A 72,089-nucleotide genomic window follows, 5' to 3' on the forward strand; every position below is an offset into this window, starting at 1 on the left:
ATTTGGTTTGATCCAAACCAATTTTTTTTCAATTTTTCAGAACCACCAGTGAAACAAAGAAATCAATTATTTGCCCAGCTATACTGAGAGTTTATTCTGTATTAGGCCAATCCCCTCGCAATGGCACAGTTGGGGAGGAATTCTACAAGCAGACTCTTATAGAATCATAGAAAATCAGGGTTGGAAGGAACCTCAGGAGGTCATCTAGTCCAACCCCCTGCTCAAAGCAGGACCAATCCCCAATTAAATCATCCCAGCCAGGGCTTTGTCAAGCCTGACCTTAAAAACTTCTAAGGAAGGAGATTCTACCACCTCCCTAGGTAACGCATTCCAGTGTTTCACCACCCTCCTAGTGAAAAAGTTTTCCCTAATATCCAACCTAAACCTCCCCCACTGCAACTTCAGACCATTACTCCTTGTCCTGTCCTCTTCTACCACTGAGAATAGTCTAGAACCATCCTCTCTGGAACCACCTCTCAGGTAGTTGAAAGCAGCTATCAAATCCCCCCATTCTTCTCTTCTGCAGACTAAACAATCCCAGTTCCCTCAGCCTCTCCTCATAACTCATGTGTTCCAGACCCCTAATCATTTTTGTTGCCCTTCGCTGGTCTCTCTCCAATTTATCCACATCCTTCTTGTAGTGTGGGGCCCAAAACTGGACACAGTACTCCAGATGAGGCCTCACCAATGTCGAATAGAGGGGAACAATCACGTCCCTCAATCTGCTCGCTATGCCCCTACTTATACATCCCAAAATGTCATTGGCCTTCTTGGCAACAAGGGCACACTGCTGACTCACATCCAGCTTCTCGTCCACTGTAACCCCTAGGTCCTTTTCTGCAGATCTGCTGCCTAGCCTTTTGGTCCCTAGTCTGTAGCTGTACATTGGGTTCTTCCGTCCTAAGTGCAGGACCCTGCACTTATCCTTATTGAACCACATCAGATTTCTTTTGGCCCAATCCTCCAATTTGTCTAGGTCCCTCTGTATGCTATCCCTGCCCTCCAGCGTATCTACCACTCCTCCCAATTTAGTATCATCCACAAATTTGCTGAGAGTGCAATCCACACCATCCTCCAGATCATTTATGAAGATATTGAACAAAACCAGCCCCAGGACCAACCCTTGGGGCACTCCACTTGACACCGGCTGCCAACTAGACATGGAGCCATTGATCACTACCCGTTGAGCCTGACAATCTAGCCAACTTTCTACCCACCTTATAGTGCATTCATCCAGCCCATACTTCTTTAACTTGCTGACAAGAATACTGTGGGAGACCGTGTCAAAAGCTTTGCTAAAGTCAAGAAACAATACATCCACTGCTTTCCCTTCATCCACAGAACCAGTAATCTCATCATAGAAGGCAATTAGATTAGTCAGGCATGACCTTCCCTTGGTGAATCCATGCTGACTGTTCCTGATCACTTTCCTCTCATGTAAGTGCTTCAGGACTGATTCCTTGAGGACCTGCTCCATGATTTTTCCGGGGACTGAGGTGAGGCTGACTGGCCTGTAGTTCCCAGGATCCTCCTTCTTCCCTTTTTTAAAGATTGGCACTACATTAGCCTTTTTCCAGTCATCTGGGACTTCCCCCGTTCGCCACGAGTTTTCAAAGATAATAGCCAATGGCTCTGCAATCACAGCCGCCAATTCCTTTAGCACTCTCAGATGCAACTCGTCCGGCCCCATGGACTTGTGCATGTCCAGCTTTTCTAAATAGTCCCTAACCACCTCTTTCTCCACAGAGGGCTGGCCATCTACTCTCCATGTTGTGATGCCCAGCGCAGCAGTCTTCCCCTTGGCCTCCTTCTGTAGCTCTTATCATAGAAGGGAAAGGTCTGGCCCTTTGGAAGGGAGCCTTTCCTTGCTTTATATGAGCAATGGAGTTTATTTTTTATTTCATAGCCCTAACCATCTAGAGTCACATCCTGATTACTTATTCTGGCACTGACTCCTATGTATTTGGGGAAGCCTTTGAATAATTGTCTCTCTATTCCCAAGGACTAAAACTGAGATATTTAGGCTTGGAAGAATTTTATTTTTTTATCATTTCAATGGATATCATCAATGTTTATTTTTAAGCATTTTTTTCAATTTAAATTTACATTTTCACAATTGCAGGAAATTATGGGTGGGTCAGACAATAATTACTTAATGATAGCAGACACTGAGATTCAAAAAGTCAAATCTTTATAACTGTCAATAAAGAGCTTACGCTCAAGTGAATTTGTTAGTCTCTAAGGTGCCACAAGTACTCCTTTTCGCGAATACAGACTAACACAGCTGCTACTCTGAAACCTGTCAATAAACAAATTGTCAATATCATAGGTAAAAATATACAAAGTAAATAGCCTTAAATCAAACACTAATAAGTTCTCAAGCAGCACTTTCCTTACTTTGCCTATATATAAATTTCAATTATCAATGAAAATATTTTCTCATCGGTTTGTGTGTGTACAATCAACCTTTACCAATAAAAATCTAACCCTTCCAAGCATAAAAATATTTACATGCCTCACACAGTTAATGTTTTAGATCCCCTTAAAGATAAAGTGTTAGGCAGAAGTATAACTTCTCATTTTTGTTCCATGCTGAACGCTAATTGAATTCAAGTTTTCTGGAAAAAAAAAATTGAGTGAGGGGGTGTTCTGTTCTGATATAAAGTAGTTTTAAATATTGAGTTACAAAAAAGCCCTCTCACTTTTAAAGCAAGCCAAGATCTTGAAAAACAACATATCACTTTCTACAAATGCAACCAGGTCTTCTTTATTAGTGGCTGTACAACCTTAGGTGTTAGACCACCTAAAGAGCTTTGGGCTAGCATTGCCATTGGGGTGAACTTATTTCTGCTTAAAATATGAACATTATTATTTTTATGAGTTCAACTGAGATGGAAATCTATTCCAAAAAACTTCAGAAACAGACTCCAATGAGAGATTGCTGAATTGGAATTAATTTGCAAACTGGATACCATTAACTTAGGCTTGAATAAAGACTGGGAGTGGATGTGTCATTACACAAAGTAAAAGTATTTCCCCACGTTTATCCCCCCCCCCCCCCCCAAACACACACACACTGTTCCTCACACATTCTTGTCAACTGCTGGAAATGGCCCACCTTGATCATCACTACAAAAGGTTCCCCCCGCACCCCCAAACAAGAGACCAGCGTTTTATCTTAACAAGATAAAATACTCAGGGCAGATGGATGGATGGGCAGACAAGGCACATTAGAACTACCTATAATAGCTGAGTGGTTAAAACAGAGGGATATTTTTGTGTCTCGTGCATGTTGTGTGTGTGTGTATTCTTAAAGTGGAGCTTCATTTGTTTTCTTCAATATTGGAAACAAAAAGCCCTCACAACAAATTTTATCATAGTCATTTCCAAAGTTTATTAGCTCAGGCAGATAACGAATTACATTTCTCCCCAATTTCAAAGCAGGTGTAGTGAAATTTGTCTGCAAACATCCAGTACATTTATGTTTTGAAGGGTTATTGATGCAAGTAGCACATGACATTTAAAAAAAAAAGCCTCTGGCTGATTCTTGCTCAGGATGTTTCTTTGGTGCAGCACTGAGAGTAAACATTAGAGTGGAAAAGTTAAACTTAAAAAGGTCCCTGTTACACTCAAAAAAAGAAGAATCAATGTCCTTTTTTCGGTGTGCTGTGCAGTTCTGCAACAGTGATTTGATGAACACATGGTGCACAGCTGTTTGTTGAGTCCAACCCTTGAGGGGAATAAGGATGGAAGGGAGAAACAAATCCCTGCAGAGACCACTTTTTGGGAAGAGAAGGTAGTTGAAAATGGTTACTTGATTATTTTTAGTTATGTGTAACTATTTAAGGTAATGATCTTGCAAACAGATGTGCAGACAGACTCCTGCATAGCCCCATTGACCTCAATAGGGGTCTACCTGTGTCTAAATGTCCATTTTCCTGGATCCAATTGCAACATCAGGGCCTGTATTTTTATTTATGTCTTATTATGATGTATTCTAGATTTTTCAGAAACAATACTGAAGACTTGCCAATTCTATGGCACCTAATAAAGGTAGGATAGGATTATTCAGAGGTCATGATATTGATATATTGATTAAAGAAGTCTGTCAATGATGATACCAAACCAGAGTTGACATGGGAAATAGCCTAATTCCTTATTCAAGGAACATCAGTTTTAAATATCTTGGAATGTAAAAGGACAAAGTAATTGCACAAACAGGTGCAAGGGTTTTAAATTGATAGAGAGAGCATCATAATCCTTCCTTTAAAAAGAAGATTAATATTGAAAAAATTCTGACTGGGAAGGCTTTATAAATTCTTACACACAAAACCAGAGAGTTTTAATTCCATTGTTACTTTCTAAAGCTCTGGTAGTTAAAATTATTAAATAATATAGATAAATATTGATTGTAACCTGCCAAATAAAAGACCAGAAATTAACACCCCAGCCCACCTACTAAGAAAATGTCTGCCTGATGAGATGAGTCTTGCCACCTGCCCCATGCATTGTCAGACAATAGAAGAGAAAAAGTGGATCAAGACAGAGGTAACAAAAGGAACCTGCTTATGAAGATACACTGCTCACAAACAAGATGACTCCCAGGGATGCCAAAATGTTGACTGTTACAGAGAGGTCAGGCTCCAAAGGGGGACCCCAAATACTATACCTAAATAGAACAAGGTTTCCCACTTGGTGACAAGATTTGGGCTGGTAAAAACAACTTCCACAGCCAGCAATAGTGATCTCAGGGTTTTATAGTACATTAAAATAAAGGTAGTTGCTGCCTCCTTGAGCTTACACTCTAAAGGGCAGAGACACAGAAATTCAACAGTGGGGATGCCCTGGTGTGTGTGTTTCCCCCTTCCCTTTCTTTTATATGGCTATAAACTCACTTTTGGGGTATCTGTCAGTGTGTAAGCTCTTTGGAGGGAGGGGCAGTATTTTTGTTCTGTATTTGTACAGCACCTAGCTCAATGGCATCCTGTTCCATGACTAAGGCTCCCAGGTACTATGGTAATACAAATTATAAATGAATGAAATTTTAAGAGGGACTGAAATGAAAAGAGCGTGGTGGTTTGATAAATGGGGATGAGAGAAGCATTCCATATACAGAGGGCAATGTGATGACATACAGAATAGTGGGAGGAGATGACCAAGGCTTAACATTGGTAGGACCACAATGCGGCACTCGTGGTAATGCAGGATCCAAGATAGAGTCAGGGATAGAGCTGTGGAAGGCTCTGAAGACAAATTAAACTTGATGCAGAGCTTAAGAAGGAGCCACTGGAAAGATTCAAAGTGACGTGATCAAATGTATGAGAAGAAATCTTCTGGAGATCTTTGGATTAAGAGTGCTGTATAATTGCAAAATATTAATATTTTTCTGTGGTGGCCATCTTCTGACACTGGTCTGAGAAATGCTGATTTTAATTAGAAAAATAATTGGCAAATCCATTTCAGAGCTAGTGAGAAGTGTTTCTCAATGTGTTAACTTTCAGATAAATGGTGCTGAGCCAAATGGGTACAGGTTTTTCTCTTTTTCATTTAAGCCATCTAATATGTAGGTCAAATGTTTGGATAAAGTAAGTCTATTCAAATTTGCCTTTTGTTGTACAGAGGCTATCTTTCCCTATTATATTATTTCAGAGTTTTCTGTTAAAGTTATAATGCTCTTAATCTTATTCTCTGTGATATCTACAGGAACAAGGACAATGGTGGAAACATTCAGCCCTAATAGTTCTGCGGCTTAGGCCGGCACATGCATTCATCATATGCAAATAGTGTCTATAACAGGCTGTGTTATTCTCATTTTTCAACAAATCTCAAAAGCTTATTTTTTAAAAAATTATCTCAAAAAATGGTTTAATTTTTTTGCTACAGTTAATGCTTTTCTTTAGTCTTAAGCACACTGTCCAATTATTATATAAACTCTACCAATCTCACCTCCCTTTAAGTGGTTTGTTAAGTATTTTGTATTTTAAAGTACGCAGCATTTTTCCTTCATGTATCTCACAGGAAGTGACCTCTTTCAAATTGCATTTTGTACAATATTCTCCTGTCTGTGGAGGATGCTCACACCCCTGAAGGGTGAGACCCCATTGCGGCAGGTACCTGAAAACTAAAGTAGATTAGAAAATGGACCCTGTAGATTTTATGGGCCTGATTTTCCTCTCATTAACAATGGTATGATACCACTGGCTTCAATGGGATTACTTCAGGTTTACAACAGTAGAAGGAAACGGAGAATCAGGCATTGTGTTTATCTTCAAAGAGACTACTGGGCGTGGTGTGATGAGGAAGCAATGAGAGAAGTGGTAAGAAAAGGGAGACCCCTCTCTCTACCCAAATCCATGCAAAATGAAGAGCTAGAACATGTTACAGTCAATGAAGAAAATGTATTTATCCCTATGAGAGTCCTTTAGTGTTTATTCCCATTGCATTAAGAGGATTCTCAGGATCAGCTGGTAAGATCGACGCACAAACATCAGCATTCTCTCTACAGCCAACATCAGCAGTGTAGAAGCACAGGTCATGAAACACCAGCTCCGCTGGGCTGGTCACTGTGTACGTATGCCTGACACTTGCCTCCCAAAGCAAGTACTCTTCTCTGTTAAGTCCAGGAAGAAGGGCTTCCAGAAGACACTGGAAGCACTTCAAAGACATACTGAAAGTACATGTTAAAAAGGGAGGCATCAACCTAACAAACAGGGAGGATTTGGCGTGGAACAGAACACAGTGGCACCACACCATACACCAAGCCACAGCCTACTTTGAGAACAGACATGCTCATGAGACAGAAGCAACAAAGGAGGAAAGAAAGGGCACAACACTCCAGCTAACAACTATGTCTGCATCAATAAATAGCTTGTTTGGAAAACCCACTGGCAGTATAGATTATCAAAGAACCAGTTAGCAAAATGATACTGAAATATGACACTGTCTAGTAGTATTTGTCTATGACTGTCACTGACAGATGAGTTTCAGTGATGTCTTTTGTATTAACTGTGCTATACAAAAAGTTGTACTAAAATCTTCTGCACATTTTAAAGGCCAAATAGATTTTTTTTAATGGCTTGGTCATTTTTAATGGGATCTAATTAAGATGGATGAATTCCTCCCATTTTAACCCATGAAGACAGAACATATTTGAGTATTCTGGATTCTACAATTAATTGAATTTCATTTGAATAAAGCCCTCTTTTTTTTACCCATTTACTTTATATATAAAAATTCACATTCATGAGGTGAGTTTGGGAATCAGACACTGTAATATTTCTCCACTGCAATAATTTTAATGGAACATTTGTTATTTATCCAAATGGTTATTTATGCTGTTACTTTTGTTCTCTCACAGCTTCACGATTAGGAAAATTAATGCAAAGTCTCCACCTAGTGGCCAAGTATATTTCAGTGGCTTCAAAGTATTTTGGTGCTTATTCAATACACACTTCCAATACCTCTCATTTAACCAAGTCAAAATAACACATGCCAAGTATTTTGAATCACAAAATAGGAGTAAAAATATGAGCAGTGGAAAAAATAAAATCCCTATTCTACTGTGGATACAAAGACATTCACAGCTGCATTTCAGATTTGGTATCCAGTACACTCATTCCCATACTGTACCAGTCTTACTAGTGTCCTGATAGCAAGACATTCAGGTTTGAGATAGACAGATTTCAGGGATCCTGGGCAGGCAGAGAACTATGGTTTTGTACAGGTGGTAAATGTAATGTCTTGTTAGTACAGGGTGAAAACTGTAAAACTTTACAAGCTTTGCCTTTGAGATGATCAAAGGAGCAATTTTAACAATAACCTTGGGAAAATACAGTGAATTGTACTCCTCTGAACCAAAGGGAAGCAATACAATCGCAATCTAGGAGAAAGATGATGAAGGAACAAGAACTAAACAGAAAATAAAATCTGGATTCAAAATGAAGAGGGAAGGCTCTGCCTATGCAGAAATGTTTGGAGCGAGGAAAAGTAAATGGCATGTCCTCATCTCTGTTGAGACCTCTAGGTGCTACTATAATACTTATAATATTATTATCATCATTATTGCTACTCCTAATAATAGCTATAATACTAAATAATGTAACCCATCTCCTTTCTGGTACAGATTTACTCCCCATTGTATATTTATTAGAGCTTTGTCTAGATTTATGATTATTGCCAATAGCACCTAGAGTTTCTAACAGAGACTAGGGCCACATTGAACAAGGTACTTCATAAACACATAGTATGGAACAGCCTCTGCTTTGAATTGTACTGTAAACAAAGTAAACTTTTCAAAATCACCTAAGTGACTTAGGAGCCTGAGTCTCATTGAAAGTTAGTCATGTGTGGAGCTCTTTAGCAGGAGAGAGGATGTGGGCAAAAATTACATTTTGACAAAGAAGCAGCTTGAGGTTTCTGTCCACACAGACTTTCTGTCACCTGAACATCAGCTAGAGATGATTCTTGCGCAAGAGTAAGGGCTATAAGAGGAGTGAACAGATGCCCCCAATACTTTCTCCCTTTCTCTCTACCAATGGAATCAACAACACTTGAAGAAAAAAGGAAGCAGCATTGGACTGGGGGAGATCCTGACTGAAGGATACAGAAAGTAAGACTGTTGAAACTTGTGGTGAAATAGACTTTTGCTTTTAATTGACTTAGCTTGTTAAGTTAGGTATTAGTTGTGTTTTATCTTTTATTTCTTTGTAACCAATTCTGACTTTTATGTCTCATTACCTGTGATCACTTAAAATCTATCTTTTTGCCGCTAATAAATTTGTTTTACTATTTTATCTAAACCAGTGTGCTTGGACTGCAGTGTTTGGGAAACTCCATTTTGGATAACAGGATTTGTGTATATCATTTTCTATGAATGAAATGATGGACTTTATATGAGCTAGTATTGTCCATGAGGATGCTGGGCAGTACACGATGCATATTTCTGGGGGAAAGACTGGGACTGGTAGTTTGCTGGTGTTATACTGCAGTGTAATTCATCAGTGGCTGGCTATAGCATGCCTACAGTATAGCTGGGAGTGATTTACATGCTGGAGGCAGACCAGGAGAGGTTGCTCTCACAGCAAAGCCGTGTAAAAGTCACCCCAGGTTGAAGAAATGAGGGGACACAATTATCCATTAGTTCAGATTGTACCCTGGGTAATGTCACAGTACTCCTAGCAAATCATTTCCTCCTACAGTGTGCAAACAAGACACAAGAGGGGCCAGCTGAAGCAGCTAAGACTGACCCTTTAGAATTACAAGTTTAAACAAACAATGAAGTAGGAGTTTCAGCCCAACTAAAATCCTACCACGCTCTTGTTCCAGCGCAGAGAGGTAAAGTACCTCAGCATTCAAAGGAAATGTCTCTCCAAACTATTCCTGTCAAATTCATGACACACCAAGTCCATCAAAAATTCTGAAAATTCTTGATAGCTGTGCACCCCCTACAAAGCCATGCCCACAGAGAAGCATCATGCCTCATATCTGCACAGTACTCATTAAATAGACAGCAAGAACTGTGGAAATTTTCCCACAGTCACCACATCATAGAATAAAAGAAATCAGGAGCAAAAAACACCTCTCAGGTCAGCTACTCTACCCCCCAGGGATCAGCCCAGGGTTGTTCCTTCAAGCACGTTGTCTAATCTAGTTTTAAATAAGCCACATAATGAGGCTTCCACAGCTTCTCTTGGGATTTTATTCTCCATTCTAATAGACCTCATTTCCAGGAAATTTAAACTCTTTTTAATTTCCTCCCATTACTCCTAGTTACTTATAATTATATTACACTTCATGCAGCAAAACTTATTTGAAATGCAATAAATAGTCTTTTTTTAAATATCCTTTACCAATATTAATAAGCTTCCATTATTTACAGAGGTTTTTCTTTTTAAAGGGAATTTAATTCTGGTGAAATGTTCCAGAGTAAGCTCTGGAGAGCAAAATCCTCTATTTATATCCATAAATCAGCTAAAACATCAGTGCAAGATCCCCTACAAATGTGACCCAACCTAGAACTAGGTTTTACCACAATGAAGACAGATTAGATCAGTCTCCAAGCCCTTAAATCCAAATTCTCCTTTGCTGAGAGAGAGAGAGTGTGTGTGTGTGTGTCTGTGTGTCCTTTTGCAAAATGGACCCTTTAGGGCTGCAGCTGCTTGGCTCAGCCACATTTTAGATTTCCAGCCCCAACCCCCAGCCCCAGCGAGGCATGCTAGGAAAAAAGTTAGAAGATGGGGTTGGGTTTTTTGTTTTGTTTTTAAAAAGATAGTAGGAAGACTGTTTTGGTGTGTTATCTGCCATCACTAAATCATATTGCCAATAAGCATTCTATCTTTATGGCTGGTTTAAATAAATGGATATTTGTCACTAACCAATTTAATCCAGGGAAGTCAAGTTTAAGAACCCCCGCCTCCCCCAAACACACACACAGACACACAAACCAAAAACCCTCAAAAGGTTCCTAAAGGAAAAAGCAGCAACAAAATACTCTCTCCCTGAAACTGCTGTTGCTAAGATTGTCAAACTCCAGACCTTTCCCATGACTTTGCAATTGCTGTCCCCCAAGAATTTAGGTCAGGAACTGTGCTTGTGTGCAGCTTGCTGGAGCTGACTTTATATTCTTGAAGTAGGGTGTCCCACCAGAACAAATTTCCTTTCAAAAAGAGAAAAGAAGAAAAACAAAATAGACACACCTGGATCACCTTGATAGATCGGTCTTCAGCTGTCATTAAGACTGTGCTGATCACAACACGTCCGCCATTCTTCTTGCATTCTTGCCTTTTCCACGTTCATCTGAACCATTTAACAATGTCTCGATCTCCACTCCGCCACTGTAGAACCGTTCGATGACACGCAGGGAACTAAGACCTATTTACTCATGTTGTTTTAGACGTTAACTTCAAGCCATCCCACTGGCTAGGCAGGCAGGCAGGCATATGTACCTCCTCAAGCTTAGCTAGCCTTCAACCTCTAAGGAGAAGGAAAAGCACTCTTTCCTCTGAGAGAGCAATCCCCCTCCCTGGATTGGATAGTCTGACACCTTTGTAGCATGGTTAGACCTACCAGGGCATATGCCCTGCTACTATAGCTGTCAGATGGCCAGGGTCACCGTTGTGCCACGATGATGCGCTGAGGTAGGATTTTTCATCAGAAATAGACAATCTTCCCTAAAGAGATTCTGCTTCTGCATTTTTAGAGTCTCTGTCACACTCCCCTCCTCTCCCCTGTGGCAGAACTCCAACCTTGTCCCCATGGGTCCCACACTTCCAGGCGGTTTATGCTAGCTTCAGAGACTCACTGCAACCCTCCACATAGCCCCTCTAGGACCAGGGATAGAGTCTGCTGAGCCCTTTTCATCATAAGCCAGCAATGGAGGTTGGTGAGAGAATTCCCACAGTCTCTGTTGCTCCTAGAGCCTCATGCCAAAAAAGTTTAGCCTCCTATCCTGAGGCTATCCCAGGAGATATTTCTGTAGTGGTGGGTTGTGGGGAACCCAGGCCCACCCTCTACTCCGGGTTCCAGACCAGGGACCCTAATGGTAGCAGCTGTTTGCAGCCAACTTTTCACTGCCAGAGTTGCTACGTTTCCCTGGACCACTTCCCCACAGCTCTCCTGCCCCTTCTTCATCATTACCTTAGGGCTCCCTTACCAGTGATTTGAGGGTGTCTTCATTAACCAGCCCTTCAGTCGCACTTCCTCTCCTCTGGCTCCTCTCTGCCTGACTGGAGTGAGCCCTTTTATATTATCAGAGGGGCCTTAATTAGAGTCAGGTGGTCACAGCTTAATGGCCTCACCTGACTCTTTGCAGGTTAATTGGAGTCAGGTGTTCTCATTAGCCTGGAGCAGCCCCTGCTCTGGTCAGTCAGGGAACAGAAAACTGTTAATCCAGTGGCCAGTATATCTACCTTCTGCTACTCTGCTGTACCAAACTGGCCTGGGTCTATCACACCCCCCATACATAAAAACATAGGCTCTACTTATGGGGTGAGGGACAATGATTACTCTAAAAAAGACTTACAAGGTCATTATTGATAGCCAAGGCCCCAATCCTTCAAAAAGGCATGTACATGCTTAACTTTATGCACTGGCCTTGATAGATTCAAAAATGTGATTTAGGCAACTAGCTTATGCTTTAGGTACCTAAATCCCAGGATCAGGTATTCCTAAAACCCTAGGTGCCTATGTTTCTGCTTCTGCACACTGCTGCTCCACTCTAGGCATCCAGAGTGATGCACAAACTGGGGCATTCCTTACCAGATCGAGCTCCACAGTCAGGCTCACACCAAACAGCTAAGGAACTTAGGCAGCTAAACTGTTTCTAGCAAGAATGGGTTAGTAAGACACTAAACTCCATGCAAAATGGCCAGAAGGGATGCTGGCACTACCCACCATATAACCCACTAGTAAGAGCAGTCATCTGAATGTACGAGACACAAGCTCAATTCTGCCCTCCTTCTGCGGAGAAGGGAATTGACCAGTTGCGTCTCCCACTGCTCAGAAAATTGTACTAGTCAATGGGATATTCTGATGTGGGGCTCCCTCAGTCTTTCCTGTTGAAGCTGTTCCACTGTGGATAAATAATGGAAGGACTATTGTTCCACAAGAGCGAGAGAGAGAGCACAAGCATGAGAATGACTCTATACCAGGTTTCAGAGTAGCAGCTGTGTTAGTCTCTATCCGCAAAAGAAAAAGAGTACTTCTGGCACCTTAGAGACTAACAAATGTATTTGCGCATAAGCTTTCATGAGCTACAGCTCACTTCACCAGATGCATGCAGTGGAAAATACAGTGGGGAGATTTTATATACACAGATAACTTGAAACAATGGGTGTTACCATACACACTGTAACAAGAGTGATCAGGTAAGGTGAGCTCTTACCAGCAGGAGAGTGGGCAAACCTTTTGTAGTGATAATCAAGGTGGGCCATTTCCAGCAGTTGACAAGACGTCTGAGGAACAGTAGCGGGGGGGAATAAACATGGGGAAATAGTTTTACTTTGTGTAATGACACATCCACTCCCAGTCTTTATTCAAGCCTAAGTTAATTGTATCCAGTTTGCAAATTAATTCCAATTCAGAAGTCTCTCACTGGAGTCTGTTTTTGAAGATTTTTTATTGAAGAATTGCCACTTTTAGGTCTGTAATCGAGTGACCAAAGAGACTGAAGTGTTCTCCGACTGGTTTTTGAATGTTATAATTCTTGACGTCTGATTTGGGTCCATTTATTCTTTTACGTAGAGACTGTCCAGTTTCGCCAATGTACATGGCAAAGGGGCATTGCTGGCACATGATGGCATATATCACATTGGTAGATGTGCAGGTGAATGAGCCTCTGATAGTGTGGCTGATGTGATTAGGCCCAATGATAGTGTCCCCTGAATAGATATGTAGACACAGTTGACAACGGGCTTTGTTGCAAGGATAGGTTCCTGGGTTAGTGGTTCTGTTATGTGGTGTGTGGTTGCTGGTGAGTATTTGCTTCAGGTTGGGGGGCTGTCTGTAAGCAAGGACTGGCCTGTCTCCCAAGATCTGTGAGAGTGATGGGTCGTCTTTCAGGATAGGTTGTAGATACTTGATGATGCGTTGGAGAGGTTTTAGTTGGGGGATGAAGGTGATGGCTTGTGACATTCCATTATTTTCTTTGTTGGGCCTGTTCTGTAGTAGGTGACTTCTGGGTACTCTTCTGGCTCTATCAATCTGTTTCTTCACTTCAGCAGGTGGGTATTGTAGTTGTAAGAACGCTTGATAGAGATCTTGTAGGTGTTTGTCTCTATCTGAGGGGTTGGAGCAAATGCGGTTGTATTGTAGAGCTTGGCTGTAGACAATGGATTGTGTGGTGTGGTCTGGATGAAAGCTGGAGGCACGTAGGTAAGGATAACGCTCAGTAGGTTTTTGGTATAGGGTGGTGTTCATGTGACCATCGCGTATTAGCACCGTAGTGTCCAGGAAGTGGATCTCTTGTGTGGACTGGTCCAGGCTGAGGTTGATGGTGGGATGGAAATTGTTGAAATCATCTCAAGGGCTTCTTTTCCATGGGTCCAGATGATGAAGATGTCATCAATGTAGCAAGAGTAGGGGTGTTAGGGGACGAGAGCTGAGGAAGGTTTGTTCTAAGTCAGCCATAAAAATGTTGGAATACTGTGGGGCCATGCAGGTACCCACAGCAGTGCCACTGATTTGAAGGTATACGTTGTCCCCAAATGTGAAATAATTATGGGTGAGGACAAAGTCACAAAGTTCAGCCACCAGGTTTGCCCTGACATTATCGGGGATACTGTTCCTGATGGCTTGTAGTCCATCTTTGTGTGGAATGTTGGTATAGAGGGCTTCCACATCCATTGTGGCCAGGATGGTGTTTTCAGGAAGACCACCGATGGACTGTAGTTTCCTTAGGAAGTCAGTGGTGTCTCAAAGATAGCTGGGAGTGCTGGTAGCGTAGGGCCTAAGGAGGGAGTCTACATAGCCAGGCGATCCTGCTGTCAGGGTGCCAATGCCTGAGATGATGGGGCTCCCAGGATTTCCAGGTTTATGGATCTTGGGTAGCAGATAGAATACCCCTCGTCGGGGTTCTAGGGGTGTGTCTGTGCGGATTTTTTCTTGTGCTTTTTCAGGAAGTTTCTTGAGCAAATGCTGTAGTTTCTTTTGGTAACCCTCAGTGGGATTAGAGGGTAATGGCTTGTAGAAAGTGGTGTTGGAGAGCTGCCGAGCAGCTTCTTGTTCATATTCTGACCTATTCATGATGATGACAGCACCTCCTTTGTCAGTCTTTTTGATTATGATGTCAGAGTTGTTTCTGAGGCTGCGGATGGCATTGTGGTCTGCACGGCTGAGGTTATGGGGCAAGTGATGCTGCTTTTCCACAATTTCAGCCCGTGCACGTTGGCAGAAGCACTCTATGTAGAAGTCCAGTCTGTTGTTTCGACCTTCAGGAGTCCACCCAGAATCCTTCTTTTTGTAGTCTTGGTAGGAAGGTCTCTGTGGGTCAGTATGTTGTTCAGAGGTGTGTTGGAAATATTCCTTGAGTTGGAGATGTCGAAAATAGGATTCTAGGTCACCACAGAACTGTATCATTTTCGTGGGGGTGGAGGGGCAGAAGGAGAGGCCCCGAGATAGGACAGATTCTTCTGCTGGGCTAAGAGTATAGTTGGATAGATTAACAATATTGCTGGGTGGGTTAAGGGAACCACTGCTGTGGCCCCTTGTGGCATATAGTAGTTTAGATAGTTTAGTGTCTTTTTCTTCTGTAAAGAAGCAAAGTATGTGTTGTAAATGACTTGTCTAGTTTTTGTAAAGTCCAGCCATGAGGAAGTTTGTGTGGAAAGTTGTTTTTTTATGAGAGTATCCAGTTTTGAGAGCTCACTCTCAATTTTTCCCTGTTTGCTGCAGAGGATGTTGATCAGGTGGTTCCGCAGTTTCTTTGAGACTGTGTGGCACAAGCTGTCAGCATAGTCTGTGTGGTATGTAGATTGTAATGGATTTTTTACCTTCAGTCCTTTTGGTATGATGCCCATCTGTTTGCATGTGGCCAAACTTACTATTCCTTCGAGTCACGTATGATAATCTTCAAAAGTTCGAGAGCCAGGGCATGCCTGTTGCGGCTTGGGGTTTCAGCCCCGCTCCTGCTGAAGCCTGGAGCCCCAGCAGGTACACCCTGCAGGGCTGAAGACCTCAGAATCTCTCCCTGCTGGGCAGAAGCCAGAGGTGATGCATGGTCGGCCGGGGGGGGAGACATCGGATCATGCGATTCCCCCCTCCCCCAATTTTGCCAGAGTTTGCTAGCCTCACTCAGTCACATGGTGGCACCAAGCCCTCTTGCTGCACAGCAGCTGCTGGAGCTGGCAAGCTGGGAGCTGTGGCCATGGGGTGAGGCAGCCGCAAACAGCTGGGAGCTGCAGGGAGCGTTGCTGCTTTTGCTGTTGCCTCGGAGCTAAAGCAGTGTCCCCTCCCTGCAGCTCCCAGCTGTTTGCCGCTGCTTCTCCATGTGGAGCTAACAACTGGGAGATGCAGAGAGAGCCACTGAGGGTAAGAGGGTGAGCATGCCTGGAGGTGTGACGCTCAAGCTGTTGGGGTGGGGGGTGGCAAACCTTTAAATTGTGCCCCTCCCAACTCTCAGCAGGCACCAGTCATCTCTGGCAGAAGCCCCTAACCCCACCACCGGGCAGAAGCCCCAAGCTGCCCCCTCCCCCACAATCTGGTAGGCAGAGAATGGGGGGCAGAGTGTAGGGCTTCACAAGTCACATTTTAATGGTAAAAGAGCCACATGTGGCTCGCGAGCTGCAGTTTAGCCACCCTTGCTTCTAGCCAGGTGGTTAGCACACTCATGGGATGGGGGAGACCCAGTTCCCTTGCTCCAATGGCTCACTAGAACAGCTTCAACAGGAGAGATACCCCCCATCAGAATGGAAGTTAGGAGTTTAAATACCTTTATGGATCTGGACCCAAATGACTTTCTAAGAGGTATGCTCTAGTTCAACCAAAAACTACAGGCTAGATTCAGGAATCACTGGGTGAAACCCTATGCCCTATCCTATGGACGAAATCAGATTAAATTACGATAATGGTACTATTTGGCCCTAAAAATCTATTTGTGGAATTCTGGCCCCATTGAAGTCAATGGTAAAACTCCCATAGATTTAAATGGAGGAAGGATTTCACCTCAAGAATCTATAAACTAGATATAACATTAATCCGCCACTTCTCAATCTTTTCCACTGGTTTCTTTAGTGAATTGGTCTTATTCATATGTCCCCAGCTTTCTAAGTAAATATAAGACTTGAACAACATTGTACCTGAACAGTGGTATAATGAAATGTTTAAAGGGAACAGTAACTAAGATACCAAGCTGAGAAGGCCAGTATTAGAACTTGAACAGAATACTAGAATGAAGGCAATTTGTCTTGCTTATGTGATGACTATCTTCCATACAGAGTTTGTATCCAATTCTGACCTCAGACTAGTGTAATTCAGGAGTAACTCCACTTAAACAGAGTTAAATTTCTGTTCCACTAGTGTAAGATATCTCATTATAAATCCTATACACACAGGGGGAATTTGTTAATTGATCCAATCAGCCTTTATCTGTCTTTATATAATTAGTAAGGATTGGCAAGAAAGAGTTTTGTGTCCCTTGAGAATTTTCAAATTTGTAATTTCTCCCTGCCCCATCTCAGATTGGGATGAAAAGTCAAAATCTTGCAATCTTCTACAAACAAGTACACCAAAACAAACGGTTCTGGGTCAATCAGATAATTTCAATTTCAATCTTTTTTCTCCACTTTTTAAATTTATACTAAAAAAAATTAAGTTAAATTTCAAAAGAAAAAGTCATTTTGAACTGAAAAACTGAAACTTTTCACTTGGAAAATGTCAAAACAGGACAGTTTAACAATTCAAAACTTTTTTGAACATTTACTTGAGTTGTGAAATTGGTCAAAACTGACCCTTTCCCAAGAACAGTACTGGTTTCAATTAATGTGCATTGTTTGGCAAAAAATGTTTTGTCAAAAAATTCCCCACCAGTTACAGCAATTAGATAAATCTCCAAGCACATTTGGCCTATGTACATTGAGTACTGGGCTCAGTACATGGCAACTGGGTGAAATTCTATGGCCTGCGTTATACAGGCGATCAGATCTAATAGACCCTTCTGGCTTTAAAAATATGACTCTATGAACACAAATATAAATAAAGAGTCTGATCCTATGGTCTTAACTTAGAACAAACTCCTATTAAAGCCAACTGGATAAATACCGCAAGATCAAGTCCAAAATCTGCAAGTTATTTATTCTCTCTTAACACCTTAGCACACTGATGATTTTGGAGAACCAATTATGGCAATATATATTATACTGGAAAAACATAACTCCTGGAATGAAAGAATTGAGGGTGAGATTTTTCAAAAGCGCCTAAAGGACTTAGGAACATAAATCCCACTGAAAGTCAGTGGGACTTGCACTGCTAAGTCAAGCTTTTTTGAAAATTCCATCCCCTCTTCTGTGCATATGGGGAATTAGAAATTTTTGTAAACAACCACCGTCTCTCAGTTAGTGAATGTAACTGCAAATTTTAAAGATCCCTAGATTCCTTGCCTTTTTCTTTTTAGTGTTATAACTGCACTATCAAGTTGATCATAGTTTGTTGTTGTCTTTGACATAGAGTTAGACAGAAAAATTCTCAGGGCGCAAACTTCGCCTTTTTCCTTTAATTCAAATATCTTCTTTGTTTTATAATTTGCATTTTTCATTGTTCTTTCACAATGCTAGGCCTGTCTGTAAGATACTGTAGAGATTTAACTTCCCATTTATATTACTTTTCTATAATACAGTGTCACCATTTTCCAACATCAACAAGAAAAAGAGAACAGAACTCAAATCAAGCTCAGGAAAGTGGAAAAACAGGAATAAGTATACCAAGATCACATACGCCACACCATTTAAGATTTGCCTTACGTTCACAGAGCCACCAGATGGCAGTATAATTCAAACATGAACTATCAGAAACAGAGACAAACAAGTTTCAGAGGAGCAGCTGTGTTATCATAGAATATCAGGGTTGGAAGGGACCTCAGGAGGTCATCTAGTCCAACCCCCTGCTCAAAGCAGGACCAATCCCCAATTAAATCATCCCAGCCAGGGCTTTGTCAAGCCTGACCTTAAAAACTTCTAAAGGAAGGAGATTCCACCACCTCCTTAAGTAACGCATTCCAGTGTTTCACCACCCTCCTAGTGAAAAAGTTTTTCCTATATCCAACCTAGACCTCCCCCGCTGCAACTTGAGACCATTACTCCTCGTTCTGTCATCTGCTACCACTGAGAACAGTCTAGATCCATCCTCTTTGGAACCCCCTTTCAGGTAGTTGAAAGCAGCTATAAAATCCCCCCTCATTCTTCTCTTCCGCAGACTAAACAATCCCAGTTCCCTCAACCTGTCCTCATAAGTCATGTGTTCCAGTCCCCTAATCATTTTTTCTTGCTCTCCGCTGGACATTTTCCAATTTTTCCACATCCTTCTTGTAGTGTGGGGCCCAAAACTGGACACAGTACTCCAGATGAGGCCTCACCAATGTCGAATAGAGGGGACCGATCACGTCCCTTGATCTGCTGGCAATGCCCCTACTTATACAGCCCAAAATGCCATTGGCCTTCTTGGCAACAAGGGCACACTGTTGACTCATATCCAGCTTCTCATCCACTGTCACCCCGAGGTCCTTTTCTGCAGAACTGCTGCTGAGCCATTCGGTCCCTAGTCTGTAGCAATGCATGGGATTCTTCCGTCCTAAGTGCAGGACTCTGCACTTGTCCTTGTTGAACCTCTTCAGATTTCTTTTGACCCAATCCTCTGATTTGTCTAGGACCCTTTGTATTCTATCCCTACCCTCCAGCGTACCTACCTCTCCTCCCAGTTTAGTGTCATCTGCAAACTATGGTGCTGTCCATGCCATCCTCCAGATCATTAATGAAGATATTGAATAAAACCGGCCCGAGGACCGACCCTTGGGGCACTCCACTTGATACCGGCTGCCAACTACACATGGAGCCATTGATCACTACCCGTTGAGCCCGACAATCTAGCCAACTTTCTATCCACCTTATAGTCCGTTCATCCAGCCCATACTTCTTTAACTTGCTGGCAAGAATACTGTGGGAGACCGTATCAAAAGCTTTGCTAAAGTCAAGGACTAACATGTCCACTGCTTTCCCCTCATCCACAGAGCCAGTTATCTCGTCATAGAAGGCAATTAGTTTAGTCAGGCATGACCTACTCTTGGTGAATTCCTGCTGACTGTTTCTGATCACTTTCCTCTTCTCTAAGTGCTTCAGAATTGTTTTCTTGAGGTCCTGTTCCATGATTTTTCGAGGGACTGAGGTGAGGCTGACTGGCCTGTAGTTCCCCAGATCCTCCTCCTTCCCATTTTAAAAGATAGGCACTACATTAGCCTTTTTTCAGTCATCCAGGATCTCCTCTGATCGCCACAAGTTTTCAAAGATAATGGCTAATGGCTCTGCAATCACATCCGCCAACTCCTTTAGCACCCTCGGATGCAGTGCAGCCAGCCCCATGGACTTGTGCTCGTCCAGCTTTTTTAAATAGTCCTGAATCACAGAGGGCTAGTCACCTCCTCCCCAGGCTGTGCTGCCCAGTGCAGTAGTCTGGGAGCTTACCTTGTTTGTGAAGACAGAGGTAAAAAAAGCGTTGAGTATATTAGCTGTTTCCACATCCTCTGTCACTAGGTTGCCTCCCTCATTCAGGAAGGGGCCCACACTTTCCTTGACTTTCTTCTTGTTGCTAACATACCTGAAGAAACCCTTCTTGTTACTCTTAACATCTCTTGCTAGCTGCAACTCCAAGTGTGATTTGGCCTTCCTGATTTCACTCCTACATGCCTGAGCAATATTTTTATACTCTTCCCTGGTCATTTGTCCAATCTTCCACTTTTTGTAAGCCTCTTTTTTGTGTTTAAGATCAGCAAGGATTTCACTGTTAAGCCAAGCTGGTCGCCTGCCATATTTACTATTCTTTCTACACATCAGGATGGTTTGTCCCTGTAACCTCAATAAGGATTCTTTAACATGAGGGAGAAAGGAGTCCAGGAGAGCTGGCTGTATTTTATTATCCCAGGGGATCCTGTCCATCAGTTCCCTGAGGGAGTCAACGTCTGCTTTTCTGAAGTCCAGGGTCTGTATTCTGCTGCTCTCCTTTCTTCCTTGTGTCAGGATCCTGAACTTGACCATCTCATGGTCACTGCCTCCCAGGTTCCCATCCACTTTAGCTTCCCCTACTAATTCTTCCTGGTTTGTGAGCAGCAGGTCAAGAAGAGCTCTGCCCCTAGTTGGTTCCTCCAGCACTTGCACCAGGAAATTGTCCCCTACCCTTTCCAAAAACTTCCTGGATTGTCTGTGCACCGCTGTATTGCTCTCCCAGCAGATATCAGGGTGATTGAAGTCTCCCATAAGAACCAGGGCCTGTGATCTAGTAACTTTTGTTAGTTGCCGGAAGAAAGCCTCGTCCACCTCATCCCCCTGGTCCGGTGGTCTATAGAAGACTCCAATCACAACATCACCCTTGTTGCTTATGCTTCTAAACTTAATCCAAAGACACTCAGGTTTTTCTGCAGTTTCATACTGGAGCTCTGAGCAGTCATACTGCTCTCTTACATACCATGAACTCCCCCACCTTTTCTGCCCTGCCTGTCCTTCCTGAGCAGTTTATATCCATCCATGACAGTACTCCAGTCATGTGAGTTATCCCACCAAGTCTCTGTTATTCCAATCACATCATAATTCCTTGACTGTGCCAGGACTTCCAGTTCTCCTGCCTTGTTTCCCAGGCTTCTTGCATTTGTGTATAGGCACCTGAGATAACTTGCAGTTTGTCCTGCTTTCTTAATATGAGGCAGGAGCCCTCCCCTTTCGTGCTCTCCTGCTCGTGCTACTTCCCGGTATCCCACGTCCCCACTTACCTCAGGACTTTGGTCTCCTTCCACCAGTGAACCTAGTTTAGTCTGTATCCGCAAAAAGAAAAGGAGTACTCGTGGCACCTTAGAGACTAACAAATTTATTTGAGCATAAGTTTTTGTGGTGAAGTGAGCTGTAGCTCATGAAAGCTTATGCTCAAATAATTTTTTTTTGAGAGAAACAAATCTGTCTCAACATTGCTTTATAAAACAACACTGCCACACACCTCATGACAAATCAAAAATATGCCAGATAAGACAGTCCATTTTGAAAACTTAGATAATGGAGTGAGATATCCTCCCTATTTGCACTATTTCAACCAAGATGTTCCCAATTACAAGTATATAGTGTAATGCACTGGGTTTCAAACTGTGGGACACATGAGGTTATAAGGTAAAGGAATAAGAATTCCTCTCACTAGCTCAGTCTCCTGCCCTAATTCCTGCTACTGCTGCCAGACTGGAAGAACAAGGAGGGAAAGAGGGATGAGGAGTGAGGGGGTATGGCCTCTCCCTGTCCAGGTGGTATGGGGGGTATTCCCACCTGCTCGCCTCTCCAAAGGCTGATGCACAGGCAATCCCATTGGAAGTAGTTACTCTGCCTGCACAGGCTCTTGCACATGCATTCTGGGGATTACCCCAGGGCCAGAAGAACCTGTATTAATTCTGGTGGTCCTAGGGGCAGGGGCATGAGGATCACAGCACATCCGTCTGTGTCTTGCTGGGGTCACCTGCCTGGAGTATGTCCCAGGCAGGGGATGCTTGCAGGCCAGGGAGCAGGGGGTGCCCTGGCCAACAGGGGCTTCCAGACCCCAGGCATCCATGGAAATAATGTTCTTGGATGCACCAACAAATACTTCTGGTGCATGGAAGGAATACTGCAGTAAATATTTATCCTGTATTGTTTGTTTGTACTACAGTAACACCTAAAACGCCAGCAGATACTGGGTCCTGATTAAGCTCAGCCCTGTACAAACACAGAATAAGAGACAGTCACTGCTCCAAAGAGCTTACAATCTAAATAGACAAGACAAACGGTAGGGGAAAAAAGTATTACATACAAGCAGAATGATGGTTTTCAAATGTAATTTTAATGCCATGATTTTTTAAAAATTATTTCGGGGTGGTGGTTTTTTGGGAGCAAATTCACTAAAAAGATAGGCAGGGTGGGGGTAAGGAAAAAGTAGAAGTGGAACACAGAGGGTGTGAGGCTGAAGTAGAAAGATTGTGAGGGAGGGGGCAGAAGAATGAACAATCATTAGAGGGGAGAGAACGTCGAGAGTGAAAGTTGTAAAAACCACTTGGGCACTGCTGGCATCATCACTGTTGACAGCTCCCCAGTACAGCTGCAGTTCTCAGCTCCAGCCAGCTCAGTTACTGGTTGGGCTCCTCCCAGCAATATCTTTCCCAGTGTACACATTTATCCTCCCTCTCTCTCTTCTGTCACTGCCAGTGTTTCATACCTACTCCCCTCCTCTAAGCCCTCCACCTCCCTGGTTCCCTTTTCTCACCATGTCACCTTCATGTCTTTTTTCATGCTCTCTTATGCAGGTATCACTCCTCTCTGAAAAACTTGTCTATTTAAGCACATGTTCCCCATTCCTTCCAACTGTTCAGTACATCCATATGTTGCATCTTTGGGTAAACAAATGGGATCTCTTCATGCGTATGTTGGAGCCCCATCTTACTGTAAAAAAAATAATAATTAGCTACGGGAAAACAAGCATTTATGGTAACTATTATGTACATTAAAGATTAAAAAAATACCTTCACATTGTATACAATGGGCTATATTCATTATTTTATTTCTAAGAACATTTGGAGATCCAATATAGAATTCTATCCAACTACATGCAAAATATGGTGGCCTGAGTGCTTGTTTGCATGAGGACCATCTTTGAGTTACCAGGTCTCTTAGACCCAGATCCACAAAGGGACTTGGGCATTGCAATGCCTAACTTTTAAGCACCTAGGAAATCACCAGAATAACAATGGGATCCATAAAGCCTGGGTAGGTGCCCAAGTTCTGAGCTAAAGAATGGGATCAACAAAATCCAGCATGCTATCCAATGGGAGATGTTGATGAGGGAGCGTGTCCTAAGCCTCCACCCCTCTGATTGAGTCCAACACTAGAGTCTGGGTTGCAGGGAGGCACCTCTCCACTTGCAATTCACAGCTGTAAACCCTCTTCTGGAGTATATTGTTTCTTACAAGAATGAGTTAGGCAGGCACCAACCTTCACATAAAATGACTGAAGGAGGAGGAGATGGTAGTGGTGCCCTCCCCAATAACTTTTGGCCCAGTTGTTGGAACAGTCACACAAGATGTAAGAGAACCAAGTTAAATTCCCCTGTACACACAATGGGGAGAAAAGAATTGAACGGGGGTCTATCACCTCTAAGGAGAGTGCCCTAGCCACGAAGCTATGGGATAAGATATTCTAATGTGGGGCTCCTTCAATCTCTCCTTTTTGAAGCTGTTCCACTTTGGATAAATATTTAAATAGTCACTGCGCCACAGAGAGAACGCCTATATAGCCTGATGGTTAGGGCCTCCATCTAAGGAATGGGAGACCCAAGATCCAGATCCCCTGCTCCAGTGGCTCTTTAGATAACTGAAGTGGGACGGCTTCAGTGAGAGAGAATGAGGTCCCACTAGATCAGATCCCACAAGATAGGTGGGAGAATGCTTATCCCCATCTGGTTTTTTGGATCATGCTGGAGATTAGGCATCTGGGAACCTGCCTGAGGCAACGTGCACACACCCAGAAACTTTAGGGGACTTTTACAGCAAAAATGTAGGCACCGAGTGAGTTTAGGCACTTTCAGGATTAGATGGCAACAAAGTGGGGGGTTCGTAGATAGCAGTGTGGCCTAAAACTATGACTTAGGTGCCTAAAGCCCTGATATAGGCACTGAAGTTCCTTTGTGGATCTGGACCCAAGTGCCCTGGATGTGAAATTGCTAAATAACCTAGCCTTCCCACCCTTGCTTGGGAGCAACCCACGGATTTGGGTTGGTGACATTTTGAAGATCAGTTCAAACATAAGATTAGTTCAGGTCTGCTACTAAATTAGATAGGCCTCAAGATCATTTGCAACAAGAATGAGGATAGACACTTCCACTGATGTTGATTGACTGACAAAAGTGACAAGGCAGTTTAAGGAGTTTTTCCTTATCTTTAGCTTTAAAGATTTGATTTTCTGACTTGCCTTTTTGCTTAACCGCCACTTCCAAAGACCCTTAAGTACCAGAATTCCTCTCCAATGAAATCCCTACGACCCCATTCTTAAAGTCTCTCCCTCCCTATGGATCTTCAATGGAGATCCCCTCTTCCACTCTCTCTCTCTCTCTCTCCTCTCACCGGCCCATTATTTATTCTGGCTAAGGATTGAACACAAGTTCCCTTAGGACACAGTTCAGGTTACTCCACTGTCAGCCAGGGAGGATCACCAAAATCAGCAAAAGGTAATTCCCTCTCTAGGGACTAATGCATATGCCATCATATGGTACTTGTCAGTGAAGTAAATTGCCACTCTCTCAAACATCTCCTCATGAATTTCCACACTATCTTAAGACCTCCCACTTTTTAAAAAAAATATAATTAGGCTTATAAAGTATTATGAATCATTTCAGTGAAGACAATTTTATTTAAACAAGATAACATAGTTTATACACACTTTAAATATATACTGAAAAAAGCTTTCAAAAAATAAATGCACCTAATTCTAACCAGATTTGAAATGTTGGTACTTATCCTTTTTCACACCATTTACCAACCACTTAAACCTAAGTGAACCTCAAAACGAAGTTAATTATTCAAAATAATTTAGCCATGGCTTGCCATATCTAACACATCAAAACTCTGGAGATTTACTATGTGTATTACAGAATGAGAGTAAACACAAGCTGTATTAATATATGCATGTATAAAATATTTGAACATACTATGTTTTTTCCAACATAATACAACCATTTTGTTGTAATATGTATATATCATGAATAGAAAATTAAACAATTATATTGTATAAGCAATACTAGGCAATATATACAAATTAAAAAAATACAATCAAACGATTAGCAATTAAAAAAAGCTTTCTTATGATCAAATTTAATGAAACATAAGCGTCAGTTATATTTAGTATCAAGTTTGATTAAAAGACAATGGAAAAAAATACTCTTTAGGATTTTCAGGCTTAAAATATGTCAATTCCTTTCAAATACAAATACCTGAAAACAAAGTTGATTTAGTTAAATTAAAGTGTTGTATTTTCTCCCTTCCAATACATAAAGCACAAATGCTACTGTAGCTGGGATAAAAGAGGAAAATCAATGAGAGCTGCACAAGAGTATGCAATGCCAAAGCATGGTCCAACACACCTACATATGGTATAAACCCTACAATGGTTGCAGTCTAGATTTGGTCTTAAAGGAGGTCTTCCCCCCTGCCCCCCGTATTAATTTATTATATATATATATACACACTCACACAAATTAAAACAGGGGGCTGGGGCGGACAACACCTCCTTTAAGTCCAAATCTATATATATTACACTTTTCCATGTTTGAAACTTTACTAAAGACATTTGACAATCTTTTAAATTAATTTATACACTTTCCATTTCTAGAACATTTGGTTGAAATTAATACACATTTGGAACTGCTGCTGTACAATGGTTGTCATTTCTATGCTACACTTCATAATATTTGGTTGTATTAGAATTACATACAATTAAACTGAAAAACGTGGCCACATTAACAATATTCTAATATTCCAAAAAAATCCAGTAGCCTGCCATAAGCGTTCCATAAAAAAAAAAATTAACAGTAAAATTAACAGCTGTATATGTGGCCGGGTCCTGTTCAGCTTTACTTAACAAAAAATCCCCAAAACAAACAAAAAAAAAAGATGACTTTTTCTTCCTCCATGTCCAAGGTTACATTTGCTTATGAGTACACCTATATTTTCTGAATGAAAAATGGAAACCCAGGGCCAAATTTTGACCTTGGAAAAGTTCAAGGGGAGCTTTGTGAACATCCAAAGGGTAGAATTAGGTCCTGAATATTTAAGGCCAGCTTGGGGCACCTTTTCTCATACCAAATAACACCCTACAATAATTCCCACTGAAATTAACAGGATTACTTATAAAATATGGTACAACTTTTTCATAATCTGCCCCTTAAGCTTTGGATTGTAAAAGTTAATAGTATACCAAAGCAAAAGACAAAGGACTTGCTGGAAAGCAGCCTACAAGAAGTTCCATTAGGTTATTATGTTAACAGATAAAAATAAAAATGTCCTTATCTCTCAAACTTTGCAAACAAATGCACATAATTCAAAATTACCTATGAATATAAAGGAATGATAAAATATAAGTTACTTTAACTATAAGGAAAATGATTTTAAGATATTCACAAGCAGATGCAAAATGTCTTATCAGTTCCAATGCAACACTATTGGTATTTCATCATCCTACACACAAATTAACAATGAAGAATTTCAACTTTATGCTTTTGTTTTGATATGAATAGAATACTGTAGTTTAATCTGAGTACTGAAACGGATTTTAGCATTTTAAAAGTATTTTACACCTATTTTGAATAGTTTACCAATGGCAACAAGAGAAGTTAAATTCTAGATGTAATGAGAAGCTTTCATATCCTTTATTTTCCCCAGGTGGCAGGACATCATTCAATCCTTCTGTATCTAGAAAATCTATAATTTCAGTATTTAAATTATTGGGGGGAAAGTTATGTATATCCCATAATACCCAGTCCATATTTAATATACATTTCTTAAATCTTATGTGTGTATAATACAGTAGCTGCACTATTTGAAATGTCTATTAAAGATGAAAAACATTTTCCATTCTAATCTACCATTTTCACACACTCATAACAGTAAGAAGATTTACACTTTTGGCCTAAAGTTCTTCACGCTGGGTCTCTGTCCAAATGTAAATTCTTTAGGAAAGTTTGAGCAAAGTCTCTGAAACCACTCTGGAGTTATGAGGCGTTAAAAAACCTCAAAACAAAGATAAACAACAACATATTTTTACATAGTTACATTATTGGAAATGTCCATTTGTAAAGAGATTTTAGCATCCTTACATGAGAACTGATATTACAAAACAATCATTTTCTGAAACTGTCCCTTTTCCCGCATGGAAGAAAAAAATCTAAACCTTCTAATATCCATTCCAGTATATCAAAGATAGCAATAGGGCTAGATTCCATCTGCCCTTGTGTACACGCATTGTGTAGAGAAGTGGGAGTATGGAATTTTCCACCCCACCCCCACACTCCCAGGCATAAGGGCCAGGCAAAATTCTGGTCCCTACTTTGAGTAGACAGAACCCCACAGCATGGTGTAAATCCATTCTGCCCCCAACTCAAGCTTCTCCCTAAATGGCACCATCTAGTTCTGAAGACCTTATCCCAGGCCAGGAGAAGTCAATGGACGTCTTTCCATTGAGTTTAATGTGTTGGTTCAGGCCCATATTTACTGATCCTTTTTCTAGAAATAAGGTACTAGGCACTAAAATTAGGTTCCTTTCCTTCATTACAAAAATACTTTGGTGTCATGTCTTCCTGGATATCTAAAAACAGAAATTAAGGCCACAATTTGCATTGGAATCAAAGGGAAGTAAAACCTATTTGAAATCAGAATGAGGCCTGAAAGCTTTATAATGTAAATAAATGTAATTCTTGCAAACATATATTACAGAGCTGAGGTAAAAGTTCAATCTATACTACTGTCCTGAAAAAAGTACTTTTAACATGAAGCTTACTTACTATTCAAATATTATTTTGATGCCACCTCTTTACTAATCTTCATTTCCCTCATTCTGGTGTTCATGTCAGCAGAGTCACGTGTCTCATTCATTGCTTCTGGAGACAGATTTTCAGTAAGACTTTCTGTTGAAATGGTGTTACATTTCTTATCATCCAAAAATTGCATAAATAATTTTTTGTCACACTTAAGTTCATCTTTTGCAATATTTTTGCCATTACTATATGAACTTGGTTTCTTCCTGGGTCGTTTTCTAGAATGTGGTTTAATGGTAGATTTAATTCTTGAAAGTGTACCACAGGCATTTCTATGTTGCAGATCTGGTGTTTGCTGCTGTGCACTCTGTTTTTCACCTGGCAAAAAACTGCTTTCAGTACAGCTATGTTTTGGTTCAGAAATCTGCAGAAAATATGATTGTTGTGCTTCACCTTGAAGTTGTGAACATGGTTCAGTTGGTTTTGTATGGTCAATTCCAACAAGGCAGCATGTACTTTTACAGTAGACAGCATGACCGGCTGCAACCAAGGTATCTGCTAGATTACTCTGCTCACAAAAAACATCTACCTCTAGTTTCATTCCAGAACCATAGTGCTTAAACTGGAAAATCAGGCCTTGTTTACATAGCAATTCCTGAAACAAGAGCTTAGCTTCATCACTCCAGTGTTCCCCTTTAGCAGGAATCACACCAGATAAGGAGCAAGAATAAGATAACCGTGGTAAACAAATAAGTTGTTCTGGAACAACTTTCAGTTTATCGATATCTGAGTAGGGAATATATGCAGAAAAGCCATAATCAATAAACATAAGAACAAAAGACTGATCTGAAACTTCTATAACTTCTACCCTGTTCCACTGTGCTTCCAACCCAAACTTGATCAAACAACTTGCACCAGGAGTCACAAGGTCCCGTGGCAAAGTTGGCAAATTGCCTGGAAGGTCAGAAAGTAGCATAAACAAGGTTTTCATAGTGTCAAATAAGTCTTCTAATTGAATGCAGAAGTTTGAAGGATCAGTAACTGTAGTTGCAAATCCAGGGTATTGATTACCACTTTGGAGTAGTGCCCATGTAACTGAATTTATTCTAAAAGAGAGTACAGATGTCTTCGAAGCCACATTATTTGCACTTTCTGTACGATTAGGTTTGCTGATCTTGCCTTGCCCAGAGATCTGATTCAAATATTCCAAAAGTAGAATCCCATCTACTAAGATATCTACTTCCCATATACAAGAAGATTCCAAGTATCTCAAAAACAGAAGCTTTATTTCACGATGTGCAATTTTATTTACCACACAGTCACATGACATTTTACCTGAATTTTGAATCCAAATCCATTTACATGATATGGCTTGTTTAGGAATACACTTGATCTCATTACTGAGTACTTTTGTATTATGCAAGGATACCATTTCATGTCTACCACGATCCATGAAGAAAACTAACATTTTCTCCTCACTAACAAGCTTCATCACTTCTGATCGGTACCACTTCAAGGTGTTTTTAGATTTTGTCAAGCATTCCAATCCTTCTTGAATATTTTCTACTGCAATCAAACGGTTTCTCTTTGCTTCTTTGGCAACCATTACATTTAAATCCGAAAATGTTTGCACATTTCTCATTAATTTTACATGGAAATTTCCACATTTTGAAATATGTATTATTTCTGCCATTTCTAGCTGTCCAGGATATAGATCTTGGTCAGATATTTTAGAGAGAATTTCAGAGGTGTTTCTAGTCTCGACAGCCTCATATTTATTATGACCTCTAGAGTTCTTCCTTAGTTCTTCATCTTCAGCATCTGCATTTGTGACTGGAATGTCTTGTTCTGTATTAGTTTCCATATTTAGCATTGGTGTGTTCTGTAATTCTGAGCTGTCATGTCTCTGCATTAACTCATTAACCACAGACTTTCCATCACAAATTATATCTACCTCCCACTGTTGTTCATGTTGTTGCAAAAATACACAAGTGATTTGTTTATTATTTACTTTTCTGGAAAAGTAGAACATAACATTGCTGCTCCAGCTTCCATCGGGAAGAGTACTTTTTACTCTACTAAGGAAACAATGGATACTGAACCTTGGCAAAGTTAAGAACTTTTCTTGAATTTTGTATATTTTTGATGGACTCACAACTGCTGTATTACCATAGTCAATGAATTCTACCTCATAGGATTTTCCTGAGCTAACTGTTTTAATAACTGCTCTATATAAGAAACAATCAATTATATATTCTGCTAAAACAAGATCCCCTGCCACAAGTTCATTCAGGTAATTTTCATGGTCTACATTTATTTTTCCTTTATTTAGTTCTTCTGCAAGTTGAATGATTATGTTTTCATCCTCTGCAAGCTGAATATGGAAACTAGATGGGCTATTTATATTAGAAATGTACCCTGCTAACTGAGAATTCAGCTCAATGTTACGTGGAGGAAGATTGATATATTTGGGTCTATTTACCATGCCTTCTTGTTGTCCTGTATAATTTCGTTTGTTGGTGCAAGATTCAGTCGTAATATTTGCAGGTATTTCCTGCAAACTGAAAACAGACCAAAGTAGAGATTCAGGAGTAAATATTCCATCTGCATTTTTCTCTTTGTGTTCCAAAGATATATTCACAACATTTTTACAAACTGACTTTTTATTGCCATGGAATGTTGGTAGTATAAAGGGCATATTGTACAATTTTTGTGGAACAAGCACCGTTTGTTCTTTATCTTCAAAATCCTCTTGAACACCAGTCTGAGAAGATATATCATGTACTTCAGTTTTTATTTCAGTTTTCAAGGCAATTCTCTCAATATTTTTATCTTTTGTTTTATTACCTTCATCAGGTTTTACTTTGTGTACCTCCTTACTATTTTCGACAGACTGCTCTGACCAACTTTTCACATGCTCCAATTCCTCTGTGTATTTTTTCCCATTCTCAGACAATAATTGTAGAATTTTGTGATTTATCTGGATATGTCCATCATACAGCTCCACACCAATCTGGCCATCTGACTCTCTGGATACTACTACTGCCTTCAATGGCTTACCCATGAAATTCTCCTCAAACCATCTATTGACTTCTACTGGAATTTCTCTCGCCCTAAGATCTGACAGATAACATTTAATGGCTTGCATGGGTGTCAATAGTAAATCTGTGGCATGATCTGGAATAGGCATTAGTTTGTCTCTCACTACCATCTGTTTATTCCCAAAGTCCACAAAATAGGCTAATAAATAGGATGATGATCCCACAGATGATGCCAAAGCTCTGTAAAAGAGACCATCTTCAAAATATTTGGCTATGCATAATCGTATTTTGCTCGGGTCATATTCTGAACTGTTTGGTATGTTACTAATCTCTGCAATCTTCTTCATTAATTTGTCTACAATTTCAGTGTTACGATTAAGCTGGCAATAAAATTTTGCAGGGCTATATATATGTGTTATATATACCTCCTCTTCACTTCCAATTTTTATATTAAAAGATGAGTAGCAAAAACTATACAGAAAAACTGATGGTTTAAGTGCTTTTGTGAATCCAAAAAATTGGGACTGGCCGTGGCCATGCTCTATGAGAAACTGCTGTGCACCAATAAATGGAGTCTGTAAATCAACTAAGTTACACAAGCAATTAGGCCTTATGAAAATTAGAGCATAAATGACACAAGTCAATAGCCCACTGTAAGCAGAAATGAAGTTTCCAAAATCCTTACATGCCTCTTTAGTCCAAATGAATGGGTAAAATTGTGGGGGTTCATTTATATTCTTAAGACTACATGTAAAAGCTTGATTTTCCAAAGTTAAAAAATCTGGAAGAATAGCTTGAAGATCCTTAAGTAAAACTCTTTCCTGATTACCATAGTCTACAAATATCACATCAACTTCATTTCTGGATACTTGTTTCAGAAAAGATGCTCTGTACCATTTCCCATCCTTGGAGTGTTTTGCAACACAGGCAATCTGTCCAGTTTTATAGGGATTGCTATGCACTTCATAATAACTCTGAATTTGCTCCATTAAATTCATTAGTTCTGGTAATTTGCTTTGCAACTGACAAAAAAAATGGGATGGAGAAATAATATGAGAACATATGACATCAAGAACTGCTCCTGGTTTAAACATTAACTCTTTATAAGAGCCGATAGGGTCACTTCTCCCAGATATTATACAATGCTTTTTGGAAAGAGTACTTTCCCAACTTGGAAAAGATTCAAGAGACTCTCTTGCCACAGAAAAACTGGTTAATAACCGTTTGTTTTGACAGATATTTCTAGTTGCTGATACTTTACTTTTAGGTATGACATACGTACCTGGTGTATTTATATATTTTTTCTTTTTGTTTTTTGAATTTAGGCATTTAGAATTTTTCACAAAGTTCAAAAGAGAATCCGGTTTCACTTCCCAGTACTCAGCATATCCAGCCTGAACCATAAGCGTGACAACATCCATTTGTTCCAAGCCATTCATAAATTGGGCATTAACAATGTACTTGTCATTTTGCTTTGCAATGACATAAAGCAAGAGCTGTCTGTCAAATACAACCTGTTTAAAGAAATCAGTTTCTTTTTTAACCCATACATCCTCAATGGGAAATGCATGAGCAAGTGCACAATGCATGGCAAGTGCTGGTAATTTACAAAACTCTGGAAGCAAAGTTTTCACATCATGAACAGGTACGGTATCTGTATTTCCAAAATCCAAAAAATAAACATTAATGTTTACACCTTCCACTTCAGTGATAAGTCCCCGATAGTACACCATATCTTTCCTATACCGGGCACAGCAAGGTAACCCAGGCTTTGGGTTTTCAACAATCTTATCATAAACTCCATATCTATTATACACATCTGCAATATTTTTCATCAAAGTCTGAAACTCATTGTTATAGTCATTAGTTTGAACCCAGAAGTTTGATGGATTCAACACATATTCGACAAAAGCAACATGAACAGAATCTATTTTCATTTCTACTGTTTTGCAATAGATTGATAAAGAAGGGTCCTTTTCAATTAAGCAGTTTCCCACTTGCTCTGTGTTTCCAATCAAACTCTCAACTGAAACACAGATCTCTTCATAAGCTTTGACGTCTCCAAGTATATTAGTGATATTTGTACTAGAAACTAGGGAACATGCTTGAACTACCTCATTCACCTGTGGTGGATATTTAGCATTAACTTCAGATTCTTCACTATGTAACGTAACATAATACAAACATTCATTGGCATTGAACAAATCAATGCTGGCATACACAGCAGTCTGTCCTAACAAGGCCTGTCTAAATTCTTTCAGTTGAGAATTTCTTTTTACAGCTGCACTCTGATCACTGAAACATGACAGTGCACACTGAAATGAAATCATTGGTAAGGAAGTGAATACTGGTTGAAGTTTCAGAACATGATTGGAAGGCACAGCTTCACTGTTGCCAAAATCCATGAACCAGACCTTTACTTGGTCATCAGAGAGGAGCTGCTGTATCACTCCTCGGTGCCACTGTCCTTTTTGTCTTTTTGCAGCACAGAGAGCTCCAAAACTATCACAAGTTGGAACATTTTCCCTACTGACAGCTTCATAATGCAAAGTCATTGTTGTTGTCAAGTCTTCTAGCCCTTTCTGCCATTTTAGCATCTGACAATAAAATTTGCTTGGACTGATTGCAACAGTTATTTTTACCTTCTCTATACTGCCAACAGATAAAGAAGGCAGGAATCTATCCAGAATTGGCTGAAACTCTGGTAGATTTTCTGCATTGCTGAAAGAGGATGACTCTGGCCTTGTGTATTTCTGTTGCAGCAAATCTGGCATTTGTTTGCAAAGGAGCTCTTGGGGTAATTCCTTTAACATTTCTACAATAAGACGAAACGAATCTCCATCAACAAGTTTTCCTAACTGCAGTTCAAGAACATCGCTAGTGACTTTTGGTACTTCCAGGAGAAACAATTGGTATGGTAAAATAGCTTGCACATGACCTTTAATCTGTAATCCTATTAGAGAAGAAAAATAATTTAGAGCTTTTGGACCCCATTTTTTCCCTATTGGAAGTATGTTTGCAAAAACACCACACACCATCTTTGGAGGCAGTTGGAACAATTCACCACATGCAGAAGCAACATTTATTTCATTAACTATTAGCACTTTCCCAATGTCTATGAGAAACACTTCATAGATTTCTTCTCTTTTTTCCAGCACTCTTCCTCTGTGCCATTCTCCATTTATGTCCTCCACCAAACAAAACTCGCCAATGCCAATACCGTCCTTTACTTTTGATATATGCTGTATTTCCTTTTGCAATATGTGGTAATCAAAGTCGTATTCTGTCTTGTATTTCCCCTGAAATGTCACAAGCACTTCCTTTGGATGGCACTCTATGTGAGTTACCTTCAGATCCATGTCTAAAAATTTTGGTGATGGAGACAAAGAATCCATTGTCTACAAAATAAAAATAAGATCAGTTTTGATAATCATCCGGATTTCAATTCAGTTTTTTTACATTAACCATATTTAATTTCTTAAAGCAATTTGTATTCAGTATATTTTTAACAGTGCATTTTGCACAAAATAAATAAAAACATTAAATAAATGTTTACTGATTTTAATTCTAATTTTTCTATTTCTCGAGGTACATTTGGCACAATTCTCCCTCAGATGGTGTCTGCATGTGTTCTTCATAGACAAACAGTGTGTCCTGGGCTTACTATTGTGCTTTCTGACTGGCTTTATCACCTTATATGGAGCAATCCAAAGTGATCCTCAAAGAGACAAAAATCCCTCATCTCTATTCATTTTATAATAGACACATCTGCAAAACAAGAACACAGGAGGCTCAGTATTTCTCCACAAAACAAGAAGTGGAAGTGACATTTCTCTGTCATTCATGTTATTTCTGCTAATTCTACAACTGGACTGCCTTTCACACTGCAGATAGTCTGCAGACATTCCAGGGCTTTCACAGTGGGACTCAGGAGCTGAACCCCACACACCTGACAGCTCATCTGAAGGTTTGACTCTGTTGAGAAGACAAATCACAAAGATTCAGTGCTCTGTTTTAACAACTTTTTTTTGTTATTTACACTGAAGTATGCTCCTCCACTTCTTGCTATTAGTTTTATTTGAGGGATTTTTATTTCCTCAAGACACGCGCATTTCTCTCCCCCCAACTCCTTCCTCCTCCTCCTTCAGGAGGATCAATCTGTGATCCTGTGTAGTAGTGTTTACCTCTTTTGATGGAATTACAACTTTTAGTATAGCTGCAGATGTGTTATTCTTTATAATGTACTTCCCATGTCTTTTTGGAGAAATAATTGGAAGTCACAGTTCTACCAAAGAAAACAAAGTTTTATGTTAATTATATGCTGAATACCTCTTTTACTGTACTTACTTGTAGCATTCCATAACATAACAGTAGATTAAAAAAGTAAATATTTTCACATCACTTTTTAAACAAAATGCCCTGACCCACATTTAACCAAGTCTCCAAGGTTCAGATTGACTAGAGCTTTATTCAAATTTATTGCTACTGATCTGACTTCACATTCTTTAAATCAATATCATGCCCCTGCAGTTTCACACCACCACCACCCATGCCTATATACGATAATCCAGTTAATAATTAACAATAGATTGTCAAACACATTTGCCCACTGTCCTAGAGCAAGCTGGTAGGAATCAATCCCTGTCAAGCAGAGGCTTAGTTTCTCAGAAACTAAACTTTACATTTTAAAAAAATATGTATTCCTAGCTCTTATGGAGGAAGGTAACATAAGAACACAAGAATGCCCATACCAGTGATTTATCTGGTCCAGTATCCTGTCTGCTGACAGTGACCAGGGCCAGATACTTGAGAAGGCACGAACAGAACAGGGCAATTATTGAGTGATCAATCCTCTGTCATCCAGTCCCAGCTTTTGAGGTTTAGGGACACCTGAGCATGGGGTTGCAACCCAGACCATCCTGACTGAAGCCATTAATGGACTTATCTTCCATGAATTTATCTAATTCTTTTTTGAACCCAGTTATACTTTTCTGGCTTTCACACCATCCCCTGGCAATGAGTTCCACAGGTGGACTGTGAATTGTGTACACCATAGATTTTTATAATGGCATTATGATATTTTTTGTCTTAGCTATCCCTTCTCTAATATCACTTCTCTAACATTCTGCTAGCTTTTTTGACTGCTGCTTCACTTGGATAAGATGTTTCCGGAGAACTATCGACAATGACTCCAAGATCTCTTTCTTGAGTGGTAACAGCTAAATTAGAGCGTGTCATTTTGTATGTATACTTGGGATTATGCTTTCCAATGTACATTACTTTGCATTTATTAACACAAAACTTCATCTGCCATTCTGTTGCCCACTCACACAGTTTTTTAAGATTCCTTCACAGTAAGCTTTTATCTTAACTATCTTGAGTAATTTTCAGAGTAGCAGCCGTGTTAGTCTGTATCCGCAAAAAGAACAGGAGTACTTGTGGCACCTTAGAGACTAACAAATTTATTAGAGCATAAGCTTTCGTGGGCTACAGCCCACTTCACTGGATGCGTAGAATGGAACATATAGTAATATGTAATATATATATATATATACACACACACACACACACACACAGAAGGTGGAAGTTGCCATACAAACTGTAAGAGGCAAATTAATTAAGATGAGCTATTATCAGCAGGAGAAAAAAACTTTTGCAGTGATAATCAAGATGGCCCATTTAGACATTTGACAAGAAGGTGTGAGGAGGATACTTAACATAGGGAAATAGATTCAATAAATGGAGTGACCTAGCAACTCCTAGTCTCTATTCAAAGCCAAGCTGATGGTATCTAGGTTACATATTAATTCAAGCTCAGCAGTTTCTCGTTGGAGTCTGTTTTTGAAGCTTTTCTGTTGCAAAACTGCCACCCTTAAATCTTTTACCGAGTGGCCGACCTCAGCAGCAGCCCCAGCCCCACACCCACCGGCCAGAGCAACCCCAGCCCCAGCGCCTCTCCCTTTCATCAGTTAAACAATATAACTTTAATTAACTGGTTAACTTTTTAAACAGTGTTTACATCCTTAGTATCCACTATGTTAAAAGAGAGAAATGTCTTTATTTCTGTTAGTATATTAGTATATACTTGTTTTTCAGCCTGAGGCAGAATTTTGAGTTTGACTTTTTGATACTCTTATATCTTATACTAATATGTGTAAATAAAGGACAAAGACACTATATGTTATGTCTGCCCACAAGCAGATGGGTTGAAAAGAGATGGAACTGAAGTGTTACAGGCTGTGGTGGGAGTGTACTCTATGAGCATACAGTGGAAGGCTGCCTGACTCTTTCCTCAAGCCAAGGTCAAGCAACCAGTTAGGGGGGTAAAGGGGGTTGTGGGGGGAGGCATAAGAAACACTAAAAGCCAAAGAAAGGCCTGGCCTTGACCACAAGCACAACCTCACTCCTTACCCTTCGCATGGGATATAAAAGAGGTGGGACGAAGACCCCATACCCATACCCCCAAAAATGGCACATAACCATAAATTGTAAGGGGTGGGACTGTAGGCGTGCATTGTAGGTATATTTGGACCTGCTAAGAAAGAGGAGACGGAAATGGGGACACAGGCAAGGCTCTACGCAGTCAGAGCTGGAAGGGGGGCATGGGGTAAATGTTCTGAGGCGTCAAGAGCTGGGAACGGAACACTGGGAAACAGACTCTGCCGGCATGTAAAGTTATGGATATGCTTGCTGCAAACTAACCCCTGCCTGCACTTCAGACTTCTGTTCTTCTGCTTTCTGTCTGCATGACAAGAACGAGGGGAGAGAGTGTAAAGGGAGGGCCCTCTAACAACTTCTATGGGCCTATGATAAATGGATTATCATGTTTATTACAATGGTGCAGAGTCAACCAGAAACAGAGCCCCACTGTGTACATAGCAAGACACATTCCCTACAGAAAGACACTTACAATCTAAATACACAAGCCAGACAAAATAGAACTAGAAGTAACGGAGGAGGAAAAGGACCTTGGAGTATTGGTTGATCATAGGATGACTATGAGCTGCCAATGTGATATGGCTGTGAAAAAAGCTAATGTCGTCTTGGGATGCATCAGGAGAGGTATTTCCAGTAGGGATAAGGAGGTTTTAGTACCGTTATATAAGGCACTGGTGAGACCTCACCTGGAATACTGTGTGCAGTTCTGGTCTCCCATGTTTAAGAAGGATGAATTCAAACTGGAACAGGTACAGAGAAGGGCTACTAGGATGATCCGAGGAATGGAAAACTTGTCTTATGAAAGGAGACTCAGGGAGCTTGGCTTGTTTAGCCTAACTAAAAGAAGGTTGAGGGAAGATATGATTGCTCTCTATAAATATATCAGAGGGATAAATACCAGAGAGGGAGAGGAATTATTTAAACTCAGTACCAATGTGGACACAAGAACAAATGGATATAAACTGGCCACTAGGAAATTTAGATTAGAAATTAGACGAAGGTTTCTAACCATCAGAGGAGTGAAGTTTTGGAATAGCCTTCCGAGGGAAGTAGTGGGGGCAAAAGATCTATCTTGCTTTAAGATTAAACTCGATAAGTTTATGGAGGAGATGGTATGATGGGATAACATGGTTTTGGTAATTAAATATTCATGGTAAATAGGCCCAATGGCCTGTGATGGGTTTTTAGATGGGGTAAGATCCAAGTTACCCGGGAAAGAATTTTCTGTAGTATCTGGCTGATGAATCTTGCCCATATGCTCAGGGTTTAGCTGATCGCCATATTTGGGGTCGGGAAGGAATTTTCCTCCAGGGCAGATTGGAAGGCCCTGGAGGTTTTTCGCCTTCCTCTGTAGCATGGGGCACGGGTCACTTGCTGGAGGATTCTCTGCTCCTTGAGGTCTTCAAACTACAATTTGAGGACTTCAATAGCACAGATATAGGTGTGAGGTTTTTTTTAGGAGTGGTGGGTGAAATTCTGTGGCCTGCATTGTGCAGGAGGTCAGACTAGATGATCATAATGGTCCCTTCTGGCCTAAATATCTATGAATCTATGAAAATGAACCATGTAATATCAGTAGGGCCCTACCAAATTCACAGCCATGAAAAACACGTCACATAGCATGAAATCTGGTCTCCCCAGGTGAAATCTGATCTTTAGTTTTCTTTTACTCTATACTATTCAGATTTCATGGGGGAGACCAGTGTTCCTCAAACTGGTAATCCTGACCCAAAAGGGGGGTCACAAGGTTATTTTAAAGGGGGTCACAGTATTGCCACCCTTATTTCTGAACTGCCGTCAGAGCTGGGTGACTGGATAGTGGCATCTGCTGACCAAGGGCCCAGCTCTGCAGGCAGCAGCACATAAGGAAGGGTAGGAATACCATACCATTTCATCCTTTCTTCTATGCTGTTGCTGGTGGCAACTCTGCCTTCAGACCTGAGCTCCTGGCGTGCAGCTGCCGCTCTCCGGCCACCCAGCTCTGAAGACAGCACAGAAGTAAGGGAAGCAGTACTGAAACTCCCCTACAATAACCTTGCCAAAAAAAAGCAACCCACCCACGCCTTTTTGAGTCAGGCTCCCTATAGTTACAACACTGAATTTTCAGATTTAAATATCTGAAATCATGAAATTTACGATTTTTTAAAATCATATGCCCATAAAATTGACCAAAATGGACCACGAATTCGGTAGGACCCTAGATATCAGGAATTATCTTTCTTTCTCATATTGTAGGGAAAATTAACTATCACAGCCCTTTCTTTTGGTTACTTAAATTATTACCGCAGGGAACATATTCATTTCCTGAAATGACAAACTACTCATCACATTTAAAGCTTTCTTGTTTAGTGTTTGGCCTGATTCAAGATCACTAGCAACATTCTTTTACTAAGTGAAAGAAATCTTTGAAAAACAAAAGAGTTGCATAAACAAGACTCTCTTACTCTAGAAACAGGTCTAATCTGATGACAGGAACAAACAGAACTTCAGTTACAGGCAACAAAGCAGCGCCTCGGTGTTAAGAAGTGTCTCCCCCTTGATCCAAACGCAGAAAAGGCCTTGAGAGGGGAAAAAAATGGTTTTAACCAGTCTCCAAGGCCGTGCGTGGGTTATAATGACAGCACCACCCAGGGTCATTAGACTCACAGCACAGCCAGCGGACCCGTGACCTATCCGGCTACTAACCGCACCCCCGGCCCCGGCCCAAACCCAGGCGTCCGAACACCCATCTGCCCTTTGAGACGGTGGGAGAAAATTCGCCCATCAACACTTTTAAAGGATCGTGTCTGCAACTTTCCTGGGCGCGGACCAGCCCGGCCTACTCGGAACGGAAGGCGGGGGCCGGCAGCACGCGCGCCGGACAGTTAACGGGGCTTTCGCGGGACGCGGCAGCGCGAGGCGCCGCAGCGGTTCTGCCCGCCGAGCCGCGCGCTAGCCCTGGGCTTCGCCGGGAGCAGGTGCCTCAGCGGGGCTGGAGCTAACGGGGCTACGGAAGGGATGCGGCGGCCGCAAGAAGGACGCCCGAGCGGCTGCTCCCTTACCCGCGGTTGGACGGGCTCTGACGCCTGCGCTAGGCGCCGGGGCTGCAAGGAGATATCGGTCTGCGGGCGCCACCCAGAGCTGGCAAAATGGCGGCGCGACTGCCCGTGCCGAACGCCGCTGTGCCGGGCGCATGCGCCGTGGGCCGCGCTGACGCCAGCGTGGGGCGGCTGAGGCGGAGTGGGATGGGAGGCGGGAGTGGGCGCTTGAAGGTTCCTCTGGCTCTCGCTGCGGTGGGGGTGGGCTGATGCTGGGCTATGGACTCCCTGAGCCTCCCACCCTATTCACTCACAGGGGTCTTCAGCATGGGGCTGGGCGTGGCTGGCTGGGCTCCCCCAGACCCCCAGGCTTGCTTCCCCAGGCCCCTCTCCAGAGTGGGGTCAGGCCAATATCCAGCACCTCTGAAAACCCACCTGGAAATCCACCCTGCTTCTGCAAGCCCATCCAGGTGTGGGCCATGACTGTGCCCACCCGGCGCTCCGCGAGCTGCCCCCTTGGGTTCCCATTGGCAGCCTCTTCCTCCTCCCAATAATGAGCAACATCCAAGTCCATCCAAAACATAAGCACTCTCAGCATCTAATGAGGTGGCCACACCAAGGGAATAGCGTGTTAGCCCACAAAGTCCTTGAAGTGCTATTGGATGCTAAGAACAGTTGTTGGGATGAATTAATCCGGGGATCGTAGTCGCCAAGCTTGTGGCCTTCACTTTTGCCAGAGTTTGGTCTGTGACTGCTAATCGGGGATCTTGGTGGACCGTGGATAATAAGAGCTAGCCCTGGCAAGCTTGGGAGAAATTAAAGCTTTCTGTGCAAGAAATGGAAATATTCCTATTTGGAAAGCATTGCTAATACAAGCTTGGGAGAGAGATGGGACTATTTGGTCTTGATACTATATGTTTTGTACAAATCGGAGGAAAGATCATGCCAACCTGGAGTTAGTTCTCTTTAAAACTCCTGGCCTTTAGGCTATTGTAGTTAAAACATCCATAATAACAAAGTTCAAATATTTTGTAGCAATAGTTTCATTCCTTAAAATAGATATTTCTAAATGCCCATCACTGAGCTGCCTAAAAGGATAGAAATGTATGTTTCTGGCATTACTTCATAGTATGACAGTTATTAAATTTGCCTCATTATATGACCATTAATAAACTTGCTCCCTTTCCATATTTTTCCTGTTTTTGCAGGAAAGACAATCCATCATATCTGAACACTTTGAACATGTCTCCTATGCAGCTTTGTTAGTAGTACATGGTGCATTAATGTCCAGGAAGGAGATGTTTACATTTAATCTTTCAGGATAGAGAAGCTCACTAACTCTTGGCTGGACACCAAATTCTAGCCCTCATTTACTTCTAAGTGCTGTACCAACCTGGAAATAGGTCTATGCCTTTGGATTACCATGGAGATGTCAATGATTTAGGTGTGTGAAGTCATGCCACTTTCCAAGAAGCTACTGTAGCAGCATCCCTGATGGGGTCTGTGGTTGCTTGTTTAAGCAGCTTAAAAGGGCTGAAGTATTTCTAAATGTCTGTATGAGTGAATGGCAATAGAAGCTGTAAAATATGTACCAAGGTCTGATGCAAATGAATAATAGCATTTCCAAATAAAACTAAAACATCTGGGATAGTTTTGCCAAAAGGACTTAGGCACCTAACTGCCACTTTAGGTGCCTAAATCCCAGAATCAGTCCCTTCTGAAATTCAGCCCCCCTTTCCCCCCCATTCAGCCACCGAACCCGGCAGGCAGCTAAACTCACTCATTGCCTACATTTTTGCAATAAAATTCCCTGTGCAACTGTATTTCAACCACACACCAGGTGACTGGATGCTTAAGCCTCAGCATGATTCATGCACTAGGGAGAGATAAGCATTCCTCCATCTAACTGACCCATGGACACCGAGACAGTAAGTGTGCTCAGAACTTGCCTACTGGATAGGGCCTCTATATGTAAGCTTGCACAAAACAACTGGGGGTGGCCTCTCTCATAGCTTTTTAGTCCAGTAGTTAGGGTACTCATCTAGGATGGGGAAAACCCCAGTTCAGATCCCTTTTCCACTTGAGGGAGACAAAGGATTTTATCTGGGCTCTGTAACTTTTCAGATTAGTGTCCTAACCACAGGGTCATAGGATACCCTAATGTGGAAGGGCTTCCTCAGTCTCTGCTGTTGAATCTGTTCCACTGTAGAAGGTTTTGTTTTTTTGAAAGCAGATGGACCAGGAGACTGGCTACTGAGTCTTCTACCACTACCACCATCACCACCCCCTTTTAAGTGAATGTTCTAACCACCAATCTACAGAGCCATTCTCATGTGGGGTTATCTCTCTCTCCCTCTCTGGCCTCATGATTCTATTGTTATTTAGCCACAGTGGAACAGCTTCAATAGGCAAGAATGAGGGAGTCTCACATCATAATATGCCATAGGCCAGTGGTTAGGGCTTACACCTGAGCAGTAGGTCCCTATTCAAGTCACCTTTCCCCACGTGAAGGGAGAACTTCCCGTCTTCTACATCCCATCTGAATACCCTACACTGACCACTGGATTAAGAGTTATAAGGGAAGGCCTCCTCTCCTGGCTTCTTGCTAAAATGGCATAGGCACTTAATGCCAAGGCAGGGTTTTCAGAGGGAACCCCCTCCTTGCACCCAGGACTTAGTCACCTATGTCTAAGGGATGGGGTTTAGCACACACTGTGGCTTGGCATCTCCCACTGCCTGGCTTAGGTGAGGAGCTGCCTAGGATGCTGACTTTTGTGAATCCAATTCTGAGGCACTTATCTCTTTCCATTCATTGTATAGGGAGCCTAGGCACGGAACTCAGGCTTTGTGAATCCCATGGTTTTCTGAGTGCCTACAAATTTGACGTGGCAATATTCAGCATCACCACACGTAAAGTTTCTCTGTGAATCTAGCCCATGGTGAATGACTCAGATTTGTTATTCTTTGTAATAATCTTCCATAGATAAGAGAACAAATGCTGGTGTGTATAAGAAATGGGGGAAATAAAAATAATTTCTTATTCAAGACTTTGAATGGGAAAAAAAAAACATTTAACTATAGCTCCAGATGTGGAGCTAACTGTTGGGTGAAGACTACTGTCTTTTGTAGTGCATCTGTGCACTATATTCAAACCTTTACACAAAAGGATTTCATACATCACAAACTCTGGTAGAAGTTCTGCTGTCTCTGTAATAGACAGAGATTTGGAAGAAAAAAAAGTACAAAACAACCACACCAAAATTAGGCTAGTGCAGAAACAATGAGAAGTCCTTGTGGCACCCACTGTTTTAGCCCACAAAAGCTTATGCCCAGATACATTTCTTAGTCTCTAAATTGCCACAAGGACTCCTCATTGTTTTTGCTGATACAGACTAACATGGCTACCCCTCTAAAGCTAGTGCAGAGGTGCTGGAAATATTGTGTAGTGGGGGTGCTGAGAGCAATTGAATCAAACCTTAAACCCTGTATATAATGGAAATCACTTCAAGCCAGGGGGTGCTACCGCACCCCCGCACTCCTAGCTCTAGCACCTATGGGCTAGTGTACTTTTTCCCACTCTTTCTTTGAAAGGACCTCATCTAATCCACAGCAACCAATGTGTGGTGCGGATAACTGAGCAGCAGCCACTAGGTGGCAGAAACAACCAAAGGTGGCCCATAGTGAAATACTTGACAATATACCAGTATTGCTTCAACAGTTTGACCAATGAAGCATTTAAATGAGCCTGTCCTATTCTGAAATACAAGTGTCTATATGTATGGGGGAACTTTGAAGATCACATTTGCACTATTAGAAATGTTTTCAGATATTGCTATAATTTGTATTAACATTGAAGCATCTTGATTTATGTACACAATGCAGTTCCCTTTGAAAATATTTTATTATATAATACATTACTCTTGTAGTCACTGTATTTTTGCAAATTATCTTTATATCATCAGTAACCTGTTATTACACAGTTATAAACTCAGCAGTTTATACATCAAAGAGCAGTCAGTGAAAGCCATAACTATGAAATCATGGCAGAAGAAGCCAGTATCTTCTATTACTACTTAAAATATATATAGCACTTTACAAGCAATTAAATTACAAGCAGATTTATTTGGGCATAAGCTTTCATGGGCTAGAACCCACTTCATCGGATGCATGGAGTGAAAATTACAGATGCAGACATTATTATACTGACACATGAATGGTAACATACAAAAGCCAGTAGGAGAACACTTCAGTCTTCCTGGACATTCTATAACAGATTTAAAAGTAACTATACTTGAACAAAAAAACTTCAGAAACAGACTTCAAAGAGAAATAGCAGCACTAAAATTCATTGGCAAATTTTTCACCATTAATTTGGGCCTGAATAGGGACTGGGAGTGGCTGGCTCATTACAAAAGGAGCTTTGCTTCTCCTGGAATTGGCACCTCCTCATCTATTATTGGGAGTGGACTACATCCACCCTGATTGAATTGGCCCTGTCAACACTGGTTCTTCACTTGTGAGGTAAATCCCTTCTCTTCATGTGTCAGTATATACTGCCTGCATCTGTAATTTTCACTCCATGCATCTGATGAAGTGGGTTCTAGCCCACGAAAGCTTAAGCCCCAAAAAAATCTATTAGTCTTTAAGGTGCCACCGGACTCCTTGTTATACCTGTATAAGTCACCTCGGTACCAATATAACTCCATCCACAGTAGGACTTTTATCATTAAAACTATTTTAGTTTAAAAAATCACAGCCCTAACGCAAACAGTGACACTGGTAAAACTTATAAGTATACACAAACGTAAGATTTTTGAAGGGAAAATCAGGGAGTGCATGTGCAGTGTAACTTGTCATTTTAAAGGTTAAGTGATATGTCAGATGCATGGTAGAGCAATTTAGTGCATGCATTGATGGTGGGTGATCTAACCAAATTGTGAGTCATGGAATCATATAAATTAAGAGGTGGAAAAAGACCTATTAAATCATCTAGACTGGTGAGGAGACAGACTATATGATCTAATAGGTCTTTAGCATCTTTCATTTCTATGATCCACATCAGTTAACCAAGGTGTGGCCCGAAACCTGCAAACTGGTCCATGTGGAAAAATCCTGATGCTCACACAGAGCCCCACTGGCGCCAATGTGGGGAAGGGGCCTGCCTAAACAGATTTGCTTGAATGTTCAAGGACTTAATTTGTACTCTATTAAACCTGTTCCAAAAAGTTCACCTATATGACTTTTGTAAATTCAAAGAGAAATTTCAGGCAATCTTATCCAGGAAACAATGTGGATTGGGAATTATCTTTGTATATGTTCATATGAGGCCAGATCAACAAAGGGACTTAAGTGCTTACACTCTAAGTCCCAGTTTTAGGCAACACTGCAATCCACAAAAACAACGCTCAGCTGCTGCCTGACATTGTATGTTTCTAAACTCACCTGATTCCTAAATTTCCACTGTAAAAATTGCCCAGACCCCTATGTTCCGCTTCTGGGCATACACACTGTTGCTTCATTGTAGGTATCTGGGTGCCTATATCCCAACCTTAGCCCCAGTGCAATTCATGAACCCAGGGATGATAGGCATAGGAGTGTCTATGTTATTTGCAAGGCCTGATCCAGTAGGTGTGCTCTGAGCATGCTTAACTCCACACAAAGCACTGGAGCGGGGAGGGGAGGAGGAGGCCTCTCTCATATCTTTAGATTTGTACAGAAATTTCTCACCCCTCAGGAGAGTGCCCTAGCCACTGAAATATCGAGTGATACAGTCTTTGGCCCAATTAATATTTAATATTTCAATTATTTAATTAAAGTGGAATGGCTTCAACAGGAGAGACTGAGAAAGAGACACATCAGAGTATCCCATAGTCCAGTTACTAGAGTATTATCTTGAGAGAGAGGTGATCCTTGTTCAAATCCCTTCTCATCAGACTCAGGAGAGAATGGCACCAGACTCTTCTACTTGCTGGTGAGTCCTGACCACTGAGCTAAAGTTTATGAGGGAAGCTTCTTTCTCCTCCCACTCCTCATGACCACTTTGCATGGAGTTAAGTGCTTGCATCACTCATTCTCATAAGAAATGGATTAGGTGCCCAAGCCATCTGAGTCCAGAAGAGGGGTTCCTGGCAGTGGATCACAAGCCGAGATAGGTGCATCCCTGCAGGCCAGATTTAGGTGCTGAACTACATGAGGGAGTGGGACTTAGGACACACCCCTTTCATCAGCATCTCCCATTGGCTAGTTTAGGCAGACCTCACCTAATAGCTTTTATAGATCCTATTCTTAGGCACCCAGCTCTCCCCATTCATTATATAGGGAGCCTAGGCACCTAACTCAGACTCTGGGGCTCTCGTTGTTCCAGTGATTTTCTAGGCACCTAAAAGTTAGGTATTACAATGACTAATCCCTTTGTGGATCCAATCCATGGTGCTAATTACGGGACCCCAATCTTTACTGGGCCCTGTGGGTGTGATTTTAATATAAATATAACAGAAAATACATTGGAACTGCAAAAGACTTCGCTTGATTAACTCTTCATCTCAAGGCTCAGGTCTGCTGTCCCTAATGACCTGAGAGGGGGCTGAGCAACCTTCACTCCCACTGAAATCAGTGCTCAGCCCCTTTGAAAATCAGGCCATAAAAGCCTTGGTTCAATCTAGACTTGTGTCTGGGTTTCTCCCCCACCCCACCCCCAACCCTTGCAATATGAGGCTCTAGAGTTAATCATTATGTCTGTCTTGTTAAATATTTCACATTTTTCTCTGTTTACAAACAGAACAAATGACCTAGAACTGCTTTTTGGACATTTGTCATTGGTCATTTGTATGAAACGTGAAATTGCAGTGCAAACAAAGGCAATGGTCATGCGATGTCTACTTGCTCTTCGTACTGTCAGCAGGGCTAATGGATTTGCTCTGTAATTCTTCAGATATATGTGGCATTTAGCTCCAGTTTTTTAAAGGTATATGACCCTATTCTGATTTCAGGTGGGTACCATCGATGGGAGCTCCATCAAATATCTGAGGCAGAATTGCACTCATCAGTTGTCCATTAGTGTTGAAATAAGTTTTAAAATGTTCTCTTTAAAGCTAGTGATTCTCTTTAATCGCTCTGTGGTACACCCTGGATAGTTTTTTTATGCAGCATAAATCTAAAATTATGTCTACACTATCATCCAATAATAGAGCAGACAATATACTATGGTACTTCAGGAAAAGCATGATATAGCAGTTTTAATTGCCTGCAGGGTGCTGATCCATCTTGGAATCAAAATATGTGATGTTGTCATCAGATATGTTAAAGGGACAATTTCATGGGTGAAATTCTGGCCTTATTGAAGTCAATGGCAAAACTCTGATTGTCTTTAATGGAGCCAGGATTTCAGCCCATATATTTTAAAAAATACACGTGTTACTAATGTTGTATGCGGAAAATAAAAATGGAAAGATTTTCAAAATCTGACTGGCTTTTGATCATTTGTGTTGTGGATTACTTTTTGCATTTCACTTCTGCTGGAGTAACAATAATAGATTAGTAATTTTCACATTAAAGCCCTGATTAAAGCAATCAAATCTGTGCAGATGGACCCCTGTGCCTGAGCCCCTTTGAAGTTAGTTCACGCATGCAGATTTCGTTGCAGGATTGGGGCCTACAAGATTCTATTGGTGAGGAGAAAGCTACCAAGAGACAGAGCATACTCAGCAGCAAGCCTTCTCATTTGGAATCACTCCCATTTGATCCAGACCTTGTTTACATTCAGGAAATTATGTAAATCACACCTCCTTGTCCAGACTTCTTGCGATGTTCATTTCCCAGCATTCAGTCTATTGTCTAAGTTTCCCCATTTCTGTCTTGCAAAATTGTGGTATTTCTGGGCAGATGGAGATTTCTGCTTCATATACTTTACTACTAATCATATCATATCATTTACTGCAATCTAAGTCATATAAACTACACTCTGGTCTTGTGTATGCTAGGTTTTTAGCCACCAGTGCAACTGAATCAGGACAAAACCCTAGTGCATACACAACTTATGTTAAAAGAAAAGGAGTACTTGTGGCACCTTAGAGACTAACCAATTTATTTGAGCATGAGCTTTCATGAGCTACAGCTCACTTCATCGGATGCATACCGTGGAAATTGCAGCAGACTTTATATACACACAGAGATCATGAAACGATACCTCCTCCCACCCCAGATTGATAGAGCCAGAAGAGTTCCCAGAAGTTACCTACTACAGGACAGGCCTAACAAAGAAAATAACAGAACGCCACTAGCCGTCACCTTCAGCCCCCAACTAAAACCCCTCCAACGCATTATTAAGGATCTACAACCTATCCTAAAGGATGACCCAACACTCTCACAAATCTTGGGAGACAGGCCAGTCCTTGCCTACAGACAGCCCCGCAACCTGAAGCAAATACTCACCAACAACCACATACCACACAACAGAACCACTAACCCAGGAACTTATCCTTGCAACAAAGCCCGTTGCCAACTGTGCCCACATATCTATTCAGGGGACACCATCACAGGGCCTAATAACATCAGCCACACTATCAGAGGCTCATTCACCTGCACATCCACCAATGTGATATATGCCATCATGTGCCAGCAATGCCCCTCTGCCATTTACATTGGTCAAACTGGACAGTCTCTACGTAAAAGAATAAATGGACACAAATCAGATGTCAAGAATTATAACATTCATAAACCAGTCGGAGAACACTTCAATCTCTCTGGTCACGCAATCACAGACATGAAGATCACTATCTTACAACAAAAAAACTTCAAATCCAGACTCCAGCGAGAAACTGCTGAATTGGAATTCATTTGCAAATTGGATACTATTAATTTAGGCTTAAATAGAGACTGGGAGTGGCTAAGTCATTATGCAAGGTAGCCTATTTCCCCTTGTTTTTTCCTACCCCCCCCCCCCCAGACGTTCTGGTTAAACTTGGATTTAAACTTGGAGAGTGGTCAGTTTGGATGAGCTATTGCCAGCAGGAGAGTGAGTTTGTGTGTGTGTGTGTGTGTGTGTCCCTGGGAAAATGGGGGGGGGTGAGAAAGCCTGGATTTGTGCTGGACATGGCCCACCTTGATTACCATGCACATTGTAGGGAGAGTGGTCACTTTGGAAGAGCTATTACCAGCAGGAGAGTGAGTTTGTGTGTGTATGGGGGTGGGGGGGGTGAGAAAACCTGGATTTGTGCTGGAAATGGCCCACCTTGATTATCATGCACATTGTAGGGAGAGTGGTCACTTTGGATGAGCTATTACCAACAGGATAGTGAGTTTGTGTGTGGGTTTTTTGGAGGGGGGTGAGGGGGTGAGAGAACCTGGATTTGTGCAGGAAATGGCCCACCTTGATTATCATGCACACTGTGTAGAGAGTTGTCACTTTGGATGGGCTATTACCAGCAGGAGAGTGAATTTGTGTGTGGGGGGGTGGAGAGTGAGAAAACCTGGATTTGTGCTGGAAATGGCCCAACTTGATGATCACTTTAGATAAGCTATTACCAGCAGGACAGTGGGCTGGGAGGAGGTATTGTTTCATGATCTCTGTGTGTATATAAAGTCTGCTGCAGTTTCCATGGTATGCATCTGATGAAGTGAGCTGTAGCTCACGAAAGCTCATGCTCAAATAAATTGGTTAGTCTCTAAGGTGCCACAAGTCCTCCTTTTCTTTTTGCGAATACAGACTAACACGGCTGTTACTCTGACAACTTACGTTGAGGCAGCATGAGTTTTACACAGTACAACTTATTTTGTTTTCAAACAGCTACAAGTACATGAGTGGCTAAAACTCCGTGTAGACAAGGCTCCATGTACTATGGTGCTGGGTGCCACATAAATTCTTGTAATCATATTTTTTTTCTCTGCATATCAATCTATGTAGCAACAGGTAAGGTTCTCTATTGAAGAATCACAAGGCACCATTGGATATTCTTAACAAAATGCTTCACTTATATGCTGAAAATAGATTCCAAAGACTGAGGGATCTAACCATCTTGAAAGCCAACATATTTCTCAAGAGCAATCCTCAAGCTGCTCTGCACAGCTCTTCACTTTAGTTTAGTGAGATGATTAACTTTTTAGTCCCTAGATTAACTCACTGTGGGAAACACACATTAACCTGGTAATACACTCATGTTTTATGTAATGCACAATCTCACCGTGACATCTTTCCAACTCTGCTGAGACTGGCATTTAGGATAATCAGTATACTGTTTGGTAATAATGTGACCTGCTAGCTTTGCATATCTACAATAAACAGAGTCGATGATTATGTCAGTAAGAGAAGCTTGTCTCGTAAAACTCAACTGCACTGTTCTATAGGGAACTTTCATTCCTCTCCATCTTTTGCAGGGAAAATACAATAACATTAATAAACTATAGTGCTGAAGTGTATAACTTTTCAGATGTTCTGTTAAGAAATAAAATAGCTTTCTACTAATTGATCTGGTTTGCACATGTAATCCTCGTATTTATATTTTGGAGAAAATCTATTTTTTGTACAAAATGACAATGTAGGCCAAAACTTACAAATAAATAAATTTACAAATGAGACACTACTTTTATGGAAAGGGAAACCTGCTTTGATAACTCCAGCTGAGAAGGAGCAGAATTGGGGGACAACTGCAACAGTGAAAAAAATGTTATGGACACTGAAAATTGTACTAAAAAAAAATGTACCTGACTTGAAAGTGTCCCCCCAATTCCATCTACATCTGTGTACTCTAGTTCTAGATAAGTAACTGTTTGACTAAATATGGATAATATCAATTACATTGAGAATGATTTTCTTTTATGAGATCAGTAAGTGACTCTTTCCACATAACTTCAGATTTTGTGTATAGCACACAGAAATTTGGTGAGTCCTAGCAAACTGTAGAATTATATATTTGATTTGGCTCATATGTAACTAAAATCTTTTGGATATTTTCATAATTTATCTGTTTTTGTTACTTTACGTGGCCACTAGTACTGTCAGAGTTAAGTTGTATTAATCCTTTCATATCCGATGAAGTGAGCTGTAGCTCACGAAAGCTTATGCTCAAATAAATTTGTTAGTCTCTAAGGTGCCACAAGTCCTCCTTTTCTTTTTACTCTCAAAATAGTGTTGTTTTTTAATATTAAAAGCAGAATAAAACAGAATTTGTTGCGTATGTTGAGAGATAACTTTGCATCCAGACATAAGGGCCCAGATCCTGGAGGGTAGTTCAGCTCCTAAAATATCCATTGAAATCCATGAATGTGGGTCCTTGTGAATATTCAAGCAGCCATAAGGCCAGGCATGCTGCCTATATTTTAAGAATGAGCTTCATACATATTTTCTATTTACTCCATGATAAATCTTGGCCAAGAGATGTGCTTGAAAATAGGTGCAATATGTTACAGGAAAATCTATTTGTTTGCTTTTTACTCAAATAAAAATGCTTATTTCATAAGCAAGGAGGGAGGCAATGTCACATGACTAACAAACTTATAAGACTTTTTACTTCAAATGCTTATACTTTGTTCCTGAAAAGTATACTCAATGTATGGGTAAAATACAAGAGTGCTTAGAAACTATGTTAATACAAACAAATTAACAATTTATGAAGGGAAAGAGTCCTCCCTGATACTTTAATAAAATCAACCCTGCAATTTGATGCAATCTGATCAATTCCAAAAGGCAAAACCTTGTACTTCAGAAATATTTCTCTGAGTTCCAGATATAAGGCAATCTGCAGCAGAGGTTTAACTTTGTCCAGAGATGGGGTGAAACAGAGAAATTGTCCCTCTTCACTCTTTAGTTTGATGGCAACATTTTAACAAGGGGCTCCCAGTAGCCCTGAAGATCATTACCCCTTCAGCTTATCCTGGCAAGCAGACAAGATCCTTCTAGTCAGAACTAGGTTTGCAAATGGTTTTCTGTTAAAGAACAGCACCATATACTGTAATTATGATTGGATGTTCTCATGACTACCTTTTCATTAGGATCTGTCCTAAGTAACTTTTATAACTTTTCTCCCTTTGAGGACAATTGCAATCAAACAAAACTTTAAAATGTCCAAACAGCTTCCTTTAAGAAATTGTACACAATACAGATAATAAATAAATAAGCTTTTGATGGGGACAGTGAATGATCATTCATATGTGAGCTCCATAATCATGAATCCTTCCTTCATACCTCACTCCCGAAAGAGAAAGACTCCCATTTACTTTACTCAGATTATGCTGAGGCCCCAAACCAGTCAATGTAGGACACAATGTGAATAAATTTGATTTAGATAAAGGGAAAGAGGCACTTTGCTCCTTTAGCGCTCTATTTTTCCAGTTAAGGTTGGAGACAGTGGTTCAGGCAGATGCTTGTAGCTGTAAAGCAAACTGTTCAATTCTTAGTGGATATTAAGACCAAAAGGGACCATTTTGGCTCTAGCCTAACCTTCTGCATAATGCACATCATAGAATTTCACACAGTTATTCCTGCACCAAGCCCAATAACTTGTGGATGAACTATTTTATAAATGAAAAAGTGTATACTTAATAGTGCTTGCTAATTACCTCACTTGATAAAATAGTAAGTAAATGTAAGGGTATACTAAGGCTAAAAGTGGGCAGGATTCACCAAAATTTGTCCCATCTGTTAACTCATTTTAAGCAGAAGGGGTGAAGTCCTCCCCCACTGAAGTTAATGGGAGTGTTACCACTGGAGCCAGGATTTCATACGGCAACTCAGCCCATGTAATGTGAGGGGTTGAACAGAGGGAAGGCAATTCTTCTCTGCAACTATTCCCTGACTAAAGCGATTGCTCCCTGGGGCTCAGGCAGTCACAGAGTGCAGATCCCAAGGACCTGGATTTAATTCTCCCATGTAAAAAGAATACTCGGCAACTTTCTTCAATGTTTCAACGGGGGTTAACTCTGCCATGCCTGATGTAAGAGAGGAAAGGTTACTAAAGGCAGAAAGTACACAATCTCCTCTATCTCTACAAAGGGCATATCTCAACTTCAAATAACATTGGAAGCATAACGAGTTTCCTTCCCCCCAAAACTAAAAAAGTTGGCAGTTCTTCAGACAGGCTGGTGCAGAAACTTTTCATCCTAGCTCATGGAGGAGACTGCAAACAGGGGGACAGAATTCATCCAAACAGTCATTGTGGGGCACATTAGCTATTTTTCTTTCATATGCCCTGTGTCATGCTGATCTTTTAGCTGAATAGGTCAGTATGCTCTGAAGTTAGGTATTATCTACTGAACTGAGCCCTAACATGTTTGCTCTGAATAATTGCTTTTTTTTTTTTGGGGGGGGGAATTACACAACATACAATACTTTTCAAAATACATGCATTAGCCATTTCTAGTCATAAGCTCTATTTTATCTCTTTAATGGTTCAAGAAATTTAGGCAATATAAGTTAACCTGAATGTTGCATCACTTAAGAGACAAGGTGCCTTTATTTAGCACAGAGTAACTGCTCCAAAGGACCATTTTATCACTAAGACCCGAGAGCTAGAGCTGGTTGAAATGTTTTCATCCAAACATTTTTTTCTTCAATAAAAAATGTATCTTGAACAAAATGCAATTTTTATTTTGGTCAAAAATCTGGATTTTTGACCCAAAACCCTAAAACAGTCAGTTTGCAATAAAAAATTTGGGGTTTTGATAAAACATTTTTAGTTTTTGAAAACTGAAAATGTTTATCAACAACAAACAAAACAAAAACACTGTTTTTGAACAAAAATGTAAGTTTTCAAAACCTAAAAAAAATTCAGGTTTGGGGATTCTTCCTCCCATTGAAAAACAAACATACATTTGCAAGAAATTTAGGGAAAAACTTTCAAATGTCACATGAAAAACAATAGGTATATTTTTACTAGCCTCACAAAGTGTGCAATTCTGAGTTATATTTAGAACTGTGTCATGATTCATGTTGCTCCAATAAGTTTCTTAACCTTGATGTGCCTCATTTTTCCTTGCCTGTGATTTGGGGATAATTTCTACCTCACAGGAAACTTTGAGGATTATGTTATTAATTTTGATGAAGTGTGTTAGTTTTCCTACATGAAGGCTTCTATGGACCTTATTCAGACAAAACTCATACTGATATGAATGAGAGTTTTGCTTGTATTAAGACTGAAGGTTTAAAAAAAAAGACTTCAGGAACTGGGCTAATTTAAGGACAAAGTAGTATTTCTATTATTTATTCACTCTGACCAGAAATTTTTGCAAGCTTTTAAATTTCTGGTTAAATTCCAAATACAAAATGAAATGTGGAAAGTCTCTTTTGCAACATCTCTATGAACAATTCAACCTAAATGTTCCATCCACTAGCAAGATACTGTGATATTACCATAGCACTCCACTTCCACTGTGATAGCACCAGGAACTTATTACTTGTAGTTGAAATATTCTTATCGCGCTTCACTATCACTCTCACCCCTGCACATCAAACTAAGTCATTCTCTCCCTCATGAATATATGATAGAATCATGCTAATCCTATGTATCCTTCCAAAGACACTGTGGTGGAAATCATTTAATACAAATGTGTTCCCTTAATTCCTTAATTCCATGCCATGCCATGCCATGTCAGACTCATGTTGAAAACTTCTATTATAATTAGATGTTGGTTATAATTAGAAGGTTTGGGGGCCAGGTCGAATTCTGAATCAGGGATAGAGGCTGGGTCAAATTGAATGGTCCCAACTCTTCTCTTACTCATCTCATCTAAGAAGAGTTCAATCTTTATGAATAGTGAAACTTGAGATAAACTTCTTCCATCTTGAATGGCAGAAGTTCTTACGAGGTCAGCCCCTTCCTGTGTTATTTCAACACCATCAGAACCAGAAAACTGTCCCTTTTGGTCAACCCAAAGCCATAGGGTCAGGTTTGAATACAGAGAATTAAATCTAAATCTTATTCATTCCCCTGGGCCTAAAATTTGGAAGATAGTTGACATTCTGTCATCTCTAACTAAAACTATTTAAGGAAAACATCAAGGCATAAAGATTTAGATTTTTTGTAACCATTTGAAAGAAATAAGAATATTTAAGTGTTTTTTTGTTTTATTTTTAACCCCCACAGGAGATGATGTAACATAATTCATGCCAATTAAGTTAAGTTTGTTTGTTCAGATGGACTGAGGCCAAATTTCAAGAGCAATTTAATGCCTGATAGCTAAAATAATGACTTGGGGAAATTGGCTTAGCAAACATAGCAACTTGGGAGGCAAGGGTGAAGTGATAATTTCAAGAAAAGAAATTTAAGGGATTCACAACCTTCACAAACAAGTCCAGAGAATGTAGGTTAGAGGGTGATGATGCTAGTGTATGCAAATGTTCTCACATGAAATCTTCCTCAGGATCAATATAGGCAGGCACGCCAATCTCAGGGAGTGCGCTCAAGATAAAACCGTAGACTTTATTACGTGATAGAGCAAAATAAATTATTACAAAATGAAATGTGTAACAGCACAGTGAAACTGGGGAGGTTGCCACTTTATTTAGACAAACACGTTCTGTAACCAGCATAAGTAGCTCTAGGTTGAATTCTGTCACCCTTATGTCAATTAATACCTTGTTCAATGAGCAATAATAGTGCTTAGTTATTATACCTAGGCACAGATATGTCCAGTCAAAGGCAGAGCTGGGATTAGAACCAGTTTCTTTTCTAAAGTATCAGATATGGTTGCTATGTTGCAATTAATCTCAATGCCATGCTATCTTGCTCGGTTTTTGAGTTCTCCATGCTTTGAATTCTTGCTTTACTGACACAGAGATTTATTTCTATAATGCCACAAGGGTGCAAATCATTAAATGAGCATAAAGACACAGACCATATACCAAGAAACTTCCAAATTAAAGCCCTGATCTTGCCTCTTTTAATCATATGGGTATTCCTTATTCACACAAGCAGTCCCATTGATATAAATGTTAACGCCTTGATATTAGAAAAAATACAGATGAAATAAGTGGTGAAGAGATGCAACACAAAATAAAATAGTTTAGGTTTGGTACACACCCAGTCAGCTCCAGAAGTCAGGCATGGAGGGTAGGTAAGCCTTGTTTACAAAATAACTGTCAGGAACGTGTTAGCCCTAGACCAACACTCTGAGAGAAAGCTAGCCTGATGCCATATCAAAAGGTCAAAGTAGATGTCCAATTATGCCCTCAAAATATGTAATAAATACAGAGTTAGGACCTAACTTTGGGTAACCACATTTGAAAAATTTGGCCTAAGTTCATACCAAAATCAAGTTATAAAACTAATCTGTGTGTGAGCTACCCAAGCACAAAAGATAAAGCTTCTGAAAAATAATTTACATGGTTAAATAAAAACCCGCACAAAAAGCTTTTTTTCATTCTGTTATCTATCTCCAATACTTTTAAAGTACCTGAAATTTAATTGAACTTACCAAGAAACTTTGTTAATGGAGAACAAGCATCGGCCATTTCTGGGGAATTTTATATTTCAGGATAAATAGGAGTTTACGCTGAAAATACCATCTTAACCATAACTCTAGTATCACTAAAAACATATTGTGATCCTTTTTTTATGAAATATACAATCTAAGCTATTTTGCAATGCAGCCTGGTTGAGAACATAATACTTTTGGCTAGATTGTCCTTTAACAACCAGCCCCATATAAGAAATGGTGCTTAGCTCTGCCACCCCAGAAGCAGCTGTGGAAGGATTGTGCCTAAACAGGAGGTAAGTAATCTGGTGCTCACCCTTCCCAGTAGCAGAATATTACCCAATGCTTCAGCAGGCATTCCATCCCTCCTTGTCCACCTCCTGCCCACTGGTGTGGGGGAAGAAAAATTCGGCTGCTTTCTTACCTCAGACCTGCAGTGGAGATGCAGAGAGTCTGTGTGAGATTGAGGTGGGATGGCTTGTGGGGAGGGGCAATCTTATCTCCAATTAGGCCAAACCAGAATCTGGCCCTTTATGAATGGTGTGTATGTGAACCACTGACCTCTACTAGCTGGAACTGCAACTGCTCAGCTGTGTGTCATAGGCCATATACCACTAACAGAAATTATTTGTTGGCTCAAATGACAGGGACTTGTGATTATAGAACAGGAGGATTTGAATTCCATTGGCTTACTATGTAAAGTTTTCAGAGGCAATGGTGTGTATCGCAGTGACAACTGTGAGTCCCTTAAGTGCCCATAATATTAATCATATCTGAATAAATAGTTGGTACTGTTTCCCATTCTTATGAGAGTCTTTATCTTGACAGTGAGTGTAAGTAAATTTCCCTGTATTTGCAATCCTGTAAAATGTGTAATAATGAATTTATTATCTAGCATACTATATAAATTACAGGTCTGGGTTCTGCTGCTTCCTAATTCTCTGTTCTTCACAGCTTAATTATCCAATGCAGAATAAGATGGATCGCCTTTTTGGCCAGCAGTCATTACTGTAACAATGAAAGGTCTTTAGACATTACGTTTCTGATACCACATTCTCATGACACAGATTGCAACAAGAGTAAAGGTGCATGATTCCCCATAGGAGTCACCAGTAGCAATGAGAAGTGGAATCCCCGGAGAGAATTTATTCTCATTATGATCTCCAGATCATACTCTCTTGGTATTTCCTGGATGTTCTATTTACCATATAGGTCTGAGGAGAAGTGAGAAGCTGTAAATTCAAACACAATATATTAGATGGTTCAGCCAGAAATGACTTCTGCTAAGAATCTGCATGGATTTTTCCAACTGTGAGACACCGTCCATGTATAAAACTATGAGATACACAAATGGCTTAGCAATCATGCTGACTCTACCACTGTTTATCAGTATTGTGTATGTGTGGGTTAAAACTGGTGTCAGTAATGAACTGACTTGAGACTGAAACCAGTGTCTTCCTGTACCTCCTGTTTTTCCCAGCCCTTATCAGAGAAGTTATAAAGAAGTTGTTTTATCTGAACCCCCATGGATTATACAGAAGCAACAAGAAATATCCTGCTTTTATTACTAAGATCCCAGATACCTGGACTTTGCACCAAACAAATCTCTGTTGGCTTTAACCTTTGCACAATATCATAAATCTGTTTGCTGCGTGGCAATGAGATCACTGGTTGTTACAGAGCAAAGAACATGAACTGGTTAGTCATGTAAAATTATTCTCTAACTTTGAAGAAACAGCCACTTTGTAGCTATTTCATGCTCTGATTGATTTCAAACCAGGAACCTTATTAATCAAGTAGAATATCCACACCTCTGGGCTGTGTTTTGTCCCCAGGTGGTTCATCCATAACTTACATTGTTGATTCTGTATATGCCTTACAAAGTGATACATCAGTTTTATTCAGGTGCACAAAAGCAACTATTCTCAGGGTAGAAAAAGGATTCAATACTTAGTGACTACAATTGTATATTCATTCCAATATATTGTAGGCATAAATAGAGATGGAATTCACAAATTTTGATTTCTTGATTATACTCTTCATCAACATTTGAATTTGTATGGGGAAAAAATAGGGGAAAAGGTACAGGAAATTTTTACAAATTTCTCCTTACCATTTTTCAGTCACATCAGTATAACAATAGCCATAGCACCAAGAGCTAGATTTTTAAAGGGATTTAGGTACCTAAAGTTGAAGATAGGCACCTAGGGTGGAATGTTTCACAGGAGTAAGGCTCTTAACTTCTATTTAGGTTCCCAACTTGTATTGATTCCAATGGAAGTTAGGATCCTAACTCCTTTTGAGCATTCCACCCCTAGTGGGCGTTTCAGAAGCACCTAGGTGCCTAACTCCAATTGATTTCAATAGGAGTTCGTTATCTAGGTGCTTTTTGAATCCCACTTGGCAGCTAACTACATCTTTAGGCACCTAATACCTTTGAAAATCTGGCCTGTAAAGGGTAAACTGCTGGGCATTTCTCCTTGATTGCTTTATGAATATGATTTTCTTGAATTAGAAAAATAAATACAAACTATTAGCAAAGTGTATGACTTATTTCAGAAGATGACACTTAAAGGAGGCAGAGACACTCCCAGGGTTTGTTGTCATATGGTTTGGATATACATAATCTATATGGGGACAGAGTATTTCGGAAGAGCAGCAGTGCCCAGAACTGTGTTCAGTAAGTTTTTTGTGAAGACAAGACTTGCATTGTTAAGGAAGATAATTCTGTTGGGCCAAAATTAGCGCTGGTGTAAGCAAGCACAGTTGTATGGAATTGTACCAACCATACAAGGTCAGAATTTTACCATTTGTCCCTGAATCTCTTTGTGGTTACACAGGTGTAAATCAGAAGTAACGTCACTAAAGTGAAAATCTGTGTATGAGAAATGAGCATAATTATTTTCAGTAAAGATAATGTTGTGATTGAGGCAATGGCCTCAGATTCAAGACACCTGAGTTCAATTCCTGACTCTGCCACAGACTTTCTATCTGACCGCGGCCAAGTAATTAAGTCTCTCTATGCTCAATTCCCCAACTGTGAACTTTCCTATCTCACAGGGGTGCCTTAAGTATAAATAAATTAATATCTGTTACTGGGAGGTGCTCAGATACTATATTGATGGAAGGACCATATAATAACCTGGACAAATACATATTAGGATAGCTATGATATGGTGTGGTATGGTATGGGAGGATGTAAATATTTCTGTAACATTGACATAAATGACTAAAATCTAACCTGAAAAAGTAAAACTAAATTAAGTTTTAATTATATTGATGGCTACATGGTATCACGCAAAACAATAAAGAAGTAGTAATTGAAAGGAAGATTCAGACATTGTCATCAGGAGTTTGCTTCAGATTTACATTGGTATGACTGAGATTAGCAACTCAGGTCCTTCCTTTAAAATTGGGCAATTTTTGATAGACAAGTACTGAAAGCTTAGAAGCCAACAGCTCTGTCGGTATTTGGATCTAGATTGTTTTGTCTTGATCTGGGCTACTTAAATTTTAGGTGAGGCTTTGTAGCTTTACAAATGTTTAGACAATGGAACAAGCTGCAGCAGGAGGGATTGGAATTCCCATCAGTGGAGTTATTTAATGCTAGATGAGAGACACACATCTATCAGCTGGGTCAGGAATAATCAAACTAGTCATACCAGGATGCAGGGGGAAAGCTAGATGAATCACTAGAGGACCCTTCCAACTCAAATGAATCTATGATTTTTTTCTGAGTGTTATTAGATGTTGGTATATATGAGATGGTTCTGGGCATGTCTTCAGTGAAAACTTAATTCAGATTATCGACACTCAATTTACTCCTCCCGAGATGGCCTAGCTCAAATGAGAGCAGCCACACTGCAGGATCAGAGGTAGCCTCCTGATTCAATGGGAATGGGGATGGGGGCCAGGAAGATGATAGGGGGGGAAAAAGAGGGCTCAGGCCTGTGAAAGAGGGAACTCTGCTTTGCATGAGCTGGGAGAGCTCTTCCTGCCTCTCCTTGAGCTCCAACTCCACCGCCAATGGATGCGGTGGTATCCCTGACCCCCAACCCTGTGCCTACCTCGGGGCTCTCATCCTGGCAAGTCACCTCAGTCCCAGTGCAATGATGCCAGCAGTGATGATGGTGGGATCTGGGCCAGCCCAGGATGAGCGAGTCACTCCTTGCACTATCAACGGTGGATGCCAAGCCTGAGTGGTGCTGCCACCTGGTGCATGGGGTCGCAATGCCACTAACTCAAATTTGCCATGGCTTCCCCTCCACCACGGTGGCCACGTCAAATTTGAGTGAGGGGCATTGCAATCCCTGTGCCAGATGCATTGCGACTCCAGGTTGACCTGAGTTGGCTTGATATTCGTGGATGCAGTTGCACCCATGTACCCCAGCTAAGGCTGCCCCTGGCATACTGTGAAATAATACTTAAACTGCTGTGTCCACAAGGCGCTGCACTCATTTTTGTGCAGCACGAAGACTTCTGGGGGTATCTGGACTTCCCATTGTCCTTGAGGTGTAGTAAGCTGGGCCACTATATTAATTCTTTCACAGTGAATTGTGGGAGAACTTGTTTGTCTTTTTTGGGCTCATGGCAAGGAATCAAGAGATTCTAGCCTTCTTCCACACTACAAGGTGATGAGTTTTTCATACAAGTTTAAGTCTATGCCCCTTTTCGGGCTAGCCAACTCAAGTAAAAACATCACCACACTTGAATTAAGGGGTTTTGTATGTGGATGGGACTCAAGGAATGAGCAAGACTCAAGTTAGAACTTGAGTAAACTTGAAAGTGAAGACAAGCCCTCTGAATGAGAGTGGAAGAGATTCTGAGAGGGGATGGATGTATTGGGCACCAGGGGGAAAATCCTAGCCCCATTGAAGTCAATAGCAAAACACTCATTTACTCCACTGGAATCAGGATTTCACCCAAAACAACTTTATTAAAGGTCTGATAATGTATTCTTCAATATGCAGAATATGAAGCCTTTCAGAGTGCTGCATGCTAAAATACTGCAGAATCAGGTAACTAACTTCCATTCAAGGAATGGAAATAAACTGAAATAAAAATAGCAAGTGAGGGGAAGAGAGGAGTGAACCCCATAGTAGTACTTTTTTCAGAGTAACAGCCGTGTTAGTCTGTATTCACAAAAAGAAAAGGAGTACTTGTGGCACCTTAGAGACTAACCAATTTATTTGAGCATAAGCTCACTTGTAAGTGATTTTTATTTCAGACTCTTGATACGCTGAAAGAAGAGAAAGAGTTTTGAGTGAGTGGTAATGTTTGTGCAATATAAACCTAAGAATGCATACAATATAGTCTAACATTCCCTAAAGTGCCCTCAAAGCATTTACAATTGATCACTTTTCACTCTATCAATGATTGTAATAAGCTGCCCCTAAATTTGTTGTCCAATGAATTTATAGTTTTAGTTTTGTGTTTACATTTTCCTCAGGTCTATTAACTGTGGGCTCAATCCCACATTTCATACACAGGCAGAACTCAGCTGAAGTCTGTGGGAGTTTAAGACAAGCAATGAATGATGGGCCAAGCCTTAATTGTAACATTTTGTACTGTCTTTTCCCTTGAATTTGTTTTTAATTTCAAGGCAAATAATAATAATAGTATCCCAGTTTCTAGAAATGTTCTCAGATTAAAATATGCTTTTCTGAAAAGCAATGATTAACTTATATCCTCCTCAGTCGAAGAGCCAACACAAACCTTTTGTTTTGCAATGTAACTAGCATGTCCAAAACCAAAAAAACCAAAGCAAACAGAAAAGAACAACCAACAATCCTCAAGTCGTAGTAAGGCTTGTGCAAAACCACAATTGAGCCCTGCAGAAGTACCATGTCCTGATTTTGATCTTATGTAAACATGGAATAACTTCACTGAAGTAAATGGAGTTCACCAGTGTCAAACTGGTGTGGGATGAAAATCAGGCCCTACATTTTTGCATAGAAGTATATGAAGTTTGTACCATCTGCTTTTAATTAATTAAATATTTTAATAGTTAGACTAAAATTGAATTATTCAAATATTCTATATAATATGTAATAACATTCTATGAAATCCAGCAAATCAATGTTACTCTTTGTTACTCTATTTAAATAATATATTAGGCAAAACTGCAACGCATTAATGAATCTTCCTACATAGCTAAAAAGCTATGATTTTTTCATGTAAATAATGATACAGGCTTATTGATTAAACTGTCTGCTTTATCAATCACTAAACAAAAACTGACTAATTAAGTTCACATTAAAGCTTGACCCCCCCAAGCCCCACTCCCAACTCGGAATTTCATGATTTCGCATGTGAAATAGCGTATGAATTACCATGGCATCTGTCTTTGGCAGTCTCCCGCTATGTAGAATTCAGGCTTAGTGGGATTGATCTGATAAGGTGGCCGCAGAAGCAGTGTACTGAGTATTGATCATACTCCAGCAACTTCCCTGCTTGCCTCATGATCTTCCCTGCGTGGGCCAACATACAGAGCATTAAGCAATGCTCTACACACCATGGCTGAAGAGCACCCCCTTGTTTCTCTGGTCTGAGCAATCACAGGAATCTTGACCAAAAGGCAGGAAATGCAAAAGAGAAGAGGCTCACAGAACAATGATGAGTGTACATACAGTGGAGTAGAAAGGAGGTGAGTGGTGGAAATAAGGAAAGAAGTAGAGAAAGACAAGATCTACGAGACAGGTTGAAGCCGTGCATGGTAGAATTTAAAAATAAGGAGAACAATTCTGAAGTGAATGTTCAAGTATGTGGGAGCCAATGGAGCTGTCTGATAATGGGGGGTGAGGTGATCACACTACTTTATACAGAAGAAAAGAGATACTAAAATAGATCAAAAGTATGGAGTGTTGGTTATGATGTTAGTTCAATGATCTTGAGATTTAAGAAGGATATGGAGAATCTTAATGCAGTATATATAGTAAGTGATAATGCTAATATAACACATCTAGTGCTTTTCATCAGTAAATCTCAATTTACTTCACAGTCTTTAATAAATGTATCCTCACAACCCCCAGGAGGTAGAGACATGCTACTATCTCCAATTTACAAAGGGGGAACTGAGACATTACGTGACTTGCCCATGGTCACACAGGAAGTCTGTGGCAGAGCAGGAATTGAACTTGAATCTCTCAAGTCCTAGGCCACAGCCCTAATCACTGGACCAAAATGATGAGCCTTGGACAAGAATCTCTGAACTAATCAATAATTGGAGAAAATGTTCCATTGTATCCCAGGCTATTACAAAAACAAAGTTTTAATTTAATTTGAGATCTGCTACTTATTCTACTCATAGTGTTGTAGAAAGAGGCTAGCAATGGTTCATCTACTGCCTGGAAATGAATACTGGACCGGAATCTTTGTAATTACAAACCATCCACTTGGGAGACCACTGTCTTTCCTTCCTCATCTCCTTCCCACTTTCCCCCGTCATTACATCATGTGTAAAATCTAGGGCCCAATCATACAAACACTTACCCACGAGTTTAAGATTAAGCATGTGCATAAGTGTTTGCTGGACTGAGACCTGAGGCCTTGATTCAGGAAAAGCTCTTAAATATGTACTTAAGTGCCATTGACTAGTGGGAGATACGTGTGTACTCAAAATTAAGCATGTGCTTAAACACAATGACTGAATGTGGGGGCTTTCTATCATCAGGGACGCAGATTGCCCAGAAAAGCTTAAAGAGACCAGTCGTATGTGCTAGAAAGTGCCTCAGCACAGTTTTGGGTAAAATAATAAATAATATGTAATAGTACTTGGAACCGAAAGAGGGTGGACAAAATACACCTATAGAAAAATTTAAGGGGGGGTTGTCCTAATTTTATGCTATATGAACGAAAGACCAAGGAGTGTATTGAATTAAACTTCACACTCTATTGCTTATCTCCTGAACTTCCATGTTATCAGGTTAGATGCACAATCGTTATTAGACTGTAATATTGCATGGGGCATGCAGCACGTGCACTGTGTGTGAGACTCTACCAGAAATTCCCGTTTGTACAATTATACAAATAGGGCCCAAGAGTGGCACAACTGGGCTCTGAATTTTTTGACTGATGGAATATAATGCTGTAAAGGAAAAAATATTACTTTATATATTCATTGTCATAAATATCCATATTTAACGGCACATGCACAAAGGTTCAGAACTGAGTCAACATTAACTGCATTTCCTGAATTTTGTGTGCTTGATTTCTCAGATCATCTTAGGTTTGTGTGTGGTAGTTTGTTAGACCAGTACTTTTGGCACAAGAGCAGGAGCGTTGTCCAGGTTCGTAGAGTTAGACAATGGCTCATGTGTGAAACAGAGAAATGTGAACTCACAGGACCTGAAGAGAAGAGGCAGACTTCTGAAACAAAAGATCTGGGAATGCTGTGCTAACTCTGAATTTAATAATACTCAATATGCTGACTTTGCTGCCTCCTTGTCAAAAGCAACATTTCGTGACTCTTCTTTAACATTTTATTTACAATGTTGTACTATTCACTCTTCTTCATGGTATCTCCAAATGGATCAAAAAGAGAGAGTTGATGTCTGCTGGTCAGGGGAACAAATGAAGTCAAAGAATCACTGATTTATACATCATCATTACCCATCAGTGGAGGTTGGTATGGCTTAGGATTCTACAGTGAAAGATAGGAATTGAACCATGTTCCTAAATAGTGCTAAACTGATCATATATAACCCTGAATACCAATACTGAATTTTAGCTTTATAGCTACCACCAACAACAAATCATGTTGTTTCCAGGCTTCTTATACCTGGAAACCCAGGGTTTTTAGATGGTAATGCTGCAGCTATTCAGATTTAGAGAAATAAATAGTTAATGATGAGAGCAGAAAATATTCAGGGTAGAAACACTGACCACCAAACTAATGTTTAACTAAAATAAATTTGCCCTGGGTTTCCTTGACAGAATTTCCAGGAAACTGAAATGCACACAGAAGTCTATCCAGTATTCTGTGCTTAGTTGCTATCAAACATTGCCTGAAATTTATTGAAAAACAGCTGTAGTACGCCGGACCCTCACTAGAACACGGGATTTGGGATCCATGAGCGGTACCGCATTAACGCGGAGACCACATTATAGCAGGGATTGTGTTAAAATGAATTGCAATTAAATTAAATAAATTTGGGATCCATGGCCGCGACCGCGTTATATGCGAATTCGTGCTATATAGACGCGCATTCTAGTGAGGGTCTGGTGTATCTTAATTTTTTTGTTTTCAAACAGAATGTGTGTGTGAATCATAGAAACATAGGACTGGAAGGGATCTTGAGAGGTCTTCTAGTCCAGTCCCCTTCACTCAAGGCAAGACTAAATATTATCTAGACCATCCCTGACAAGTGTTTGTCTAACCTGCTCTTAAAAGCCTCCAATGATGGAGATTCCACAACTTCCCTAGGCAATTTATTCCAGTGCTTAATTACCCTGACAGTTAGGAATTTTTTTCTAATGTCCAACCTAAACCTTCTTTGCTGCAATTTCAGCCCATTGCTTCTTGTCCTATCCTCAGAGGTTAACAAGAACATTTTTTCTCCCTCATCCTTGTAACAACCTTTTATGTACATGAAAACTGTTATCATGTCCCCCACCTCAGTCTTCTCTTCTCCAAACTAAACAAACCCAATTTTTTCAATCTTCCCTCACAGGTCATGCTTTCTAGATCTTTAATCATTTGTGTTGCTCTTCCTTGGACTTTCTCCAATTTGTCCACATCTTTCCTAAAATGTGGTGCCAAGAACTGGACACAATACTCCAGTTGAGGCCGATTCAGCACGGAGTAGAGCGGAAGAATTACTTCTTGTGTCTTGCTTACAACACGCTTACTAATTCATCCCAGAATGATGTTCACTTTTTTTTTTTTGCAACAGTGTTACTCTGTTGACTCATGTTTTAGCTTGTGACCCACTATGACCCCCAGATCCCTTTCTGCTGTACTCCTTCCTAGGAAGGCATTTACCATTTTGAATGTCTGCAACTGATTGTTCCTCTGGAGTAGTAGAATTTGTCCTTAATGAATTTCATCCTATTTGCTTCAGACCATTTCTCCAGTTTGTCCAGATTATTTTGAGTTTGAATCCTATTTTCCAAAGCACTTGCAACCCCTCCCAGCTCAGTATTGTCCACAAATTTTGTAAATATATTCTCTATCCCATTGTGTAAATAATTGATGATGATATTGAACAGAACTGGACCCAGAACTGATCCCTGTGGGACCCCACTTGTTATACCCTTTCAGCTTGACTGTGAACCACTGATACTCTACTGTCTGGGAATGGTTTTCCAACCAGTTATGCACCCACCTTACAGTAGATCCATCTAGGTTGTATTTCCCTATTTGTTTATGAGAAGATCATGTAAGACAATATCAAAAGCCTTATTAAAGTCAAGATATACCACATCTATTGCATCCACAAGATGTGTTACCCTGTCAAAGAAAGCTTTTAGGTTGGTTTAACATGATTTTTTTCTTGACAAATCCATGCTGTTACTTATCACTTTATTTTCTTCTTACTTACTATTTATTACCTACTATTTGTTATTTTACACTATTTATTAATGTACCCATTTCACAGAGGTTGTAGTAAAAGACATGTGTCTTGCTTTCTCTTCAACCATCTGCTAAATCCTCGCATGATGAATCAGAATCCAAAACAATCTGAGTCCAATATTTTTCTTTTTTTAATAATGCCTGTTTTGTTGTAAATATTCGGCTTCCACATATCATCAGAGGGATCAGAAGTACAAAGCTTGCGCTAGGGGATCCTATGGCAGCATGGCACATGTGACTGTGTTTTCAGTGAGAAGTATGAGGTGTGGTTGGGAATCAAATGGAGCCAGACCAATTAAAACCAGGGGCATGCAAAAGGGGGGGACAGCAAGCAGGGGCATGGGGCACAGCACTCGTCTGGCCCTGGGGTCACAGTGGGGGGAAGGGGAGAGTGAGCTCCTGCCAGGTAAGGGCGGAAGGAAGGAAGAGTGAGTTCTTGCCAGAGATGGGGTGGGACGGGACGAGAGAAGGAAGAGCCAGCTCCTGCTGGGGGCCAGGAAGGGAGGGAAGAGCTAGTTGTCAAAAGGTGTCAAAGTTGTCAAAAGGCAAGTTGTCAAAAGGTGTCAAAGTTAAATTCCTGCGCACATCCCTGGTTACAACCTATGCTCCAGGATCAATGAATCTTACATAGTTTTTACCTGTAGTCTCCCAGTCTACTCCAATATGGGAAAATGCAGAAAAGATAAGGCCAAAACAACCACTGATTTTTTTCTCACAATCTCTCCCCTTTAGCTAGTTTTTTCTGGAGGAGCCACAAAGGCACCTAGAGTTCAATGCTTTGCGGAGAGCTTGCCTAGGATCCTGTTATAATTTTCTACCTGTGAACAAAGCCTGTCTACACTGTAACTGGAGGTGCAATTGCGGCTTGGGTAGGCGTAGCTGTGCTAGCTTTAATCTAGCAAACAATGGCAATGAAGACCTGACAGCCTGTGCTGCAAATTGCATTTTTGATTGCAATGTAGGCGTAGCCACAAGCACAAAGGATAAAATCCTCGCTCTGCTCAAGTCAGTGGCAAAAGTCCCATTGACTTCAGAAGGAATAAGATTTCATCCAACGTGCATAGAGTATTCCTAAATCAAAATGTAAGCAAGCAGGCTCCTCATTAAAGAAGTCCCAGTAACAACTGAGCCAAAAGCAGCATTATTTCTTTGAAAGAGAGTGATGCAGTTTACATGCCAACAGCAGACTTGCTTTTGGAGTCTACGAAGGATCCAGATGCCATAGCTAAAATTTCTCACATTCAGACATCTGGGTTCACTGATCACAGTTCAAAGGGAAATAATTAATAAAGAATAAGTGGTAAAATGATGTTATTTACGTAAGGGCACTAAATTTTATAGCCATTAAAAGCAATATATATATATATATTTTAATCACGGAAAGCTGGTTTCATTTTGTACAGCAGTGATTCCATTTTTCTCCTTGGAGAAAGTGGAAAAGAGCAAATGGAACTAATTGTTTGAAGATTAGTGGAGTCAGAGAGTTTCAAAATGATGACAAAAAGTGAAAAAGGGGACAATTTTAATGACTTTTTTTCTCATTTTCCAGCCAGATATACAAAATAGTTAATATTTCCTTATACAGCTCTCTTAGAGTCATGTGACTATATTCAAACCCCCAAAGATTCCAAGATTTACTACTGAGACCTCAGTTCAGTGTGTACTGGAACCTGTATCTGAGTGCATTGCTCTTGGCTTGCTGTCTCCAGTGCAGAAGAGACCTTGAACTCTTCAGCTGAACCCAGTTAAAAAGACTACCTCTGTGGTTATCTGCTTGTTAATGACCCTTGCTACAGGGAGTCCAGGAGCTGCTCTTCTTCTCTACACAGGAAGAGTTCTATGCACTAGAAGCAAAGATTTTGGTGGGGAGGATTATTTATGCTGCTTTTGTATTTTTTCTATCCACTTTTCAGTGGAATGGTGATCCTGCCCAGGGGTTGTGACGGCAACCTTATTACAGGGACTGATAAGCCTGGGAAGTTATCCTCCTTGTTTAATGGTTTCCAATGCCATTTCTCATAATGAAAGAGTTGGCAAGTCTGGAGCAAGTACTCAGCATTTTAGGGTGAGAGTACAGGGAACCGTGGAGGTCAGCAAAATCATTTTTTTGCAGCTATGAGCAGTGATGGTATTTGCTCGTGATTCTGGTTTTGTTTTAAGTTCTAGGAGATTGTATTGCACAGTGGCACATTACTGAAGAGATATTCATTACCAGTGAGAAACATTTTTCTTGTTCATATATGACTGACATCCAACACTCTTAGATCTGGTAGCATCACTGTGCATAAATCAGTGCTGGTTTCTGGTCTGCATGCTTCAAATGTGACCAAGGATGAATGGCCTTACATTTATATTTTACATAAGGAGATAACCTTTACATATGAACTTAGTGCTTGTTTAAGGTGAACCAACAGCCCTGGGCAGCAGCAATGCAATCTCTTCCAAATGCAAGTGTGCTTCAGGCCTGGGCTAGAAGGACCACATTTAAGGTGATAAATCTGGTTTGATTTCTATGGCCCAGTCAGTGTTCACGCACGGCCTACCTCCTGAACAATGAGTAAGGGTGCCCCGCAATGGTGGTAGTTTTTGTGGGAAGTTAATTATATGTTTAAAAATATGAGGGTTGTGACATAAACATACAAAAGTCAGAAATAAAGCCAAATTATTTTTCTATGAAACATTAACTTGACCTCCCATCCTCTAACTTCTCCTAAGAGGAAGAGGGGTAACATTTTCAAAAACTCTTGAATGATCAAGGAGCCTACGTCCCAATGACTTTCAATGAAGCTTAGCCATCTAAGGGCCAGGTTTTTAAAGGTATTTAGGCACCTAAAGACACAGATAATCACCTGGTAGGCTTTTCCAAAATGTCTAGGCCCATTGGGAGTTAGGACCCTAACAATGTTCATTGAGAGTTAGGAACCTAAATACTTTTGAGAATTTGAGCCTGTGACTATGCTGCTATTTAAAAATGGGGCTTAGGTTCCTAAGTCACTTGGACACTTTTGAAGATTTCTCCTGAAGTGTCTCCAGTGACTGTTCCTAGGGCAACAGAGTGTCTCACATAACTCAGCAGTGAACAGTTATGCACAATAGTTATGTGTGGGTCTTGTTAGAGGGTGAATGGAAATCACTCTGATTTTATCTAGCCCTGGAAGTTTACAGATGCAAGGTATTGAGGGAAATGAGAAGATGTACATTAAAGACTAAGGGAGGGTAGACTGTCCTCTAGAGAGGACAAAAGCCATACAAAGTCCAAAACAATGAAAATTATAAATTTTGCCCTGATCCTGAATGCAATGTAGTAAGGAATGCCTATGTAAAGGTTACAGAAAGGGGGCGGGAGTCAGAACAGCTGGGCTTCAGTTCTGGCTGTACCACTGACTCATTATGACACCTTTGGGAAGACACGTAGGTCAAAATTTTCAAAATTGGCCTCTGATTTTGGGTGCATTAATTTTTAGATTCCCATTTTGAGATACCTCGGCCCTGATTTTCAGAGGTGCTGAACATCAGTACCTTCCATTGAATGCAAATCACATTTTGATTGTTCCACACTTCCGAAAATCAGGCCCAGGGTATCTCAGGTTAGCCTTGCAAATACTGAAGCACCCAAAAAGACATCCACTTTTGTTGGCCTTAACTTGTCTGTGCACTCAACTTACTCCTGTCAAATGGCAACATATTATTTAAAGAGGTGTCATGAAACTTAATTAATGTTTTAGAAGGATTTGCAAAAGTGAAAATGATTATTGTAATAAATACAGTAACAATACATTTGGCTGAATTTTCTAGCTCATGAAACATTCTTGTGACTATCCAGAAGTCTGCTATGATATCATTTGCAACTGTGAGTGGCACCTTGTTAGTAGTAACTGTGACGGGTTGGACCCCCCTTTTGGAATGCCCTGCGATGTACTGGGGTTTCACGGAGCCCCTCTGCTCCACCAGGCTGGATTCCCTCTCCCTGTTTTGCTTAATTAGCCTCTCCGGCATCTTGCAGCACACACACATACACACAGGTAGGGCCACACCCAGCTGCAGACACAGACTGAAGTCATCTCTGTGTGAGAGGATTCACCCAGCACTCACGTGACACCCCTTTTGGGGAATAAACCCAAAATAATACTGTCTTGCACTGTATAGAAAAATCTGCACCGCACAAGCTCAGAAAAATTCACCCTCTCCCTCGATGTGAAGAGATGTGCACAGTTTCTTGCCCCCCAAGATATGAATTGCACAAACTGGGTAATGTTATAAACAAAACAAATGCATTAACTATAAAAGGCAGATTATAAGTGATTATAAGAGATAATAAACAGAACAAACAGATTACCGAGCAAATAAAACACAACACGCAAACTAAGCTTGATTCACTAAAGAAACAGGTTACAA

The 72,089-nt window shown here is 40.6% G+C and overlaps 1 protein-coding gene across 1 annotated transcript; it reads right to left on the reverse strand.

Moving 5' to 3' along the window:
• Positions 1-28,219: 28,219 nt before the first annotated feature.
• Positions 28,220-40,810, reverse strand: TDRD15 (tudor domain containing 15). The gene is made up of 4 exons (XM_073335097.1): positions 40,742-40,810; positions 40,145-40,258; positions 35,447-35,547; positions 28,220-34,660 (listed from the first exon to the last, which is right to left on the reverse strand). Exon 4 carries the CDS (start codon positions 34,655-34,657, stop codon positions 28,259-28,261), a length of 6,399 nt encoding a protein of 2,132 aa, XP_073191198.1. The 5' UTR covers positions 34,658-34,660; positions 35,447-35,547; positions 40,145-40,258; positions 40,742-40,810; the 3' UTR covers positions 28,220-28,258.
• Positions 40,811-72,089: the final 31,279 nt, after the last annotated feature.

This window comes from Lepidochelys kempii, chromosome 3, assembly GCF_965140285.1.
Source record: "Lepidochelys kempii isolate rLepKem1 chromosome 3, rLepKem1.hap1, whole genome shotgun sequence".
Lineage (NCBI taxonomy): Eukaryota > Metazoa > Chordata > Testudines > Cheloniidae > Lepidochelys > Lepidochelys kempii.

Bases quoted from the DNA above. Each gene is read 5' to 3' on its own strand.
- TDRD15 (XM_073335097.1), bottom strand. From the start codon at position 34,657: ATGGATTCTTTGTCTCCATCACCAAAATTTTTAGACATGGATCTGAAG.